Source organism: Choloepus didactylus, chromosome 27, assembly GCF_015220235.1.
Source record: "Choloepus didactylus isolate mChoDid1 chromosome 27, mChoDid1.pri, whole genome shotgun sequence".
Classification (NCBI taxonomy): domain Eukaryota; kingdom Metazoa; phylum Chordata; class Mammalia; order Pilosa; family Megalonychidae; genus Choloepus; species Choloepus didactylus.
Genome location: NC_051333.1, coordinates 25809667 through 25881755, shown reverse-complemented (window position 1 = coordinate 25881755; position 72089 = coordinate 25809667). Strand labels below are relative to the sequence as shown.

Here is a 72089-nt window from a genome sequence, read left to right as displayed (position 1 = left end):
CAATTTTCTGAACTTAAGGAAATGAACTTCACTATCTTTAAATGCTCATTCCTCTAAGATAATATATCTAAGCCTAACTGGCTTGGCAGACCCAGCCCCTCAGCAGCTGGAGGACTGTTGTATAAGGCCCCACCTGCTCTTCATCCAATTCATTCAGAAAAGCATACGTTCAAGAAAGGGCTATCTAAGTCTTCCTTCGTGGCCAAAGTGGCAAACCAAGTGATCACTCAGAGCAGCCAGCACTTCCTGAGAACACAGAGCTCCTGGCATGTCTCAAAAGCAGGAGTGAAGAGAAGGTAGCCTGTGCTCTGCTTCAGTGTCCACCTCTCCTCCTCGGGCCTCTCTGCCAGCCCCAGGCCCCACCAGGGCAGCAGTGATCCCTACCATCAAGGGCAGATTGAAAAATCAAAATGCTGCTTAAGTATTGTCAGAAAATTAAAGCAGCAATGTCTATACCAATACAGTTCTTAGCACACAGTTAATGTTTGATAAACGTCTATTTAGTCTAAAAAATATATATCCTGTGGAACCCAGGCATGAAAATTTCCCAGACTTGTTCCTTCACATTTTAGGTTGCAAGAGAAGTAGAAGAAGAAAAGCTTGACAAACATGTCAAATTTCTTAACAATATATCAGGGAAATATTTCTGGATGACAAGGAGGTGGTCTAGAAAGGCTGATTCTTCCCTGAAATACTTATAATCCCGAGTTGGCTCACCAAGAGATGTGCACACTCTAGGATAGTGCCATTTGGTGCTCATTTCAAGTTTCTATCAATATAGGATCAAATATACAAATTTAAATACATGGTCTTATGTTTGTAAAGCACCTAGATTATAAGTCATAAATACATGACAACCAATAGTTAACAAACTATGTGCCAAGCACTTACAATATGCACACTCTTTCCTCTTTCTAAGGCCCCATTTTACACATATGGAAAATGAAGGCTCAGAGATGTGAAACGTGCCCAAGACCACACAGCCAGAATGGATTAAAAACACAACATAACAAAACAAACAAACAAAAAAAAAAACACAAAAAAACCCTGGATTTTTAACTCAGACAACCTGATTCCAAAGCCTATGCTTTGCAGTGGGTGCTTTGTGATATTACACAATCACTCCTCTGTGCGTCAAAGAAACTGAGAGATCCTTGAACATTATTAAAACAACAGATAACCTTTCTGTCCACAAGTGGAGGGCGGCAGCTCTCGCAAGCTCTCTTTATTTGACTCGAGGCATTCAGGCACTTCCATGTCCTTGATAAGCATCAAATACAATTAAGGGAAAAGCCAAGAAATTGTGTAGTCAGAGCAGCCTGTGATTTCTCCACCACGTGCCTTCAGGGCTAATGTGTCACAGTTTCCATGAACTCCCCGGACACTTAAGGACTTACGTGCACAAAACACTTTATTCCCTCTCTTGTGGACAGCTGTTCAAAAAATACAAATGATTATAATAGAGACAAATACTGAGCACCTTCTGTGCACAAAGCACTGTGTCCTCAGAGGCAGGAACTCATGCCTGCTTGAGTGGGTTGCAAACAGGAAATCCATTGCCAGGAGCCCTCTGGGTCTGACAGTGGAGCCCTGGCCCCTGGGCAGGACACCAGAGGTCTGATGATAAGTGAACTTGGGTGGGCCAGTCCTCACTCTCCCAAAGGAAAGCAGTCATCCTGCCCTGGGCGTCTGAACCAGAGCTGTGACCCTGAGAGCAGCCACCAGATGTTGGCAGCCTCAGTGGTTCTCTTTGTCCTGAATGCCCTGATCTCCAGGGACCTGCTCCAACTTCCTCTTCGTGGTGGTGCATCCTTCCCCCTCCTTTAACAGATAGAGGGGCTGTCCTCTGGGCCCTCTTTGGTGTGCACCCAGCCAGGCAACAACCACAGGCCATCTAGCCTTATTGTAGTCTTTTCCTCCACTGGAGGCTGAAATTCCCGGTTGCACCCTAGTCAACAGAACCCAGCAAGGAGCCTCTCCTCAGCCTGTGTCCTGGCAGCAGCCAGCCCTGTGGATTCTCCTAGGGCTCTCTTCCCATCTCGCTCCAGAGGGTCCACTGGCCTCGGGTCTGTGCTGCCCTCCTCCCTGAGCCTTTCATCTGAGCTTGTGACTGACTCTCCGGTCTGCACTCCTGCTTCCACCCTCGCTTCTACTCCCATGTTCAGGGCCCCATTTCCTCCCACCGGGCTATTGAAATGGCCTCTTGACCAGCCTTCCTTTCCTGCATGGACTTCCAGAGAGCTTCCAGGTGCTTAGGAGCTATCGGTTACTCTCCACTGAGGATCAGATAAAGCCCAATCTGGTTAGCTGGGCATCTCTGGAGCCAGGGTGGGACTGGATCTTGCATTCACAGCCCGTCTCCCTTTGCCCCCTGAACACAGTCTAAACCAGACACGGGTGGTTTCTTACCATGCCCATACTCCCCCTCCCCAGCTTTTGCTCACCCAGCGCCCCTACCTGGCTGCGGGCTTTCCAGAATGAAGCTCCCACACACAATCTGGCCCCTCCCACTCATGCTAGTCTTTGCAGCTTGACATGCCCCACCCACAATAGGGTCTGCACCACCCTGTGCAGATCTCCCACAGCAACCACCCCTCTGTGAGGTCAGGCCAGACCACTGGCAGATGTGAGGAATAAGGACAAAAGACTGAACAACATTTAGGGAAGGGGAGAGGTCAGAAAGAGAGAAGTCACAGGAGGCCAGAGGAACAGGAGCTCAAAATTCAGCCAGAATCCAGAACTCAGACACAGAGATGACTGGGGAAAATTCAGGTCAATGTTCTCCCAAGACTCCATAAGGACCATGGGAGGATTCCCTGCCCTTCATGGGACAAATGCTTGAATCAAATTCTCTCTTTCTTTCTAGAAATGAACTTACACTCCACGTTCAATTCTGCAACTTGAGTTTCTACTTAGCATCTCTTGGTTAGGTTTTCATGTCCCTCCATATTGACTCATCATGGAGCTATTTTCGAGTGTTGTCAGACATGAGCTGCAAGTGGGGTGACTCCCTTTCTCGGCCCCTATCCCCCATGCAAGGCCCTGCTCCTAGCCAGAGCTCAGCCAGAGCTTGTGGAAGGATGCAAACACTGATGCTCTCTGGAATCTCACCCCTTGTTACGGCATTAGGGTTACTTTTCTCTGGACTGGGATTGTGAGCCAAGGCCAGGTCATGTGCCTTTCCTGAAAAAGCAGGCATGGCATAAAAAGTAAGCGAAAAAGTAATATTTACAGCCTGTTCTGCTGAGGCACTTGAACCATTGCCTCTGCCTGAGCTATACACCTCCCCATCCCCTTCTCCAAGGTTCAAACCTGGCTGGTTGATCCCAGATGGGTACATCTAAGCCTCAGTGTTAAGAAAGAGCAATAAGGCTCTTGAAATCAAGTTATATAGAAAAGAAGGTCAGTTAATAAGTGGGGCTGATTTCAGGACTCCACCCCTCACCCATTGGCTAAGATGGTAGTAAGTATGAGAATAAGATATATCATCATTTGTTCCATGTTTTATTTTCTCAGCACTGTCATAAAAGATGATTGTCACAAACCCACAGGATCCCAGGCTTACACCCATGTGCTCACCAACGCATGCCTAGGACCGCCTCCCGCCATGTCAATATGTGCAGAAGCCACACAATCAATAATCAGAAACTTTGAGGAGATAAGTGCACAGTCACAGACACACACACCAGGAAATGTGTGTTTGTGTGTATGCATGAATGTCGACACACACTCATAATCTCTCAGTGACTACGTCAACAAGGACCAGAAGCAGTGAGTTGGAGGGAAAAGTGTCTTCTTTGCATGCAAGCTAACAGGGCCGGGTGAATCAGAAACTTCGAAGCTCTGAAGTTTAAAAGAACATGTGTTGATGTTAGAGAAAACAGAGGTCAAATCCCAATTCTGTCCCGTGACCTTCACAGTTGACTCAGCTCTCTAAGCCTCAGTCTCTTCATCTATAAAATGGTACATTTAAATTTGCCTCAGAACTTGTGGTTGAGATGAAATAATACATTCAATGTAAAACACTTGGTTTTCTCATGGTAAGTGTTACTTAAATACTAGAGATTCATGTTTCAGTAATGGAGAGCCATTACAGAGCTAAAGGTTTTATAGTGAGTAGCAGTCGGTCTATATCAGAATATATGTACAGAGTATCACAGCTTGGGGTAAGACTTCTTTGCTGGATTTCATCTTGATATGTATTTCCACAAGCATCACAACACTGGAAAGGTAACAGTGCAGCTTGCACAAGGGTGCATAAAGCAGCTCCCCAGAAGTCACATACATCATTTCTACACACATTTCCCCGGCCAAAGCCAATCACACACCACACCTCCCATCCCCTTCTCTAAGGTTCAAACCTGGCTGAGTGGACCCAGATGGGTCCATCTAAGTCTTAGTGTTAAGGAAGAGCAATGAGGTACTTGCAATCAAATTATATGGAAGAGAAGGGCAGTCAATAATCGGAGCTGATTTCAACCTGGAAGCAAGGAGTGGGCTTTGATCTGAGCAGGATTAATGTAGTGTCTGGGGTTGGGTCACTACAACAGCCACACTCTCTTGCTGGGCTCCTTTCAGACCAACCTTGCATTCCTGAATTCAGGGGAATTAAATGTTCAAGCAAATTTAACATTGACTAAGATGGTAGTAAGTGTGATAGTAAGAGATATCATCATTTGCTTCATGTTTTATTTTCTCAGCACTGTCATAAAAGACGATTGCCACAAAACTTCAATTTTTCCCGAACTTTTCCATTCTTTGGTTTTCAAATTATTCCTTTTTTAATGGACTTTTCTCTTATCCTTGTTAATTTTCTCTTCCATTGTTACTTTGTATAACTCAGGCAGATCCTCATTTATTAATGGATTCGCAAAGGATTTGAACAGCTCTCCAACATCACTTTCATTAACGTCATGAAATTTTGCTCCATTTTCAAGATCTGTAATTTTACTTTAACCTGTTTGTGTTGAGTAGTCAGAGGTTTACAACAGCCAACAGAAGCAGGAAACTCCATGAAGAAAAACACAGACATGATCAAAAAGGATGGACATCAGCGTTGAGTGCAGAAGGGTGTTTCAGTGGTGACCGCTTTTAAAAGGGCCAGAATATCATATTACGGCTTTTCCAATGATAAATATCAGATAATGATGGTACCACCCACTACACCAAATGAGACTAGCTCCTAATAGAACATACAGAGGTTTATATAAATTATTTTTCCAAGTGATGTCTCTATATTTGCCCCTGGAAGTGATGAAGTAGGTCATACAAGTGACATTTATGAATTAATTTGCTTGGAACATTTAATTCCCCTGAATTCAGGAATGCAAAGTTGGTCTGAAAGGAGCCCAGCAAGAGAGCGTGGCTGTTGTAGTGACCCAACCCCAGACACTATATTAATCCTGCTCAGATCAAAGCCCACTCCTTGCTTCCAGGTTAGAGGCAACAGGTCCGGTTGCTCACCCAGGTAGCCCAGGAGGGCTCTGTCTGAGAAGCTGGCTGTCTCGCTTCTTTCTCTAATGCACGCCCCATAGAAAGCATGTGTCATTTCAGTAGTATAAGGGCTGTGCATGAGCTTCATGCCTCCTGTCTGTTCTTTAGTTAGTAATTGAGTATGCGCAGCTACAGATGTGTTGTGGGAAGATATTATCCAAGTCCTGACAAAGATCCAAAATTATTCATATAATTTACCATCCCAGTCATCTTGAATACTAATGAGAACACTCCTTGATTAGAATTGTCAAGAAGCATTTGCACCCATGTCCTATCAGAGAGCATTTCCTCTGCCAGATGCTGCCTTTCATATACAAAGAATCTCTCCTGCTTTCTTCTTTTTACAGCTTCCCTGGCCCTAGAGAAACAAAATGCAATAAAGCAAGCCTTTTCCCCCTTCCCCTTTTTTCTGATGAGCAACTTTCCAAAGAGCTTTGGGATTTTGTTTTTGTTTTTGTTTTTGTTTGTCATTTGCTTTTTTTTTAGCATTTTATGAGGGCAATAATACAGATCTACCTATAATCTTTTCAGGAGCTCACCAGACACGTACTCCCAGGATCAGAGTACAGGGATAGGTATTAAGATGCAACATTTCTTCTGTCCAGGAAGAAACTCAGAAGGAGTGTATAAAATAACGGCCATTTGAGCCAGGCCCACTTGAAAGCGGCCCTGCTTTGGAGGACTGGCTTGCCGGGGATTTAGCTCAGGCCATTAATATACATTGTCAAATCTCATTTACGAGGGGTGGGGATTTAGAAGAGCTCAGGGTCTATGCTCTGTCATCGGAATGAAAAGTGAGAGGTAAAGCACTGGAACATACTAGGAAGAAGAGATTCATATCCCTTGAAGAGGCTTCAGTTTCTCAGCCCTACTCACACCCTTATGGACAGTATTGGTGCTTCTTTGAGAAAGAGGGTTACTGTCTACTTACTGTTTGTGGGCTCCCTCAGCCAGCTAAGGATCTAGCCCCAACACTAACTTTTAATCCATAAAGATAAGTAGGAGCTTAATGCAGCATTTTGTCACTGCATTCAATTTTCATAAATTAGTCCTAAAGTTGTTGCATTGATTAGAAAATGCATTAAGCACAGATCCATCTAATTATCCCTGGGCAAAAGGCTTGGTCAGACCCCCCCACCTCGAGATTTGACAATGAAAGCTGCTACCAACAGCTCTAGTGGCTCCAGTTCTCAGCTCCAGAGGTGAGCTGGGCACAGGTGGCCCCAGTACATTTGGGAAAAGCAGCTTTTTGAAGTAATCCAGGACCTCTGGAGGAGGCTAGAACTGACCTCTCACATGGCAAGCAGTTGTTTCTCTGTAGGCTTATATCATTATAATTGGCCATCTCTCATTTCTCCATCAGGAGAAAAAGCTTAAGAGAGGAAGACAGGCTGAAACTGCCTTCACACCAACTTATTGAGACTTTTGCTTTCAAAGGAACACCAGTTCAACCCACCTAGCACTCTCAAGGGGTGCATCATTGAACAAATGGAGAGGTTGAGACCAGAAGGTGAGACTAAGATGCAATGTTCTCTCTCTCAAATTACTGGTTATCTTCCACACTTGTACATCTGGAGACTGTAGCATTACAGCTTCCCTCAGAACCAACAGCAGCCTTGCTGGATTATTCTGAGGGTTCAGAGTTAACTCTGAAATCTTCAGATCCTGCTCCCACATGGGGTATCTGAGATCATAGGCAGCTCTGCTCTGAAACACTTCTATCCCATATTACCAAGGTCCAGCTGTTAAACCAACAATCAGGACAGTAGAGAGAGCAGAGCCCCACCTTACCAACAGCTACTTTAAGGATATCATGGACATATGCCTCGTGAATGTATCAAAGGAAAAACTGCACCAGACAATGTTAAATAGGCAAGGATGAATTTGTGGAGTTGCAAAAGCAGGGTAGAGAATTAAACTCTGTTGAAATAAAGGTTTTCTGAAAAGCAAGCCTTTTCAAAAGCAGTTTTATTGAGATATCTTCATATACCGTACAATCCATTCAATATGCATAATCAGTGGCTTTTAGCATAGTCATGGAGTTATGCATTCATCACCACAATCAATTCTAGAAGAACATTTTAATTACTCCAAAAAGAAAAACCCCATATCCTTTTGCAGTCACCTCACAATCCCTTTATCCTTCCCCAGCCTTACATAATGACTAATCTAATTCTATCTCTATAAATTTATTTATATTTACATTTCATATGAATGGAATCATACAATATGTAGTACTTTGTGTCTGGTTTCTTTCACTTAGCATTTTTTTAAATATTGTTTTTTGGTTAATTAAAGAGATTGTAGGTTTACAGAAAAGCCATGTAAAAAATACCATGTTCACATAAATCCCTCTAATGTCGACCTTTTACATTAGCTTGGTACCTTTGTTACAATTCATGAAAGAATATTAAAATCTTACTGTTAACTCCAGTCCATAGTTTATATTAGGTATATCTGTACTGTGTATCACCCTATTATTAATACCTTGTAATAGTGTCATACATTTCTTATAATTTATGAAACAACATTCTTATATTTTTACTATTAACCACAGCCCATTGTCCACAACAGGGTTTACTGTGTTTTACAGTTCCATGTTTTATCTTCTAACTTTCCTTCTAGTCACATACATGACCCCAAACTTCCCCGTTCAACCACATTCACATACATAATTCAGTGCTGTTAATTGCATTCACCGTAATGTGATACCATCACCACTATACATATCCAAACATTTACGCAGTCAACCTAAATAGAAATTCTGTGCAAATTAAGCATCAGTTCCCCTTTCTCTACCCTCATTTTATTTCCTGGTAACCTATATTCTAGATTCTAACTCTATGAATTTGCTATTATAATTAGTTCATATCAGTGAGCTCATACAATATTTGTCCCTTTGTGTCTGGCTTATTTCACTCAACATAATGTCTTCAAGGCTCATCCATGCTGTTGCATGCATCAGGACTTTATTCCTTCTTACAGTTGAATAACATTCCATTGTATGTATATACTACATATCGTTTGTCCCTTCAACGGTTGATGGACACTTGGATGGCTTCTACCTTTTGACAACTGTGGATAATGCTGCTATGAACATTGGTTTGCAAATGTCTGTTTGCATCCCTGCTTTCAGTTCTTCTGGGTATATACCTAGCAGCAGGATTGCTGAATCATACGGCAATTCTATACTTAGCTTTCTGAGGAACCACCAGACTGTCTTCCACAGCAGCTGCACCATTTTCCATTGCCATCATCAGTGAATAAGTGTTCCAATTTTTCCACATCCTCTTCAAAACTTGTGGTTGTCTGTTTCTTTAATAGTGGCCATTCTAGTAGGTATGAAATGATATCTCATTGTGGTTTTGATTTGCATTAACATAATAGCTAGTGATGTAGAACATCTTTTCAGGTGCTTTTTTAGCCATTGGTATGTCCTTTTTAGAAAGATGTCTATTGGGGACATTTTAATTGGTTGGTTGCTTTTTTATTGTTGAGTTGTAGGATTTCTTTATAAATTCTGGTTATTAAACCCTTATCTGATATGTGGTTTCTAAATATTTTCTTCCATTGAATGGGTTGCCCTTTCACTTTCTTGACAAACTCCTCTGAAGCACAATAGTTTTTAATTCTGAGGACGTCCCATTTTTCTATTTCTTCTTTCATTACTTGTGCTTTGGGTATAAATTCTAAGAAACCATTGTCTACCACAAGATATTGAAGATGCTTCCCTATATTTTCTTCTGGGAGTTTAATAGTCCTGGCTCTTATATGTAGGTCTTTGACCATTTAGAGTTAAATTTTTATATATATTGTGAGATACGGGTCCTCTTTATGGTTAACGTACTACCTCTACAGTAATAACATTGAATCTTAATGGATTAAACTCCCAATCAAAAGACACAGATCATCAGAATGGATAAAAAGAGTATGATCCATCTATAAGCTGTCTACAAGAAACTCACCTTAGACCCAAAGACACAAATAGGTTTAAAGTGAAAGGATGGAAAAAGGTATTCCATGCAATCTGTAACCAAAACAAGAACTGGGGAACTTACACTAATACCAGACAAAATAGACTTTAAATGCAAAACCGTTATAAGAGACAAAGAAGGAAATTACATATTAATAAAAGGTGCAATCCAACAAGAAGAAATAATGATAATAAATATTTTTGCACCTAACCAGGGTGCCTCAAAATACATGAGGGAAATACTGGCAAAACTGAAGGAAGAAATAGATGTCTCTACAATAATAGTTGGAGACTTCAGTACACCACTCTCATCAATAGATAGAACATCTAAACAGAGGATCAGTAAGGAAACAGAGACTTTGAATAATATGATAAATGAACTAGACCTAACAGACATATATAGAACACTGCACACCTAAACACAGGATATTCATTATTCTTAAGTGCTCATGGATCATTCTCCAGGAGAGACCACATTTCAGGTCAGAAAACAAGTCTCAATAAATTTAAAAAGACTGAAATTACACTGAGCACTTTCTCTGACCATAATGGAATGAAGCTGGAAATCACTAACAGGTGAAGAACTGAAAACTTCACAAATATATGGAGGTTAAACAATACAATCTTAAACAATCAGTGTGTCAAAGAAGTAACTGCAAAAGAAATCAGTAAATATCCAGAGATGAATGAAAAGGAGAATACAACATACCAAAACTTATGGGATGCAGCCAAGGCAATGCTGAGAGGGAAGTTTATAACCCTAAATGCCTACATTCAAAGGGATGAAAGAGCAAAAATCAAAGACCTAACTGAACACCTGGAGAGGAAGAACAGCAAACTAATCCCAAAGCAAGCAGAAGGAACAAAATAAAGATTAGAGTAGAAATAAATGAAATTGAGAACAGAAAAACAAAAGACAGAATTAACAAAACCAAAAGTTGGCTCTTTGAGAGGATCAATAAAATTGACAAACATTTCGCTACACTGACAAAGAAAAAGAGAGAAGATTCAAACAAATGAAACCAGAAATGAGAGGGGGATCATTATTACTGACCCCACAGAAATAAAAAGGATCCTAAGAGGATACTATGAATAACTGAACACCAACAAATTAGACAACTTAAATGAAGTGAACAAACTCTAGAAACACATGAGCAACCTACACTGATTCTTGCAGAAATAGAAGACCTGAACAGACCAATTACAAGAAAAGAGATTAAATCAGTCATCAAAAATCTCCCAACAAAGGCCAGCACCAAATGGCTTCACAGGTGAATTTTACCAAGCATTCCAAGAAGAATTAATACCAATCCTGCTTAAACTCTTCCAAAAGTTGAAGAGGAGGGAATACCTACCCAACACATTCTATGAAGCCAACATCACCCTAACACTAAAGCCTGATAAAGAAGAAAAGAAAATTACAGGCCAATCTTTCTAATGAATGTAGATTTAAAAATCCTCAAAAGACTAGCAAATTGAATCCAACAGCACATTAAAAGAATTATGTACCATGATCCAGTGGGTTTTATCCCAGGGATGCAAGGGTGGTTCAACACACGATAATCAATTAATGTAATAAACCATATTAACAAATCAAATTGGTAAAACCACACGATCATCCCGACCGATGCAGAAAAGGTATCTGACAAAATCTAGCATCTTTTCTTGATAAAAACACTTAGAAAAATAGGAGTAGAAGGAAACTTCCTCAACACAATTAAAAACATATATGAAAAACCCACAGCTAACATCATACTGAATCCTTTCCTTCTTAAGATCTGGAACAAGACAAAGATGTCCACTGTCACCAGTGTTATTTAACGTTGTGCTAGAAGTTCCAGTTAGAGCAGTTATAAAAGGCACCAAATTGGAAAGGAAGAAGTTAAATTTTCATTATTTGTAGATGACATGATCCTATATAGAGAAACTTTGAAAAATCTACTGAAAGCTACTAGAGCTAATAAACAGTTTCAGCAAAGTGGTGGGATACAAGATTAACATGCAAAAATCAGTAGTATTTCTATACACAATGAGCCACTGAGGAAGGAATCAAGAAAAAATTATATTTACAATAGCAACTAAAAGAATCAACTATCTAGGAATAAACTTATCCCAAGGATGTAAAGTACCTATACACAGAAAACCACAAAACATTGCTTAAAGAAATAAAAAAAGACCTAAATAAATGGAAGGGCATTCTGTGTTCATGGGTTTCATATGTTTGTGTATTCAATTAAAATTACACATTTCTCATCAATAGATACTAGTATACAGATTAAAACACAAAGTCAACAAGTAGAAGATATTTACATACATAAAATTGATAAAGGATTAGTATTCAGTAAAAATAAAGAATTCCTACAAATAAACAAGAAACCATTGTGGGCAAATGAAATGAACAATTTCATAGAAGATAAAGCATAAATGGTTCATAAACATAAAAAATGCTTAAGCACAACAGAAGTTAAGGAAATACAATGAAAGGTAGTTTTACTTCAACAAGACAGGCAACAATTTAAAAGTCTGACAATTCCAAGTGCTGGTAAGGAAGTGGAAAGCAATTCTAACACACTCATGGTGAGAAGATATGTTAGTACAACTATCTTGGAAAGCTGTTTTTATTACTTAATAAAGATAAATATTCACTTACCCTCTAACCTAGCAATTTCACTCTCAAGTAAATATCCTAGAAAAGTGGTTCTCAATGGGGCCATCACTCTCCCCTAGGGGAGAAAGCTGTGCAGGCATTTTTGGCCGTCACAATGAGTGAGGGGAGCTACTGGTGCTACCTTCATAAAACACCATCTTTAATAGCTAGGCCCACCGGATCCCACAACAAACAGAGAAACAAGTCTCTGTTCTGGTGAGAAGGTGAGTTTTATTACAGGTACACATGTAAGGAACTGGAGAAAAAAATTTCCAAGACCAGTTTGAAATGAGAAAAGGGGGATTAGGCTTTTATAGTCCAAGGAGACAAAGAACTGGCAAGGGTCCAGAGAAACACTGAAAATAAGAAAGCGCCTGCTTCATTCTTGTTTGGTCAGCATGTCCTGCTTTAGGGTGTCATCTCATTCCTGCAAGCAGAGTAAGGGAGGATCTTATTACTGTAACAGAAAAGGAACAGAGACTAAACTTTTGAGATTAGACCAACAGCAAGCTATTCCAAAAAGGGCTTTTAGGCTTAAAATAACTCAAGGCTGCTTGAGTGAAATGTTCATAAACATTTTTCTAGTTACTGAAGACTATATACCACGCATTTTCTAGCTAAAGGGTTATACTGACTATTTTTTTCCTAACTATCTAGCTACCCCTGGCATTTAACAGGCAGGTCAAGGAACGCTAGAAGTCCTACAATTTGTGAGGCAGTCACACACAAAGGCAAATCAGCTGGCATGCCACATGACCATATAATTTATGCAGGTGAACATCTCTTTAAACTTACCTGATCCTACAATCTCACTCCAGCTCTGTTTTACTATAAATACCAATGAATTTTTTTCACGGCCTTAACATATTGAATTTCCAGGAATGCAACTACCTTCTAAATCAAAGGAAGATTACACATTTTTGTTTTTGTTGTTTGGAACGTACAGAGAATTGGTCAGCATTTCAGAAAATCATAGCTCCACTGGGGACTTGCTCCTGGTATTTGGGTCACCAATTCAAAACACCTGTGTCTGTTTGCACTTGTAGCTGATATGAGCGCGGCAGTCTACATACAGGTGCAGGCATTTGACACCTTTATTATGGCTTCTAGTGTCATTGTTCCCTCAAGAATTCACCTGTTGGTACAACCATGTTTTATTATAAATTAATTTTTTTATTTCTTTTTATTACAGTTAGAGAATTACATTGATTTTTTGAAATTCTATGGGTTATAGTGTAACATCTAAGAATTCCATTTCAAAATAGTAAAAGGGACATCACAAAATTATTTGTCATAAATGAGGGGCACTGACGTTGAGAAACACTACCACAGAAGAACACTCATACACGTACCCCAGAAACCACGTACAAACATGTACAAAAGGATTGTGGCAGCACAACCCAGAAAAGCAAAAAAAAAAAAAAAAAAACAAACCTGGAAAAAACCTAAATCTCCAATAACAGCAGATTGCATGAATGCATTATGGTATATGCATGTATGGAATACTACATAGCAGTGAGTGGAAGTAAATGACCTATAGCTACATTCACCTACTCGGGTGACTTAAAAACAACATGGAATGAAAACAGCAAGTTACAAACTACATAATACAGTAGGAAGACTTAAATTTTAAATCTGGACAAAGCTGAACATTCTATTTGGGAATGCACATAATGCATGTGACAAAACTAGAGATAAAAGTAAAGAATGATAAGTACAAAATTCAGGTAAGGGTTGTCTTTGGGGTGGGGGAGATGCGGCTGGGGAGCAGCCCACAGGATGCTCATCTATTTCCTAAGCTGGATGGTGAGTACATTGCTCCTTGTTCTACTATTTTAAATTTTAAAGATAATATATACACTTTAAGATGGAATATATTTCCCAATTTTAAAAACTTTAAAAACTCGGAATCTCTCACCTAATTAACCTGAACCTTTAGCTGATTGGGCTTTTTATAAGCTTGTCTCAGCTTATACTCAGGATTGGCAGAAAAAACAGATAAAACTGCCCCATCTCCTCTGGATTCAGTACACACTCCTTGCAACCGCTAAGTCCTCAGCCTGTCTTGGGACATCTGGCCTTGGATGCTGATGTTGATGTGGCAAGCGGCTCAGGATCCTGCAACCTCGAAGGGCTTAGGGGGTCGTAAGACTCCAAAGGAGCCAGCATCTGGGAGGATTCGCAGCAGCTGCAAGAAAAAGAGGTTTGCTGTTGGCATAGAGAGTGTGTGGTTGTCCTCAGGGGAATTTGACAGAACTGCCTGACCCTGAACAATTGGTTTTCTCCTCTATCCTGTCCCTCATCCGCCTCTGCTGCAGTCTCTACCAGCGGGCCGGTGGGAAGCGCTCAGATGCCCAAGCTGCCAGAGAGGCAGAGGAATTCCGAGAGGAGGGTCTGAAGGCTCCATCAATTCCTACCGCTGCAGAATTGAAACAAGGTTGAGTACTGTTCATTTGAGGAAGTTAGACTCAATGAGAAGAGTGAGAGAAATATAGAAATGAGGGCTAGTTAACAGCACCTCTGGAGGGCCAGGCACCTTGTGAGACTCGGTGATACCACAGAAATGACAAGACAGTTCTCACTCTAAGGAACTCACACTCCACCTGTGCTCAAATCCCCTCGAGTACCGTGAGCTCCCTGGTCCCTGGCACTGAGCCTGGCAAATTGAAGGTGGTTGGTATTCTTGGAGGAATTCAATTGAAGAAAAAGAAAAGAAATATTAATGCAGAGGTAAATGTAATAAATGCCAAATTGGCAGCTTAGAAGTGTTCCCACTGGGCTGGAGAGGTAAAAAGGTTTCTTGGTGGAGGTGGAACTGTTAAGACATACAGGCATTGGATGGGTGCAAAGGGATGGGATGGGGGCACCCTGGGTGTGGGAACGGTGAAGTGAAGGCTGTGACATCTTGTGTGTGAGATGCTATCAAAAGCTGAGGGAGCAGGTCCCTTTGGCCTCAGCAGGGGAGTAGTAATTGCAAAGGGTCAAATGTCAACTAGGCCAAGTCATGGGGTTTCTTGAATGCCACACTAAGGCTCTTGGGTATCATTTGCAGGCAACAAGGTGTGGTAACAGATGTTCTTTGTGCTCAGATTTCAGCCACCTCTGTGGGGCCAGCATCCCACCTCCAGAACTTGCTGAGGTTCTCCATTTTTGTGCCTCAGGCCTTCCCCCAAATTTGTGTGAGCTCTCTCAGCTGGAAGTGCAGGTAAGTTCATGACCCAGGAGGTACATGGGTCCAGGCTCTCATCCTTCAGAGAGGGACATTCTTCTGCACATAACAAATGGGCTTTCAGAGGCGCCTCAGTGGGATTGAGCTTCAGTTGCCCACCATAGCAACCAGCTCAAGAACTGTTTTGATTTTCTCTTCCCTGTCCTCATTACTGCTGTCTGGCCTTGCCTCCCAAGTCTATGTCTCTGGCTCTGCTTTCAGGGAAACCTACTCTATTAGTTAGGGTTCTCTAGGGAAACAGAATCAACAAGAGATATTATTTTATAAAAGTGTCTCACGCAACTGTGGCAATGCATGAGTCCAAATTCCATAGGGCAGGCAGCGAACTTGCAACTCTGATGAAGTGTTTGATGAGCTCCTCAGGAAAAACTTCACTGGCTAGCCAAAGAAGTGAAGGTCCTCTCTCTCCCTTAAAAGTCTTCAACTGACTGGATTAAATCCAGCTGATTGAATTCTCTCATTGTGGAAGACACGCTTTTTGTTGATGTAATCAGTCACAGGTGCAGTCAATTGACTGATGATTTAATAAACCAGCATTCTGGTTTATTATCCAGTCACAAATGTCCTTGCAGTAATGGTTAGGCCAGTGCTTGCTTGACCAGATACCTGGACACCCACAATGCAGCAGAAGTCTCAGCCACGTCTGACAAGAGGAGGCTCCATTACACTTGAACCAACAAAAACGAATCTGGCCCAGCAGCTCGGGCAGCAGAAGGAGCAGAGAAGCCAGCAGCCCAGCTTCATGAAGGCTCTTGGCATGCCGCAGCCCACAGCACCCAGCAAGCACCTACTCCGCTGCCAGGATGCCCAAGAGGAAGGTCAGCTCAGACAAAGGTGCAGGGATGGAGGAGCCCAAGAGGAGGTCAGTGAGGCTGTCCGCTAAGCCTGCTCCTGCGAAAGTGGAAACGAAGCCAAAAAAGGCAGCAGGGAAGGGTAAGTCCTCAGACAAAAAAGTGCAATGAAAAGGGAAGAGAGGAGCAAAGGGAAAACAAGCTGAAATGGCTAACAAAAAAACTAAAGAAGATTTGCCTGCAGAAAATGGAGAAACTAAAAAGTGAAGAGAATCCAGCCTCTAATGAAGCAGGAGAGAAAGAAGCCAAGTCTGATTAATCTCATATACCATGTCATATCAGTGGTCCCTGTTTCTCCCTTCTTGTACAATCCAGAGAAACATATTTATCAACTATTTTGCAAATGCAAGTTTTTTAGTAGCTCTAGAAGAAACATTTTAAAGAAGGAGATTGAAATCCCACCTCACCCCATTTTTTAAGTGTAAATGCTTTTTTTTAAGAGGAGAAATCATTTGCTGGTTGTTTATTTTTTGGCACAATCAGAAAATAGTGGGATATTGAATTATGGGAAGCTTTGACTGTCTTGGTTGTCAACTTCAACATTCCATAGGGTGGAGGTGGCAGTTTTTATACCATATAATACGATGCATACTAAATGATGATTTGGTGTCACAGTCTTGCATTTAACATGTCTTGAACATTTTAAATTACTTCTACTCCAAACTTTTTTAGTAGAATAGTTTCTTAAAACTGCTCCCTGATCTTGGCTTTCCCTGTCAGAACAGTGTGTACTCTGTAACATCCTTGGTTGTGGTTGTCTAGTTTTCCTAAAAACTTTGTTATATGCTGTGAAAGACTGGAAATGTGAGTATGTAGTGTGTATGATATTAAATTGTGAATTAGTGGGACTTATGATGTAACAGCTTATCAACATTTGAAGATACTGGTAGTTGATATCCTCTTAGGGAAAACTTGTCTCCAAATTTTAAGCTGGAAAGTCACTAGAATAACTTTAGAAAAGAATTACAACTATATGGCTTTTTAGACTTCTGGTACATACCTTAATTGTGTACAAATTGTTCATAATGTCTGTGTGCTGATCTTCAGAACAACGAATAAAATCTCAATTATGAAAGAAAAAAAATGAATCTCCCCTCCCCGAAGGGAAGAAATGATAGAAGTTGTTCCCATAAAGGTGTGCTGTGAACAGAAAGGGAAAGACCTGAGGGGCCACAGAGAGAGAGCAAGAGAGCGAGCGAGTGAGAGAGAGAGAGAGCAAGAAAGACAGCGAGAGAAAGTGAGTGCGCTAGCTCTCTGTGCAAGCTGCAGTCTCTGGGAGCCTCCCAGAGGGCAGGATAGAGTGCCCACCCTGGAGAAGACAGAGAGGCTTCCTCTTGGAGGGGAGGGCTGGGGCAATGGCACTGGCTGTAGCCTGTGTGGTAGCTCAGGCCTGGCCCCGGAGACAATTCCAATCCTCGAAGTCTCACTCATTCTGCCTTAAGCCTATTACCCTACGCTCAGCTTTTGCCCCTTGACAGCAGATGGCAGGGAGGCCACAGGGCAGCTGGTTCTTCAGTTCAGAATGTGCTGGGGCTGCCTGGATACAGTGGAACAGCATCACCAGGACAAGGGGATGAGCCAGCTCTCTGGTCCGGCAACTTCACAGCCACATCAATTGTTCACATCTCAACCAGCACAATCACATTTGCGTTAGACAAATATTAACGTTGATGTTTAATCTAGAAACTGCCAGCCTAGGGCCTGATACCAGTAAGAATGACCCAGCACAGGTCCTGGCACAAGGTAAGCCCTTAGGACCATCAGTGGAAAGGACTAAATGGAATCACTAATGAGCAATTACCATGATCAATCCCTGACTCTCTCTCCCCAAATGTCACACCCTGGCTCACCTTGGGCAAGGCATTGAGACTGGGTTACCTCTTCTGTAAACAGGGGAAAGCCCAGAAGGTTGCTGTGAGCACAGAGCGAGGTGATGCCTGGGACTCAAGAGTTGACTATTTTGTCAGACCCTGATGGCTCACTTATAAGCCATGCCATCACATGCATTTTCTGCTTTGCTTCACTGTCCAACACTGAGACTATTACCCCCAGGGCTCAATCTACTTCGAGGGTGACTGCATGGAACGTGCCTCAAAGCTGTCCCCTCAAAGGGCAAGGAAGTGGGTGTTTGTTCACCAACCCCTGAGCAGCTTTGGGTCCAGTGTCTGTGCCGGATATGTTCCTGTGCCTCTTTGGAAGGTTCTTCAGAACCCCCACAGATCCTCCCACTTCTCCTGTGTTGTCATTGATCCCACTCTGCTTCCCACCACTTGTCATTCATTCAATGCCCAGGAACTTGGCATTAAGAAACAGATGCCCCCACCAGATATCCTGTCCTCAAGAGACACACACCCTGCTGCAGTGGACAGGCTCCAAGAAGAAACTACAGTACAGCATTAAAGTACCAGCATGCTAGAAGATGTGAAGAAAGTCCAATGAGATCAACAGGGTCTTGGGGTGGAGAAGCAGGGAAGGCTTCTCTGAAGAGGGGGAGTTTGGGCCAGGCCTGAACTCAGAGAGGTTCTGCAGGATAAGGAGGAGAAGGTGGGCAGGCAGATGAGGCTGGCGGAAAGGCACGTGCCCATCAGTAACAGCAAGAGGTCCTGGGCAGCAGGAGCCCAAGGCGTGTCCGCCACATGCCTAGGTACTTGGGTTACGCCCTGTAGTTGCCTTGAAGCTCTGAAAGACTTTATCCAACAGGCAACAGGGTCAGATGTGTGTTTTAAGGAGTTGATCTCTTTGCAACCTTGTGGAAGGTGGGTAGCAAGACTGGAGGCCAAGGCTCCAGCTAGGAGATTTAAGATGGATCCAGTGAGAGAGGATCAGGCCCAGACTGGAGCAGAGCCTATTGCCAAACCCTGCACCCTGGAGCACAGTTCTGGGCATACAGGAAGTTCCATGTGCCCTCGGGGTGGGAAGAGACAGCTGCAGAAGGACAGATCCAAGCAGAGCGCAAGGCAGAGGTGGGGAAGCCCAAACGTGGTGGATACATTCTGGTTCTGTCCTGAGTGTGGTCTCTGAACAGTTTATCACTGATCATGATAAAATAAGTACTGAAATCAGGATGCTTAGAAACCTTAATAGCACTCTGACAGACTAATAGAGTATGACTGTCCAATCGAATAATAAAAAATAGGGGCTTGTTCTGTGTATGGCAATTCTTTATTTCATTTTCTAGTAATTCATTTTTATTGTATTTTGCAAAAGTATTGGTCCTTGACTGATGGGAAACAAAAAACCTGGTCTTTCACTGCAGATGCGTTGGGAAGCACTGGTCTTGATAATTTCCCCATAAACTCCTATTGCCAAAACCAAGCTCTTTCACATCCCAGAGATTGGTTTTAATATATTATTTTTCTCTTCAGGCCAGAAAAGTTCTTCCCCAGGTCTGCAAGCAAAGCAGAATGGCCTCTACCCCACCACTCCCATCCCCAGAATTTCACTAGTCCTAAGGCACAATTTAGCTCAGACTTTCAGACTTCTGAAATAGGCCTCCATAGTTCAGGCTTAAAGTGAGTGCTGCTTAATCCCTAAAGCAGCAGTGATGTGGACGCCTGTCACACATTCCTGAAACCAGGCTGGCACCAAGGGGCTGGGTGGGGGAGGCATCTGGAGGCTCCCAGCTTGCATTGCTGGCTGTTGGCAGCCAAGCTCACCCAAGATCATTAATGTGGATCAGCTGCTAATGGACATTTTAGGCTGGCTTTGACCCCCAGCACTATTTTTAATTCATTTTAGACTGAATTGTCCAAAGTCATTTTGATTTGGTTGTGAATACACACATAAATAAACCCATTAGCATTGTTTTTGTACAGCAGCTCAGATAACTGGGAAACCAACTTCCTGCTGCTTCATTCGCTTTGGTGAAAGCTGAACAGAGCAGGTCTCTCGCCAAGAATGGGCTGAGGTCCTGGGTGCTGCCCCTTACTGCCCAAAGTGGCACAGCCCTTGTACTTGTTGCAAACAGTGAGCATTTTCCTGGAAGAGTCAGAGTGGGGCCCCCACATCTCACCCAAAGAGCATGTCCACCCTTGTCACTTGTGAGTTCCTAATGTGTACAGGTACCTGGGGAGAATTCACTGTGGCAGGCACTATGGGGAATATAAAACAAGAGGGCACATGGTCCAAAGATCCTACACTAAGTAAACTTCAGTGATGGTGTGAACATACAGCAAACCAGGAGCTACTCATTGGTGCTCCGCAGGCCACATCCAGCCTACAGATGTTGTTTTGCTTGAATTGCACACATTTTCAAAAGGGGAAAGCTGTACATAAAAGTGTGGATCCCTATGAGTCCTTGAAAAATCAGAAAACTGGGCAACACTACGACGGCAACTGCATGACGACAATCATCTGGGGCTAAGGAGCAGCTGCCCCCTCAGCTGAAGCATTCTGCTGCGTGTGCGTATGTGTGTGTGTGTGTGATAGGGGTGGGTATTGGTGTGTGCATGTGTGGCAGGGGGTATTTAAGAAGAGGGAGGTTCACTGACTTGGGGCTCTGGTTATAAACTAGAAAATAGCATCAGAAGACACTGTCAGAATCAAGAGAGGGATCAAGTGAATGGTTTAGAAAGGATCAGAAGTCTACATTAGGCTAATGTGACCAGGTTTCCTGGAGGACATGGGTTTTACAGAACCATCCAAGGAAACAAACAATAGAGCCCAGAGTGCGGGCTGCAACAGTCTGTTTTCTGCATCGTCATCTCCTGCTCTCATCAAGCTTGGAGTGCGGGCAGGCAATTGGCCGTGCCTTTGCTCTGATCTCAGCTCCCCATTTTTTCATCCATCAAGTGCTCATCTAGTACCCGTGAGTCACTAGGCACTGTGCTAAGGACCGTAATGGAGAGCAAAAGAGACACAGGCCCTGCCCTCAAAGGACCATTAACCAGCCAGGGGAACGGGCAAGCAAACAGCAATGATGTTAAAGTTCAAGGGGCTCTGGGAGCCCATGGTGGTACATCAAATTCCAGGGGACAGAAGCTGGAGCCAATGGGTGCACTACCAGTCCCTGTGGCAGGCAGACTCTAAGATGGCACCCAACGATCCCCATCTCTTGGTGTCCGTGCCTTGGATATTACCCTCCCCTTGAGGGTTGGCTGGTTCTGGACCTGTGATTTACTTCTAACCAAAAGACACAGCAAAGGAATGTCACTTCTTTGATTAGGTTATAAAAGATTGACTTCTGTTTGCTAGTAGACTCTATTTCCTTCTTGGCTTACAGGCTTTAATGAAGCATTCTGCCCTGGTGCAGAGGCCCACATGGCAAGGAGCTGAGGCTGGTCTCCAGCTGATGGGCAGTGAGGAACTGAGACCTCAGTCCAATAGCCTGCAAGGATATTGAATCCTGCCAAAAACCATGTAAGCTTGGAAGTGGATCCTTCCTTAGTCAAGCTTTCAAATGAGATCCCAGCCCTGGCTGACACATTGATTGCAGTGTTGTGAAAGTCCCTGAAGCAGAGGACCCAGAAAAGTCAGGCCTGGATTCCTGACCACAGAAACTATGAAATAATTGTTAAGTAAAATAAAATGACTTCCTACACTGGGCATTGCCAGGAGGGAACCCCTTCTGAGAAAGGATTTTCTAGAAGACATAAACAGCTGACCTGCAGGGGCTTTCTGAGAAAATGGAATAATGGAATGCACCCTACAATATTGCAAATAAGCAACACGTGGTGATAAAACAGTTTGATCCACTACGGACCGCTTTTCAGAATGGACAAACATACCATACTAATCAATCTATATCTGCTCCCCACTTTGTAAGACCCCCCCCAAGTAAGATGGAAACGTAACATCAGTCATTCAGAACACTTCCTCGCTTGCTTCTATGTTTGCACTATAGAAGCTATCCCTTTCTAATCCCTTGGCAAAGCTCCTTTCCATGAGTGATTTGGATGCTGCCTGATTCATCAATCATCAACTGAGCAAATAAACTCCCATAAACAATCTCTTTTCTAATAATTTTAACAGTTTTGACATAAGAAGTGGGATCCAAAGGAGACTGCCGGCAGCCCTGGAGGCAGCAAGAAGATCAAGCGAAATATACTTGCTGAGTACTTTGTGCTCTGTGTCCCTGCTCTCTTGCAGCACCGAGTTCAGTGGGTAAGTTCCTCTTGGATCTGAGCTCAATGAGTCAAGCTGAGCTCTGACTTCGTTTGAGCAGTGCTAGAGTCTAGTTATCAGACTAAGAGTCTGGAGAGAACCCAGATAAAACAGGTCTGGGAATCAGACTAAGGGTCCAGCTAGTGTCGAAGTAAAACAGGTGTTGGGATCAGACATGAAGACTTGAGGTCTCAAGTAAGTAACAAGGATTCTTCTTTGTCAAAAAAAATTTAGAATCTGAGGCTCCCCCACCTCAGATACTGACAGGGTACATGTTTAAAAACTATGGACCCTGAGCTTGTTTATTTTTACAAAAATGGTAAGACTTTACTAAGGATAACTTAGGATTGCGGTGGCCACAATGGGGTAGTTTTCGTTTAGATAAAGTAGTTTTTCTCAGAGAACATTTGGAAAATAAGGGATCCTGCATCTCTCAAAGGCAATGGAATGCCTATTTTGATTGGTATTCGGAGGCAGCAAAACGAATTAGTAATTCCAAAACAGCCTCACTAAAATACCCTTACAATAGCCGATTAAAAAAAAAACTTAAGAAACAAGAAGTACAGACAACGGAGGACTCTAGACAAACTGCCTTGACTCCAGCTGTACTTTGGCCCCTTCTCTTTATCTCCTTTGCCTAACTACTCTGAATCTACTAATCTTTTTTCTCATTTACCTTTTTACTTGGAAGATTAGGAAGAAAAGGAAACTAGACTGATGATCTGTAAGGTTTAAACCAACAATCACCACCCTTAATTCATGGTCAAAGAAGGAACTCAAAGGCATAATATTTCAGAGAAGAATTTAGAATTCTTTTAGGTGCATAAAATCCAGGGTTACGTGACCTATATCAGCTTGTACACGTTGGTATGAACCTCAGATGCTAAATCCTGGGAGGCAAAAGCTGACTGGACTGAACTGGAAAGGGACCTACAGGATCCTCTTTCCAACAATAAATCTAAGGGTCAAATAGCTCCAAGAAACAGGGCAAAGCTTCTAGAAGATAACACATCAGGGCAAAGAAAAGCTTAAAAGTCTCCTCCGCAAATATGGACAGGAAAGCTTTAGCCCTTATATTAAGCAATTAGCCTCAACTTATCCTATCTGTCAAGAACAAAATTCTGATAAAAAGCTAAAAGTGGGGAAGGACAGAAAGCCATATTTTTTATATAACCTAGTGAGTGTTGTATTTCTATACGTTTTCTGTGTTTCTGTGATTTTATGTCTGACTCATGGCTGACAAATTTTTAATTGACACGATAAGCTGTCTATTGATGTCTGTTCGTATGCTTTATGTATGGGATTTTACCTACCTCCAGAGAGTATTACCAAATTAACTGATAAAACTCCTTAAAAGAGTTGAATTCAAATTGACTTAAAGGTAAATAAGAACTTACATATAAGTTACTCCTAAAATTAAGGAAATTAGGGAAACTGAACTTCTAATGTTTCCAATGAAAAAAGATTATTTATAAAACTAAACTCAAATGTCTTTTTTAAAAATCACATTTACATAATTTAGACAAACATGACCAGTTTAATATTGTTAGTTAATTAAAAACAGCTAAAGTAAAATAGTATTCAGAGTTATCAATGTTAAGTATAATAAACACGTACAATTTTATTCTACATGGGTATGGTCTTCCTAAATTTATACAGTTTTACTGATCAAATAAGCTAGCATTATATCTACTAGATTTTTAAATTGATGAAAAATGTAAATTTGTGTTTAATCAAATTGAGTTATTATTCTGGCAAAATTTATTTCAAGAGTAATTGTGTTTTGTAGGATGTCAGCTAGAAGTTTCCAAGATATTTTGATAACTTAGATATGTAGGTATGTAGGATTTGTTTTTGCTAAGGAAAGAGTAGTTTTGTCCTAAAATGAAATGACTAACTGCTGCAGAATGAGAAACAAGAATGTGTACGACAAAACCAAAATGGATATGGAAAATTGTAGAAGGTCTGTGGAAAAGTTTTATTTGTTGAAGTCAAGGTTGGCCAAGATTTGATGGGCTTTATGATTTTTAAGAGTTCTTTTATTAGATAGTAGCTTCATGCAAAACTAGAATTTGATTTTCATTCTGTCAAAATGACAAAATTTTCTTGGATTATTGGTCTGCTCTTAGTAAAAGGTTGTAAAAAGTTTTTCCTAACCATCTAAGTAATCTGCCTAGAAGGCAAAGATTCTGTATACTTATCAGAATAATCTCCTGTGCTTTATATTGACCTTTATTGTTTTAAAGAATGTCTTCTCATTTTTGAAAGAACTAAGTTTTTGTGGTAGCTGTTGTTTTTTACAATAGCGTTAGCCTAATTGACTTACAAAAGCTTTCATTGTCACTTTGGTTAACTAGGGAACCATATATTATTTCACAATGATCCATAATCCTATTCAACAAAATGTTCAAACCTGACAACTTTTGACATTTTACCTTTCCAGAACCAAATCCAGGATGACATCTTTTTTAGAAAGGAGTTTTATTGAGATATATTCACATACCATACAATCCATCCAAAGTGTACTATCAATGGCTTTCAGTATAATCAGAGTTGTGCATTCATCACCATATTCAATTTTAGAACATTTATCATTACTCCAAAAAGTAAAACTCCACACCCCTTGCAACTCACCTCTAAATCCCTCAATCCTTCCCCAGCCCTACATAACCACTAATCTAATTCTGTCTCTATAAATTTATTTATATTTACATTTTATATGAATGGAATCATATAATACATAGTGCATTGTGTCTGGTTTCTTTCACTTAGCATAATTTTTTAAATTATTGTATTTTTTTATCAGAGAAGTTGTAGGTTTACAGAAAAGTCATGTAAAAGATACAATGTTCCCATACACCCCCCTATTGTCTACACTTTGTATTAGTGTGGTACATTTGTCACAACTGATGAAAGAATATTAAAATATTACTGTTAACTCTAGTCCATAGTTTACATTAGGTGTATTTTCCTCATATACCACCCTATTAGCACCTTGTAATAGTGTTGTACATTTGTTATAATTCATGAAATAGCAGTCTTATTTTATACTATTAACCACAGTTCAACATCCACCAAAGGGTTCACTCTGTTATAGAGTCCCATGTTTGTCTTCTAATTTTTCTTCTGGTAACATACATGACCCAAACTTTCCCTTTCCACCACATTATTTTTCTCCTTCTGCTTGCTTTGGAATTAGTTTGCTATCCTTTTCCTAATTTCTCCAGGTGTGCAGTAAGTTCTTTGATTTTAGCACTTCTTTTTTAATGTAGGCATTTAGGGTTATAAATTTCCCTCTCAGCAGTGCCTTAACTGCATCCCAAAAGTTTTCATATTTTATGTTCTCATTTTCATACTTCTCTAGATATTTATTGATTTATCTTGCAATTTCCTCTTTGACCCACTGATTCTTTAAGAGTGTGTTGTTTAACCCCCATATATTTGTGAATTTTCCAGTTCTCCATCTGTTGTTGATTTCCAGTCTCATTCTGTTATGGTCAGAGAAAGTGCTCAGTATAATTTCAATATTTTTAAATTTATTGAGACTTGTTTTGTGACCCAACATGTGGTCTAACCTGGAGAATGATCCATGAGCACTTGAGAAGAATGTACATCCTGTTGTTCTGGGGTGCAATGTTCTATGTATGTGTATTAGGTATAGTTGTTTTATCATTTATTTAGGTCGTGTTTCCTTATTGATCCTCTGTTTAGATGTTATATTGATGAGAGTGGTGTGTTGAAGTCTCCCACTATTATTGTAGCAATGTCTATCATTTCCTTCAGTTTTCATAGTGTTTGCCTCATGTACTTTGGGGCACCTTGATTAATTGCATAAATATTTTTGGTTATTTCTTCTTAGTGAATTGCCCCTTTTATTAATGTATAGATTTTTTCATTGTCTCTTTTAACAAATTTGCATTTAAAATCTATTTTATCCGAAACTAGTATAGCTACCCCAGCTCTTTTTCGGCTACTGTTGGTATGTGTACCAGTCTGAATATATTGTGTCCCCCAAACGCCATTATCTTTGATGTAATCTTGTGTGGGCAGATGTTATCAGTGTTGATTAGATTGTAATTCTTTGAGTGTTTCTTTGGAATGTGCCCCACCCAGCTGTGGGTGATCACTCTGGATAAGTTCCATGGAGGTGGTGCTCCGCCCATTCGGGGCAGGTCTAAGTTGATCAGAGGAGCCATATAAATGAGCTGACATAACAGAGGGAACTCACTGCAGCTGAGAGTGACATTTAAAGAGGAACCACAGCCAAGAGGGTCACTGTGAAGAATGCACAGGAGCTGCAGATGAGAGACAGCTTGAAGACAGCCGTTGAAAGCAGACTTGCTCCAGAGAAGCTAAGAGAGGATAAACACCCCAAGTGCAACTAAGAATGACATTTTTGAGGAACATTTCCTAGAGAGGAACGTCCTGGGAGAAAGCCATTTTGAAACCAGAACTTTAGAGCAGATGCCAGCCATGTGCCTTCCCAGCTAACAGAGGTTTTCCAGACACCATTGACCATCCTCCAGTGGAGGTACCTGATTGCTGATGTGTTACCTTGGACACTTTATGGCCTTAAGACTGTAACTGTGTAACCAAATAAACCCCCTTTCATAAAAGCCAATCCATCTCTGGTGTTTTGCATTCCGGCAGCATTAGCAAACTAGAACAGTATGGAATATCTTTTTCCAAACTTTCACTTTCAACCTATTTATGTCTTTGGGTCTAAGGTGAGTCTCTTGTAGACACCATACAGTTGGACAATAAGTTTTTATCCATTCTGATGATTTGTGTCTTTTGACTGGGGAGTTCAATCCATTAACATTCAATGTTATTACTGTAAAGGCATTACTTTCTTCAACCATTTTATCCTTTGACTTTTCTGTCATATCTATTTTTTCTCCCTTTTTACCCTTCTAGTTACCTTACTGATATCTTTATTTCTACACTCTACTCAAAGCCATTCTTTCCTATATTTTCCTTTCAGCCTGCAGAACTCCCTTTCTTATTTCTTGTAGGGTAGGTCTCTTGTTGGCAGACTCTCTCAGTTTCTATTTATCTGTGAATATTTAAAACTCTCCTGCATTTTTGAAGGATGGTTTTGCTGGATAAAGAATTCTGGGATGGCAGTTTTTCACTTTCAGTACTTTAAATATATCATACCACTGCCTTCTTACCTCCACAGTTTCTACGAGAAATTGGCATTTAGTCTTATTGAGTGTCCCTTATGTATGATGGATTGCTTTTGTCTTGCTGCTTTAGGATTCCTTCTTTAACTTTGACATTTAACATTCTGCTTACTATGTGTCCTGGAGTAAGTCTATTAGTATTAATTCTGTTTGGAGTATGTTGTACTTCTTGGACATGTATATTTATATCTTTCAAAAAAAGAGTTGGGAAATTTTCGGCCATAATTTCCTCAAATATTCTTTCTGCCCCCTTTCCCTTCTCTTCTCCTTCTGGGATGCCCATAACATGTATGTTTGTGTGCTTTATGCTGTCATCCAAATTCCTGAGACCCTGCTCAATTTTCTACCAGTCTTTCTTCTATCTGTTCTTCTACCTGTAAGATTTTGATTGTCCTCTCTTCTGGTTCACTGATTCTTTCTTCTTCCTGTTCAGATCTGCTGTTGTATACCTCTAGTGTATTTTTAATCTTTTCTATTGTGCCTTTCATTTCCATAATTTTTATTATGTTTCTTTTAATAATTTCATATTCATCTTTATGCCTACCCAGTGTCTTCTTAATAACTTTATCTCTTAAGCAATATTTTCCTTATTTCCTTGAATTGATTTAGGAGATTTGTTTGAACATGATTGATTAGTTGTCTCAAATTGTGTATCTCCTCCAAAGTTTTAATTTGTTTCTTTGGGCCATATCTTCCTGTTTCTTACTATGGCTTTTAATTTTTCACTGATGTCTAGGCATCTGATTATCTTGATGAGTTTACTCTGAATGTCAGTTTCTCTCTCTTGCTTAGGGTTTTATTGTTGATCAGCTTTGTGTTAAGGGTATTCTTTGACACTTGGTTCAATTTATTCTAGACCTTCAGAATTGCTCATGTTTGACTGATCAGATTTTTCCAGCTCTTCTTCATCCGATTCTTGTCCTCAAGATGCAACACAATTTTTAAAGTTGCACCATTTGTGCAATTGTTGCATACCCAGGAAAAAGCTTCCTTTCCTCTCTTCCTTCTCTTGGAATCTAGATCTGTTCTGTTGGTTCTTGTTTTGCCTCTATAGTGTTTTTACGTTCCTTTCATTGCCTGTAGCCGCTTCTGCCTGGAGGGTTAATTCTGGGAGGAGGGTCACCAAAGACAGGACTTTCCCAAGTCAGTATATCCCAACCAAAACAGAGCCAGAGAGCCATGAAGAGGGCACATACCAGCTTCAAAAAGCCTTGGTGAGAAGGTAAGGAAGACACCAGAAGCCTTTTTGATGACTCCCCTAAGCTGTGATTTTCTGGCCTGTCCAGCAGATAATGCTCTTCAGCAAACTGTTCCCCACAGCCCTGAGGAGGCACTATATTTTTAAACTTTCACTGCCTTCATCCTGTATAGGGTGGGCTGAAACAGCAGCTTAGAGATAGGACCCAGCAATCTGAATTTGCCGGTCAAAAACAATAATCAGTGTTCAGTTGTGCCCTCCCCTTTTCTTTAGGATGAGGACTTCCATGTCCCTTTCTGTCCTCAGCAGCCAGTCAAGGACTGGACCTTGAGGTGGCCTGCCTTGAAAGTGGGGGTGGGCACCGGCAGCCACTGTAGAGCAAGCTACTCACAGTTTTTCAGTGCAGCTTCTCAGCCTTTTTCTCCAGCACTTCCCTGGATGCTCCACAGTGCTCCCCTGGCCTCCACAGCCCCAGAACAGTTGTTTCAGACAGTTCCTGCCTGTCCTCTAGCTGTTTTGGATGAGGAGTGTATCCTGAGCTCCCTACTCTGCCACCTTCCCTGGAAGTTCTCCCCAAAATGACATCTTCTTGATCTCGGACTACCTTTGGGATTTTCCAGATGATAAAGGAATTGTTCTTCCAACTTGTAAAAAGAGAGGTGTTAGAAATAGGTTTTATGTGATATGCTATCAGTTTCATGGGAAATGTCAAATTAAAAAGGATGTTCTAACCTTCCTTTGGTTAAATCCACATGGGTAAAATATTATTAATATAAATATTCCAGGAATTACATAAGGTTCCCAGAGATCTGTCAATGTCCTCACTGTCTATAAGATGTCCTAGCACTGGTCTGCCTGATATCAGACAACAGTATAGGGTTATCGGTCATGATCTCAGTTATTCTCAAAATACGTTTAATGTAATCTCATAAGATATTCACTTTAGTAAAACAGCAGAAAGTTAACCATGCTCATTTTAAGTCTTCAGACATCTAAAGCTAGTTTTTATTTTTATGCTTCCCTGAAAACACTTGCAACCAGCTATATGCCAGAGTGCTTCCTCTTCAACAAGGACTACTTCTAAGAGCTAAACGCAAAGGATATGCCGTGTACTTCAGGACACAGGCTTCCAATCACATTGCTTAAGCAACTTTGAGACCATACCACCGACTGAGTCAAGATCTCCAGAATTCTAGTGAAGAAGCCAGTGGGTTAAGATTGCTAACATGAGATTGAGCAGAACAAGGATTAATTACCTAAGACTGAATGAACTGGTAATTATAGGTTATATCTGGATTATTGCTGGTATTTTAATGTTCTATTTTCTAGATACAAGGTATCCCTTACTTTTTTCCCTTAAACTATATATAATTCATAAAACATTTATCTTTTTCTCCCTACCTGATTCTTCCATAATTTGGAAACTCTTATAATATTCTTAATTTTATGGTAAAAAATTGCATACGTTCAATAGGAATCTGTCCTCCTTGTTAACGGGACATAATTGGAAACACTGATTATATGACCATGGCTTTAGTTGGAATGCCATGTTTGAGAATGATGCTTATGCAATCAGACGTGACCCAGACTTTTAAGGAACTAAGGTTGACTGCATGGAGCCAATGCTTCCAAAACCCTTTTGGAAAAACCAGTCTGGTACCTGACTTCAGGGCTCCCAGCCTTTACAGGTGAGTAAGGAAGGTTACTTTCTGGCAGGCATAGGAACCATATGATACTCTGAGGACCTCGAGAAAGAGGAATTCACCAAATTCAATAGGTACTGCAGGTGAAATCTGGTGTTGAGTCTTGGCTTGGCTTCCTAGGCTTGAGAGGCTTTATTTAAAAATCCAATCTGAGGTTCTTTATAAAAACTTCCAACAGAACAAACATAAAATGGCCTTTATCATAAATTACCATTCCTGCTGCACCTATGTAAATAATTAAGCCAACTTTAATGAAACCAGCTTTTTTTTATGGCCAAAGATAATCTTTCTTGGGGTTATCTTTGAGCAAAAGGAGGGTGACTGTAGAAAGAAATTTTGTGTTTCAATAGAAGAATAAAGCACACTCCTGTGTGTTATCAGATTCTGCTCCTGTTCATTGTCTGCACTATTTTGCAACTGCTCTGTAAACTGCAGATAACTTCATGGTTTTGTTCCCTACCTGTAAATTGAACTGGATCCTGCTACCCTAAATGCCAGTCAGAAAGCTAACTTAGGATCTTTTGTACATTGAGCCTCAAATTGAAAAAAAAAAAAAGGGATAATACCTCCAATCCCTTGACCTACAATGTTCCATTCTTTCATGACCACCACCACACCTTCCCTAGAAACATACGATATTTTGAAATATATATAAAGCCATGAAACAGAGATTTAACACTACCCTTGATGCTCTTCAGGCTCTCCAGGCTGAAGCTGACAGCTTAGCATCAGTGGTCTTGCGAAACAGATGGGCTCTTGATACTCTGACTGTCCATGAAAACGTTGCTTTTATATTAATAGTTCTGTGTTCTAGTTGCTAATGCTGCCGAATGCAAAACACCAGAAATGGATTGGCTTTTATAAAGGGGGTTTATTTGGTTACACAGTTACAGTCTTAAGGCCATAAAGTGTCCAAGCAATTGGGTGCCTTCACTGGAGGATGGCCAATGGTGTCCAGAAAACCTCCGTTAGCTGGGAAGGCACATGGCTGGCGTCTGCTCCAAAGTTCTGGTTTCAAAATGGCTTTCTCCCAGGACATTCCTCTCTAGGCTGCAGTTCCTAGACATTCCTCTCTAGGCTGCAGTTCCTAGTTGCCCTTGGGGTATCTGTCCTCTCTTAGCTTCTCCGGAGCAAAAGTCTGCTTTCAACAGCCATCTTCAAAATGTCTCTCATCTGCAGCTCCTGTGCTTTCTTCAAAGTGTCCCTCTTGGCTGTAGCTCCTCTTCAAAATATCACTCACAGCTGCACTGCTTTCCCTCTGCCCATCAGCTCATTTATGTGGCTCCACTGATCAAGGCCCACCCTGAATGGGTCAGGCCACGCCTCCATGGAAATATCTCATCAGAGTTATCACCTACAGTTGGGTGGGGCACATTTCCATGCAAATCTAATCAGCACCAAAATGTCTGCCCCACAAGACTGCATCAAAGAATATGGCTTTTCCTGGAGGACTTAATACATTCAAACCAGCACACTCTGGTACAGAAAATATTTTAAAGGACCAAGTAAAGGTATTTAATGAAATCGGCAGGCTCAAACATTTCAATGGACAGACCTACATCCTGACTTGAGTTCTTGGTTTAATGGAATATGGAGACAAACTAGTATGCTTTGGATTTATGCTTTGAATTGTGATTATCAGCAATATATTTTTATTTCTCATTGTACTAACTGCATAAGATATTTATAAACACATTATGTTCAAATTCCTTGTTGCCCTCAAAATAGATGAGTCCTCTTAAGGTAGCTAATCAAAAGGAAAATGAGATAGAAATGGGACAGTCTCTAGTGGACCTAGACTAAAATTAAAAAAAAAAAAAGAACATTCACCCTGACTCAGAAAGAGGTCCACACCCACAATCCACTCAACTCTGTAAGTAACCCTAATCCAAGGGCCTTAAATGTAATTGAACAGCCACCCAATGAATCCCACTGCTATCAAGAAAAAAAAAAAAAAAAAAAAGGAATAGAATGACCAGAATGACTGACCAAGCCTACTTGAAATTAATGGTGGCAACCAGAGTGTTTTGGTGAAGTTTCCAATGACATCATTGGAGCAATGACCAAAGTGAGTTACTGTTAAGTAAAGTAAAATGTCCACTTGCATTGGGAATCCCCAGGAGGGGCCCCTTTCCAATAAGAGATTTTCCAGAAGGCAAAAACAAATGATCTGTAAAGGCTTTTTAAGAAAATGGAACAATGGAATTCACCCTACAGAATTGGAGATAAGCAACACCTGGTGATAAACCAGTTTCAGTCCAGTACAAATAGCTTATCAGAATGGACAAGCATGTTACACTAATCAATGTATATCTGCTCTCCACTTTGTAAACCCCCCCCCGTGTAAAAAGAAAACTTAACATCTGCCAATCAGAGCATTTCCTTGCTTGCTTCTGTGTTTGCGTTATGTAAGCTTCCCCTTTCCACTCCCTTGGCAGAGCTCCTTTCCATACGCAGTTTGGATGCTGCCCAATTCATGTATCATAAACTGTCAAATAAACTCCCATAAATAATATTTTGTCTAATATTTTTAACATAATAAATGTGTGTTGTTTTAAGCTGCCAAGTTTGTGGTAATTTGTTATGTAGCAGTAGCTAACTAATACAAATCTAGATTAATGGTTCATGGTTTGGGGAAGGCAAGATATTTATAAACACATTCACCAAGCCAGATATGGTCTGGACATGTAAGTTGAGTCCCTGCCTGCTGTCTGAATGGCTCGGTTCTCAGAGGTGGTAAAGATGGGAGAAACAGCAGGGGGCTGGGCTGCCACCAGATGCCTGAAGTCACAGCTGTCTCTTTGCCATGACCAGGGCTTCCTTACATGAGCCATTCCCTAAGTTACTCAAGCTAGTGGCCAGGAATCGAGTGCCATTTATCAGACCTTGGCCTTGTCCCCAGCACAGTCAATTCCTTCAAACACTTCAACCACTGGGTTTGTCCAGGACTTGGGCCAGGCCTGGGGACATGCAGGGAGTAGAATGCAGCCTGTGACTTGGAGGCACCCGTGGGTGAGCAGAGGAGAAGCTCACTGGTCATGGCCTCCCTGGCCTAGCTGCTGCTCCCACAGCCCTGCTGCCCTCGTGCAAAGGACCCCACCTAAGTCACTCAGACCTGACACTGTCTCAAGGAAGTCAATGAGGGACAGAGTGAGCTTCTATTGTAAGGGAGGCAGTGATTCAATCTGAGAAAACAGGAAGCTTCTTATTTCAAAAATCTCTACAGACCAAGTGTCAAAGGTAGCTCAATCATTCACCATTCCTTCAGGTTAAGCATGATGGCCTGAGACCTTTTTTAAGGCATGAATCCCCCAGGACAGAGAATCCTTCATGTCCTGTCACACTGGTTTTAATGTATGTAGCAAGCTGATTTATTGCTGGCAAGAGAGCTCAGGATTTAGGAATCTCTTGAAGAAATCCATTGACGCAAGCTTTGGTGGTATCTCAACAAAAATGAAAACGTGACAAATTCAAAGACCTTTAAGGGGTAGAATTCACAACTTGGTGATTTATTGGATGTGGAAGTGAAGGGAGGCATTAAAGACCAATCCTGGATTTCTGTCTTGATCACCTGGTAAATGGTGTTTCCACACTCTGCAAAGAGGAGCCACAGTGCAGAGGGTGGTGGGTGGGGAATAAGGTTTTGAGTTCCATTTTCAACACATACGCTGAAGAAGCTGAGAGACTTATGATGGAGGTTGTTGGTTCTGCAGGCCTGAAACTACAGACAGGTCCAGCTGCAGATATTCGGTTATTGTTGGCGTCGGGATGATTTTTGAGGCCATGGGTGTCAAGGAGAAGGTATAAAGGAAAGGAAATATGTGGATCAGTGACCAATATAAATGGAGCTGTGTACCTTCTGCCCCAGCAATTCCACTTCTAGAAACAGATACCAAAGAAATAATCAGAAACATGCAAAGAGGCATGCTTAAGGATAATTATGACCGAGTTATTTATGATTGAGACAAATGGAAGTAATCAAAATGTCCAACAAGAGGAGAAAGTACAGTTTCATTTCAAATTATGGAATAGTACACAGCTTTCAAAAATCAAGTTTGTAGAATGTTTGACTTAGATATCCATGCTAAGTTGCTAAGAGGAGTAAAAATGTATAGTGTAGAAATTACAGTAGAATATCATTTTTGTATATGCACTGTGCCGGTTTGAATGTATTATGTCTCCCAAAACTCCATTATCTTTGATGTAATCTTGTGTGGGCAGAGGTTTCAGTGTTGATTGGACTGTGATTCTTTGAGTGTTTCTGTGGAGATGTGCCCCGCCCAACTGTGGGTGACGACTCTGGATAATTTCCATGGCGGTGTTTCCCCACCCATTCAGGGTGGGTCTAAATTAAATCACTGGAGCCATATAAATGAGCTGGCAAACAGAAGGAACTCAGTGCAGCTGAGACTGACATTTTGAAAAGGAGCTACAGCCAAGAAGGACACTTTGAAGAATGTACAGAAGCTGAGAGAGTAGCTGCAGATGAGAGACAGTTTGAAGATGGCTGTTGAAAGCAGACTCTTGCTCCAGAGAAGCTAAGAGAGAACAAACACCCCAAGAGCAACTAAGTGACATTTTTGAGGAACTGCAGCCTAGAAGGAACGTCCTGGGAGAAAACCATTTTGAAACCAGAACTTTGGAGCAGATGCCAGCCACGTGCCTTCCCAGCTAACAGAGGTTTTCCAGACACCACTGGCCATCTTCTAGTAAGGGTACCTGATTCTTGGAACATTACCTTGGACACTTTATGGCCTTAAGACTGTAACTTTGTAACCAAATGAACCCCTTTACAAAAGCCAATCCATCTCTGGTGTTTTGCATTCCAGCAGCATTAGCAAACTAGAACATGCACACACACAGAAAACATACTGGAAGGTCATACACTGAAACATTAACTGTGTGATTTAAATATGATTAGGTTTTTCTTTTGTTCTTTTTGTCATTTTCTCTACATTGACTTTGAGCAGCTTTTATAATTAGGAAAAAAGATGTTCTTTTTAAAGTCTCCCTTTTGATTCACTGAAGATATCACAAGATCAGAGCTAAGAACAGTTATTTTAACATCTTCCTTCCTGTCTTTACCTTGGGTAAATAGGCCTCCACAGGAATCCCACAGGGAAGCTCCCTGCCCTTACATCACATCGCCAATTTCACCCTCAGCACTCTATATAAACACTATTCTGCAGCACTAGGTCTCAGCCATTAGCAGGCAAATATGTGGCAGCTTCTTTCCATTTACAGCCCTCATCATCTGCAACTCTGCTTTAAGGACTCAAAATTATGGTCTGCCCATAGCCTACTTAAAAGTTCAAGTAAGACTTACCATTTGAAAAACTATAAAATGCATCTGACAGTGTGACATGCTTTCATGCACAGCTTCCTAAAGTGCATGCTAACTAATCTGTTGCCCTTTCCTCCCAGGAGCCCCAAGAGCTTTCCACAGCAAATGCCTCCTTAGGACAAACTCAGGAGCAAATGAAGCTGGGCACAATGATGGCTGGTACAGTCATTTGCACTGGTTCTCTTCTCAGGGGAAACCAGGACCTCTTCTGAACTCTCAGAGCACTAAATCACAGGTCAGAAATTGTTCAAAGTATTCTATGGTTTAATGGCCCTACTATCTAGAATGATGGTTCACAACTTCCAAAAGATAGTTCCCGAACTACCCTCTACCACTTGCTGTTATCACCACCATTGAAATGCCTCTAGCATTGGAATGGATATTGTTTGGCATAAACACAATGAAATTCTTTGCCTCCGAAGACTCCTACAGAAGCTTGTCCTAACACTGTAGATCCCCCTCGCTGACAATGCTTATGATACAAAGAGCAGCCACTGGGCTTAATGGGCTAGCCCAGAGCACATCAATTATGGCCCATGGTTCAAATCCAGCTTGCAGTGCAAAACTGAAAAATTTTTACTGACATGTTAAAAACTTAAGAGTTTCCACAGAAAAATAAAAATATCACTTCTCTTGAAAAAATCCAGAGAATCTGACACCAGGCCTCTTTAACGCCTACTGCAACTTTTAGACAAAATGCGTGCTCACCAGCTTACCTCTGCCGTCTCTGGCCTGTTTCGGTCCAGGAAGCATTGCAATACCAGCTACCTACTGCCTGCCCACCCAAATGGGGGAAAAGGAAAGAAAATATACTTCCTCCCTTTTGCTGTTCTCAACACTGGAGTCTTAGTAACTCGGTGGAGGTTTCAAAGAGCAGCTTCTGGAAGCTTGGAGCTTGTCTCCTGGAACTGAGCAGGCACATGCAGATAGAAACATGTGCTACCAGAATGAAGATCCCATGATTTAGGGAAACCCTTGGTCCTAAATCATTTAGCCCCAGGTGTAAGTGGAAGAAAGTGATAATGGCAAGGAAAGGAAAGAGAGCCCAGTCTTTGTCCAATGACTATTTCCTTTTAAGATAGTGGAGAATCTAAATGTGAATACAAACATCATTCAAATGAAATGACTCCTAAAGCAATTTACATAACTATTAGATCAGAATCTCCAGTATAATAAAGCCTGCCTAGATAATTGGGACTATTTGGATCTTTTGGACAAGGATGATGACATACTGTTGGTGCCTCTGAAGTAACAGAGTGAGTGTCATCTTTTAAGGTTATGAGCCAGTCCTGAAATAACAAACAAGATTATCTGGCAGACTTTGCCTGCAGGAGAGAAGTGTGTCTTGCCCCATGAGAGAGAAAGCCATCCCAAGGCTTTCTCCTGGTGAAAAGAAGCCTATTGATCACTGCTCCAATATTCCACCCTAAGGCATGGTCATCTTACAGACAAACTGAGAATATTATATCAAGTGTGTCCACAACAAAACAGTGAAACTGCTGAGTGTTCATGTCCTTACCAACTCTCACGGTGCCCTAGCAATTTCCCATGTCCCAGCCTCATGGACCTTGCTCCCATCCGCCTAACATGATGTAAAACACAAAAATAAAAGAGAAAGTCATTTTTTTAAGAGAAGTCAGAAACTCAGACTTTCAAATGAAATGCCCAATTTTTAATTGTTGGCTACCAGTGCAATTAGTTAAAAAGTAGGAGGAAGATGGGAGCGTTCCCCTCTTAACAGGCATGTATAGAACATTCTTTCAGATATTTCTAAGACAATCTGGTTAATATAATTTTCCCCTCTTCATATTATTGGAAGGGCCCCTTACCTCCTAATAACTCGTATCTCCCACTGTCCCGAATCTTGAAATTCTAGCACTGGGCCCTGGCCACCCCATTTAAATGAACAACCACTCTCCTCTGTGCCCTAGACCCCAGCACTCCCTCTTGTGTTATATCTGGCCACCTTGCGCTTTATGTTACCTGATTAGCTTTTGTAGGTATCTGAGTGTCAACCTCTGACCAGTGCCAACCCCCCCCAAAAGCCTTGGATAACTGAGCAGTTTCAACTACGTGAGGCCTAAAGCCGGCCCTGAAGGACATTCTCCAGGGGCACAGCTCCATCATGGGCAGATCTGCTCCAGAGGCATTTCCTCCATCCAGAGGCATCCTGCCTCCCTGGTTCAGCCCATCCTGGGTACTGTTTCTGCTCATTCCCCCACTGCAGGCCTTGTGGCCCTCCAAAGGCAGCTCTCCTGCCACCCACTGAGAATTCATTTCTCCCCATTGGAGATTTCTTGATTCACACAAACAACTAATTCAGAAGGAAGACAAATACTCATCTCAAAGGGGGAGTTTGGAGGCAGGTAGGACTCTTCCTCAAGCTTCTAGGCTCATCTCATGCCACTGGAGGGGGGGAGGATGATTTCGAAAGTGCTTTTGCCCTGAGTCTGGGGCTTGATCAATGTGGTGACCCCTCCAGACAAGAGGCAAGCACAAGTCAAGTGCAAGGCCCCACATAAAGGGCTTCTTTGGGATTAAAAATCAGGGCTTTGAAGAATCATCTGGCCTGGACTGCTCATGACTCTGAATACCCTGTGGTATGAGACAGGGATAATAATATCTCCTTTAGAGTGTCACTGTGAGCATTAGATGAGGTAAGGTCTGTGAAACTCTTAGCACTCAATAAACAACATCTGCATCTGTTGTTGCTGTTGTTATTTTTATATCAGTCAAGGTTCTTTAATCGCAAGCAACAGAAATCAGCTCTGGTTAACTTAAGCAAAAGTGGAATAAAATGTGAAAACAGTAGACAGCTCACCAAATTAAAGAAACATCTGGACAAAGAGACACAAAGAGACCAGAACAAGGGCCATTTCAGGGATCCAGGCAGCCAGAGCTAATTAACCCAAACCATTCTAATCAAACTTGCCTCACAGTACTCGAGAGTCAAAAGTCCCAAGAGAGAACCCAACTGGGCTAGCTTTGTCACAGGTCCATCCTGTACCTAATGGGGTGAGGGTGCAGGGTGCCCTGATGGACCATCCTTGTCAGCCTGTACACACTGGGAAAGAGGTAATTCCCAAAGGGAAACAGGGATACTTTTACCAGAAGAAGAGGTTATGGATGTCATACAAAAATCAACTACCGTCCAATGCAAGCCATCCTTGACCTTTGGAGAAACTCACTGTCCTCTGCTTTTGGTATAATCTGAGCAGGCAGAGAGGCCAGAGAAGCACAATCATCAGCTTCTGCTCCTTGAGAAGCGGCTCGTTCTTGCCCACCTCTCCTCTGTTGTCCTCAATCATCTTAGACCCGGAGTCTGCTCTGGACTTAACAGGACCAGGCCACCCAGTCCCTTGTGGCAGGAATGTCACAATCATTCAGGAGAACTCACATTTGCACCCGGGTGATAGCACAAATTCTGCAGTGATTTAACACCTGTTTCGCTTTCATGATATTATTAAAGAATTTTATCTTAAATATTTGAGGTGTGATTCTGCTCCCTCATGCATATGCTGATGAAGAATTTCACACCTGTTGGAGCCTCAGCTCAATTGTTGGTGGGATTTGAAATGGCATCTTTATGGAAAATGGGAAAACTCTTATTACAGTTTAATGAATAAAGTGCATATGATCTAGCTGTGGCCGCTCCTCTCATCCTCCCAGAGAAGCTCACACTGGCGGTAATTGGGGGAATGTGAATGCTGCTTCATGGCTTAATTTTAAAATGTTTTGAAAGACAATATCTGCAGCAATAAAATGCTCAAACACATCTGAGATGTGTTTTGTCTCCTGTCCTAATTATACTAATAAATAAATAGTATTTGTTTCCCTGCACTGTAAAATTAAATCTCCTTCTGAATACTCCCTTCCTATTTTGATAAGAAGGAAGATACTCTCTTGATGAGGGCAATGCTCCTGATGAGAAACAGGAAAAAACAAAGAAGGGCATTAAACATCCAAACACAGCAATGTGGGAAGAATTGCCTCCTAATTCCCAGACATGATCTCTGGGTGGGATATTTTCCAACACATTGCCCAACCCCAACCTCCTCTGTTTGGGAAAATTGCTCCTCAAAATTTTGCTTCTGTGGATTCTCTGTAAATTTCAGTCCTCAAGAGAATCACTGTTGACTGACGCATCCTTCACCACAGTGGGCACCTTGGGGGTTAGCCTCACAAATGATGCCCAGCATTGGTACCCAGGAAATGAACCACCCTGTAATTTCTGGAGAAATTGTGAGAATGAAAAACATTTCCAACTCACTTGTCACTGCATCTCCAGTGCCTAAAGCAGCGCCCACACCATAGCAGGTGACGAAATATTTTTACATTAATCTTGAAAGGCACTGATCACAGGGACAGGGACCCACTTTCCGTGTCATGTTTGGGAAGGGTTTCCTCTTGCTGCTGTTGCAGCTGAGGTTCCAGTTCTGCCCCTAAATGACCGGGTGATTTAGAGCAAGTCCCATTCCCTTTAAATGAGCATAGACTCCAAAGATGGGGGCTGTGAAGTGAATTACTGCTGTTATATTGTCTTTCCAGACCTCAGTTTCTCCATCCACAAAAAGTGGAAGTAGGACAAAACCATGAAGGCCCATCACCTCAGACACTGTGACACTAAATAAAAGCGCTTTTGTACACAAAACTCAGACAATCCTCACGCTGAAAAGACTGCAGAGGTTGACAAGTGCAAGCCCTGCCTCCAGGCTGTTGCCCATCTGCACAACGTTCGTCTGTCCACTTGGCAGGCCAAGGCTATGCCTTCTTTGTGCAGCACCACCAGCCCTGCCCACCACTACTTTCTGTACTCATGTCCACTTCACAACTGGTAGCAAAATCCAGCTCCACAATGCCAAATTTGAGAAACTTACTTCTCATAACAACATTTGGCCCACAGGCAAGGTAATTAAGGATGATCATCTATTTACCAGCCCCTCAGTGTGCTGGAAGCAGGAAGGGGGCAAGGCCACCATACTCAGAAACAGCCTCCACATTTCCACCTCAGAGCCCATTTGGCACTACTTGTAATGTCCTGGATGTTTCTTACTAAAGATGATTGTGAAGCAGTTTGACACACCATGTAGCTCTGATGGGCATGCTACACAGCTTATGATAGCAGAAAACTCTCCATCCAGCTACAAACACGTGTGGCAAGAAACTCCTCTTGCCTTTCCAATGCTGCTTGGGTGCTGCTTCTCTTTCACTGTGCCGAGCTTGGGCAAGTGTCAGATAACATCTCACACGGACGCACTTGCCCAGCCTCTAGGAGCAGGGGCCTTTAGCCTCAGAACCAGCCTGGGGCAGCGTGGCAGGCTCAGGAAACATTTTCTGGAAGGAATGGACTGCAGAGACTCAGAGTCTGGAATTTGGGAGGGCATCATCAAGTGTTTCCTTCTTCCTGACTGGCTCAGTCCCAGCCTTATGGATTCAAAGGGAAGTGAGTGTCAGTCTCTCACAGGCATCAATGGCCACCTCATAACTATGACATTGAGAAGCACTTTTTGTGTAAACCACACACTGTTTACCCATGCTGATACATTGCTATTGCCAACCCCATCCTTTATGTTTGACTCAGAGCCAAGGAACCAAGATGTTCCTCCCCTCAGGAGCTGCCCCATGTATGACAGTCAAAAAGTTACCCTTAATCCAGGTTTACTTTAGCAACTTTCTCTTTGTGTGGGTCCATCTATCTCTCCTTTTGGAGGAAAACAGGAATAAATGCTAAGAAAATCACTGCCACCCTCTCTCTCTCTAAGGGATTCATCAAGTGGCTTCATTCACCAGCCCAGTCTTCAATGCCAGGAGCCTGTGGCTGGCCTCTGTTGGAGTGCATGCTGGTTTGAAGCTGTTATGTAACACAGAAAAGGCCATGTTCTTTTAATCGTTCCTGTAGGTGCAGATCTACTGTGGGAGGGACCCTTTTGATTAGGTTGTTTCAACTGACATGTGACCAACCCCTTTGAAGGTGGGTCATAATCCTGTTACTGGAGTCCTTTATGAGAGAGTAGAGACAGAAAAGCCCTGGAGACACCACAGAAGCTCAGAGAGAAGGCCACTGGAACCAGGAGACAAAAGCAATGAAATCCTGTATCGAAGGACCAGCAGACATCAGCCACGTGCCTTACAATCTGACAGAGGAACCCCAGATGTCAGCAGCCTTTCTTCAGAGAAGGTATCTTCCTCCTGATGCCTTAATTTGGACATTTTCACAGCTTTAGAACTGTAAATTTGTAAACTTAATCTCTGTTGTGCTGGTTTGAATCTATTACGTCCCCCAAAAAAGCCTTGTTCTTTAATGCAATCTTGTGGGGGCAGACTTATTAGTCTTTCGATTAGGGTGGAACCTTTTGATTGAGTGTTTCCATGGAGACGTGACTCACCAACTGTGAATGAGACCTTTGATTAAATTATTCCCATGGAGTTGTGGACCTCCATCCATTCAGGGTGGGTCTTGATTACGTCACTGGAGTACTAAAGAGAGCTCAAGAGCCAACACAAATGCAGATGCTTGGAGATACTGGGAGATGCAGACAGAAGGATGTTTGGAGACGCTGAGCTAACAAATGAAGCCCAGAGTTCGCGCTGGAGAAGCTAAGAGAAGACTCCCAGTCACTTAGAAAGAAACGCCCCAGGAGAACCAAGCAGAGAGCTGAGAGAAGCTAAGAGAGACAGAAGCCCAGAGCGATATTTTGGAGAAAACCATTTTGAAACGCAACCAGCAGATGCCAGCTACATGCCTTCCCAGCTGACAGAGGTGTTCCAGATGTCACTGGCTTTCCTTCAGTGAAAGTATCTTCTCGTTGATGCCTTAAATTTGGATAGTTTTATGGCCTTAGAACTGTAAATTTGTAACTTAATAAATCCCCTTTATAAAAGCCAATCCATTTCCGGAATTTCACATTTCAACAGCTTTAGCAAACCAAAAGAGTGTGATGAGTGGTGGCCTCTTCCCTCCGAGGATGAACTCTCACACTCAAAATCCTGGAAAAACTTCTATCAACTCGCTAAATTCCCAGTGATAAAACTCAAAACAAACAGTTAACGGGGTGAAAAATCTGCCCAACTGAAGCACTGCATAACCTTTCTCCCAAGGCCATCTTCCCTCAATTTCTCTCCACCTGAATTTCCCACCTCTATCCTTTACCAGATCCTCTAGCCTCTCTCCCAGAATGGAGTTTTTTCCTGTCTTGTAAATGTACATGGCCCCAGGCATGGCTTATTTTCCCTGCCATCTTCCACTGCCGGCTACATCAACACCTGCGGTCCTACAACCAGCGCTGCATCCGCGGCTACATTCAGCACGGCGGCGCTGGGGTGCAGGGGGCTGGTGGGTGTATATGAACGAGAGCGCCAGGACTCACCTGTGCAGCTAGGGTGGCTTCTGCATCAATTTCCTCGGTCACTGTAAGCGCAAGTGCTGCCCCGGCTACAGCCGCAAGGCCTCTCGGCCGCCCGTAGAAAACATCCACGAGTGCTGGGACCCCAGTTCCTGCCTGGATGGGAAACGCGGGAACAAACCCAGGAGGTTGGAGCGCGTCGCGATTCAGCCCGGTACCTCAGCCAGTGGGCGGGGCTTGGCGGCGGGAAGGAGTGTGCAGGCGGCAGCCGCTGCTGGGCTCCTTCCACTGCGCGTGCGCCCGCGGCTAAGCGCCTGCGCCCTAGGGCAGCAACTGCCTGGACCTGGACGAGTGTGAGGCTGGAGACACGTGACAACTGCATCTGCACCAACACGCCAGGGTCCTTTGTGTGTTAGTGCCTCTCAGGCGACCACCTGTCCAGGGACCGGAGCTGCTGTGAGGACAATGGTGATGTGACTTCCCCGCGGCCTGCATCAACACACATAGCTCCTACCTCTGTCTCTGCCCCAGGGGCGCCGGCTGGTGGGCGGCAGGAAGTGCCAAGATACAGACGAGTGCAACCAGGACACGGGCCTGTGCCTTCCCCACGGGGCCTGAGAGCACCTGCAGGGCTCCTATGTGTGCACCTGTGACCCACCCGGGACCAGCACAACTGTGAGGAGGGGAAGCAGCCCCACCAAGAAAAGGATTGCTACCTTAACTTCAGTGACACGTTTTGCCGCAGCATATTGGCTACCAACGTCACCCAGCTCGCTGCTCGTTGGGGGCCAGCTGGGGGGACCACGGTGTGATCTATCCCTGCTCAGTCTACAGTTCAGCCGAGTTCCACAGCCTCCGCCCCAACGGGAAGGGCTTCACTGAGGACAACAACATCGTCAACCATGGCAGGCCAGCCCACCGCGACATCGACGAGGGCATGTTGTTCGGGGCAAAGATCTGCAGAGTGTGTGAACATGCAGCCCAGCTACAAGTGCTACTGCAAGCAGGCTCCTACTACGACGGGAACCTGTTGGAGTGCGTGGATGTGGACGAGTGCCTGGACGACTCCAGCTGCCAGAATGGAGTGTGTGAGAACACGTGCCTCAGCTACCGCTACGCCTGCACGTCGCCGGCAGAGTATAGCCCAGGTCCGCGCCAGTGCCTGAGCCCGGAGGAAATGGACATAGACGAGTGCCAGGGCCCGGTAGCCTGCTGCCCTGATCGCTGCGTCAACCTGCCGAGCTCCCGCCCTGCGAGTGTCGCCCACCCTGTGTTCCCCGGGCCCTGTGGCCACGACTGCGGGCACCCAAAGAGCCCGGCCGAGCGCGCTCAGGAGGGACGCGACGTGTGCTGGGACCAGCGCGGAGAGGACAGCACGTGGGCGGGGTCCCTGGCCAGGCCCACAGTCACCTTCCAGAACTGCTGCTGCCCCCAGCGCTGGCTCTGCCCGACGTCACAGAGCGAGAGCAAGTCCGTTTAGAACACTAGCCCCTGCTGCTGCGAAAAGCATCGCGAGATGAAGACGGTTTGGAAGAGGATTCGGATGAGTGCCTTGCATGAGCTGCTGCTGGATACTGGGGTCCGGCGGCGCCGTGTGCGAGTGCCCAGGAGGCTTGCAGCTCCACGCGTCCCGCATCCGCCTGCGCAGTCATTGACAAGTGCCTAGAGCTGAACCAGAGCGGGCTGCGATGCAAGAGCGAGCGGTGCGTGAACGCCAGCAGCTCCTTTTGTTGCGGCTAGAAGGCTGGCTGCGTGCCCCAGAACTGCCATGTAGCAGTTCCCGCCGACGCTGGGGGAGTGCTTGGCTTCTGCTCCTGCCCCGACTCGGGGCTCGACCCAGCGACCCTCCGGGGCCCGCAGACCTCTTCCCGTGCTCTGTGACCCCAGGCCGCCGGATCTGATTCACTAGTGGATGTTCGGTCGCGGGGGCGCTGTCGACCTTCCTGCCAGAGAGCGTTTCCTAGAAACAGAAATCAGATCGTGCCTCTTAGAAAAAAGAAAAGAAAGAAGAAGAAAAAAAAAAAAAAAAAGCTGGCCACTGCCCCTGCTGCTGTTTTATTTTGGTTTATCTTTGGTTATTCCTGATATTTAAAATAAATAAATATTATATTGCAACAGACAATCTGTAAAACCCTTCATTGGGTCAACATGAGAGTCATTTCCTTATTAGTTCTCTTGTAAATTTGCACATCTTGCAAGAAGAGGCACTGACTGCCTTGTTTTGAATTATCTTAAAAAGAATGATTGTATAGTGAACAGGCTTAGAAGAGAAAGATAATATCTCCCTCTGGAGGAAAGCAGGTTTGCTTACTGCCTGTTTTTAAAGATTTGGATTCTCTAATTCTCTAATTTCAGGGCTCCCCTCCTGTGACTTACCCCACTGAGTGTATTACAGGCTGTGTAATTATCACCTTGTGATAATTACACAATTATCACCTTGTGGGAATTGGAACTCGGGGAACCAGAACAGGAAAATGCTGATACTTGGGCTACTATTGTTGCTGTGAGTAATAAAGTACTTTGTCTCTGACCCAGGAGTCTTGTATCTTCTGCCAACATTCATGAAACTGTGGCAGGCTGACTTCAGAGTTCTTAACAATTCTCTCTACTCACATAACTGGCTGTGTTAAGCTAAAAGCACATTTGTCCTTTTACCAATCTTAGGTTTTTTGAAAAATCATAGATCTTAGATGATGACTTTCCCAAACACTTTGACCAACCATTCCTGATCCAGAATAAGAGAAGGGTAATCCCCATACATGGGTCTTAAAAAATTTTGTGTCAAACAAAAGAAAGTCCTCCAGAAGTTTCATAAGATGGGATCCACCAGTACTGATCAAAGAAAGGAGTCAAGGTGGAGGTGTAGGGTTCCAAATGCTCTCTGATGACTGGCAATTCAGCTCTCCCCCTGCAAGACCCTCACAATTAGCTGTGAGTCACTATCCCCTGCAGTGACAATTCCTCATTTCACTCTGAGCCTCTCCTTAAGCCCCCTATAACCACTCTTAGGTTATATCCACTGTATTAGTCAGAGTTCTTCAGAAAAACAGGACCAACTATATATACATATGTGTGTGTATATAATATATATATATATATATAATAGAAATTTGCTCATGCAACCATGAGGATTGACAATTCCAAATTCCATAAGGCAGGCTGCAAGTTGGGACCTACAGTGAAGGTCTTGATGAATTCCCCAGGAGAACCTGGCTGACTGAAGTAGAAATAGAAATTTAGAAATTCTTTTTTCTGACTACTGAAATCCTCAATTCTTCCTGTAAGGCCTTCAACCTACTGGATGAGACTTCTCTCATTGCTGTAGACAGTTTTCTTTGTGGATTGTAGATATAATTAGCCATGGATGCAATCAACCGATTCATTATTTCAATCCATGAAATAACCTCACAGTAACAATCTGGCTAGTGCTTTTAAATATCACAACCACTGAGTATATGCCCAAGGTTTCTCCTTGTTCAGAGGGTCCCTTTGCAGAAGAGTGGTCACAGCCTCTTCCACAGCCAGGCATGGTCATCTCCCCAGAACTATTAGCGCCTTGGCTGGGCTTTACCTCAGAGGGCTTTACCTCAGAGATAAACTGCAAAAGCATGGTACATGGAGCAGCTAAGTTTTGATTGAGATAAAACAATGCTCCACCTGGAGAAAGCATATCCAGTGGTTATAGCACCTGGATGCCAGGGACAGGGCTGAGCTATGTTGCAGGAGAAATCCCAAGAGATGAAATGGGAAATCCTAAGTTAGCCAACTCCAAAACGGTCACTATCTCCTTTTTTTTTTTGTTTTAATTTTTTTAGCTCAGTTGTAGGTTTACAGAAACATGCAGGAAGTCCAAATTTCCCATTTGTGAAGTGAGTTGCTATATGGTGTGTCATGGGAACATAGCCTCAGGCATAACAGAGACTCCCAGCAAATTACTGCCTTATTACTTACACAGTACAAAGAGTCCAAAGGAGCAGGAGAAAAGATCCTACCATGGCTAGACTCTGGGGATACCAACTGCTCAGGTCAGTGTCAATGGATGGCAGCTCTGCGCACCCTACTTTGTGTTATAAATGAGGAACTAAATGTGGCTGGTACCATGGGGAGGCCAACTGCTCATGAGCTCCACATGCCTCACATCACATCAGAGATGAGGGACACTTGCACTGCCCAAGTATTGGAATTTTATACAATCCAGGGGGAGGGTTCCCTGCCAATGAGCAACCTCTGTGCCCTGGCAAGCAGCTGGGGCTGGTTAACATTGAACATCTCCCCCAGTTGCCTCAGTCTCTCAAGAAATAGAAATATACCAAACACCTGCATGCATACAAATAAGAGTAGAAACATAACAAACTTACACATGCAAACAATAAAGAGGGGGCAAGGACGGGGACAGGTGCCGTCTGGGATATGGCCACTGAGTGTATCTGAGACTTCCCCAGCTGTCCACCTCTTGGCTTCTCCACCAGACCTAGCCTACTTGTCTGCATTAGCTTCCACAACCTAAGCTCACCTCCGACCTTGGACATGAACGTGGAGGTGGATTGGACCTATTGGCCTGTAGCTTTCAACAATGTTGACAGTAAAAGTTTGTGAACACCAGCGGCCACAGCACATTAGGAGGACTTTGAAGATTCCTATGCATATTATTATTCCAAACAGGGTGATCAGGTCTGTCTGGAGTAATGAATGTATCCATGCCTCCCAACCCTTCAGGAGCCACCTGAAGAGGTCTCAAATAGAATCTGTTTGCACATTTTCTAACCCATGGGCTTGTTTTAAGGGGACAGTAAAAAATCTTAGCATGCATTGTCCTGTCTGTCCAACAACTTACACAGGGAGTAGCCCAGTCAGTGAAGATTTTGTTTCCTTCAGAAAGGAAGGGTACATCCCATCCCTAGAGATTCACTGGTCATTTCGGGGATGCTAGCAGGAAGATGACTGAGTCATTTGCTAGGTTCATTATATAAGGAGTTGTTGCATCCTGACAAGTTGTCCAGGGGTGAAGGGAAGTAGGGTGCATAGCCTACAGCTGTGCCATTATCTTGTCACAAGGCATAAATGAAGGACTTCCTGGTATTAGTACAAATGTAAGGCAGAGGAAATCAGCTTCTGGAATGGCAATCTGGACTCAACAAAGAGGAGACAGGGAGCAAGGAGTCAGGTGGCAGATCCAGCAGTCGGTCAGGTTCCCTGCCACCATGATGGCTGGGTTAGCTAGACAAATATATGTTCTTTCCAGGTTGCTGCCAGGCCAAACCTGCAGAAATGGAGGGTGCGGTCGCAGTTGACTCGTCTGGGGGGGGAGGTGGCGGCCGGTTACCGAATCCTAGGCTCTCAGGATTGCTTGGAGGGTGCCGGCGGCGGGGGCTCTTTCCCGGAGGCGAGGGCGAGGCGGGGGACTTGGCCAGGTCCCCGGCGGGGTGGCGTGCAAAGTATGGAGGGCGGCGAGAAAGGAACAGGCGGGACACGTTTCTTTTTAGGGTGAAGAAACCAAGAGAGAGAGAGTTTATTAGGGGAGAGTACAAGCTTATATCGGGCGTTTAGAGGGCGGGGTAGCTGTAGAGGTTAAAGGCTTGGATTGGTTCTGAGAGGGCGCGGAGGTTGATTGAAAAGGGGCGAGAGTTGCTCCGGTAACGGTGTCTGGCAACAATGTATGCGCACTGGTGGTAATGGGAGTTGCACTGGCAACGGGGAGTGTCCGGGCAAGATAAGGGGGTGGGGAAAAGGCGGTTCCCTCCGGCAAGCCTCCCCTAACAGTGTTATTTTGGGTGAGGAAATGGGGCCTGCCTCCGGCCTCACTTTCCCAGGCCCGGGGGGCTGCGGAGGGCGCTGTCGCCCGTGCCCACCACCCTCCCCAGGGGCTGATCAGGTCCCCCAGCCCAGGCCCGCCAAGTTGAAGCACGTAATCAGTGTCCCGCAGGAGGGTAAAGCAACCAGTGTTGGCAGTCACCTTCCATGGGGGACATTTTTTTCAACCTATCTGCAGTAACCTAATTCTTCCCTCAAAGGCCAGTCCATCTATTTGACCCTTTCCTTGATCTAGAACCCCACCTCTTTCCCATTAACTTGAGGGCCTTATCCACTCTGTCTGTGCCACTTCCACCCCTTCCTGATAGATTGGAGTTGTCAGGACTCCTTTAAGGTGTCCCATGACTGTTCCCAGGGGGACTGGTGGCCCAACCAGGGATAGGCGTCACTCACTAACTTCCAATATACATGTTTCAGGCCCTGCAAATCCCATCCACTGGATTGTCACCCCATATATTTTAACTTGTAGGCCTGATCTCATCATCCCACCCCTCTGCCTGATGGTCTCAACCTCCTACTATCTTGGGAATCATGTGGAAGATGTAAAGGGATAAAAATCAGGATGATCCTTTTCAGTAGCAGAAAAGGGGAATCCCAAATAGAGTGTCCTTGGTCCCCTTTCAGGGCCAATCCTCATCTTGATGGGTGTAAGGGTGGATGTACAGCAAAGCCTAGGTTTCTCCCCTCCCCGTCCCCTCCTTGTGCTAGGAAGTGGGATAAGGTCATGCTCCCCTTGTTTCCCTTCTGGGAAACTGTTGAATTCAACTTCCAGAGGGCCTGAGTAAGGCAGATAGTCTATCTAGTAAGAGAGTTGTCAGAGTGTAAATGCTAAAATTCCTTTTTCAGGCAGCCATTGTGCAGTAAAGTGGGATTCTTTATCAGAGATGTCATCTGGGCACCCCAAGAGGAGGCAGAGCCACTATTCCAAGGCATCTCATGTATATACTGTGCCTGCATGATGAACTGGAAAGGCAAGGCCATAGCCTGAATATATGTCTACTATGACCAAGGTGCGGGACATACCTTGGGATGGAAAGAGAGGCTGGTGTACTACTATGGCAATGTTTGGGATCCCTTGTTCTAGCAACCACAAGAACATATCTTGGGAAGTGGGGGCCCTGAGAGGAAGGGGTGGCCACTGACTCATCTTGTGGGTATCAGGATTTGCTGAGTCTGGCTCCTTGGTCAGTTACCAGAGCAGTCACCGTCCTAATATGTGGGCCCTTGCCTCAAGCTGGGAGGGAACAGCATACTCGCTAAATTGCATCTCCCAGAGGAAGGCCTGTGGTGAGGAGAACTAGCTTGTTGCTGCATTCAGGGGGCCCCTTTCTAATAAAATTATCAGTATTCCACCATGAAATGGGAATCTGGTGAGGGGCTAAGTCCCTCCAGTATGATGACCACAGCTTCCTTCTCATTACTTCAAGGCTTAGTTGGAATTTGGAGAAAGTCACTCAGAGTGGGATATACTCAGCTGATTCCCTGAAGGATCCAGTCAAAAGCTGTAGCTATGGAGTGGAAATGTTCATACTATCAGCTGCTCCTTCTCCAACCTGCTTCTTCTTCCCTTAACTCCAACCGACTAGACTTTTGTTGGAGGACAGTGTTGGACATAAGGTGGCCAAGACTCCTCCATTCAGCCTGGTTGATCAGGGTTGTAGTGCCCTCATCCTAAAATCAAGATAGCCACGAGAGCAGATCCTTTCCAGGTTTCTGTCCCCATTCCACACCTCCTTCCTTGTAAAAACTTGTACTTTTGTTTTCGTCTCAAGGTCCCTGTCTTCAGTTCTAATAGTCTCCTGGCCCCACACTAACATCAAGATATGTCTGGATGGCCTGAGTGCAGGTATTCAGTTTCCAAAATGACAATAGATATAAGAGACCATAAGCCAGCGAAGTGTACGCTGGCTGGTGGAAGCCACAACCTCACTGATCTCAGCGTGGAACCAGATAGCCAACTCCTTAGAATTCATGGGGGGCAGTGTTCAAAATCCCATTTATTGCCATCCTTGCCCCAAAGGATGGAAACGGCATGCCTAGCTCCAACAGCTACAGATTGGTACCTCTAACCAGGCTGGTCTGGTGGGGGGACCCTTCAGTTTAGCCCACAGAGCTATGAGTCCTGTGTTGCCCAAGTTGCTTCAAATGGCATATAACTAAAGAATGCAAGAGTGATGAGAAGAACCATCAAAAAATCAACCCAATCCATACTTTCCAATGCACCCTGCTCACTGCCAAAATCCTGTGGAGCAAGTTGCTATATGGTGCATCATGGTAACATAGGCTCAGGCACAACAGAGACTCTCAGCCGATGACCATTTTATTACTTACATAGCACAAAGCATCCAAAAACTTAAGGGAAAAATCCAACCACAGCTAATTCCCTGGGGAGACCAACTCCTCAGGTCACAGTCAGTGGATGGCAGCTCCACATGCCCCACTTCATGTTAGAGATGAGGGACCAATTATGGTGGGTACTCTGGGGGAAGCCAACTGCTCAGAAGTTCTGCATGCCTTACTTCACATCAGAGATGAGGGACACCTGCACAGCCCAAGTGCTGGGCTTTGATGCTCCATGGGAGAGGGTCCTGCCAACAAGCAAACTTTGTGCCCTGGAGCTGGGGCTGGTTAAGATTCAATGTCTCCCTTGGCTTCCTGTGGTCTCTTGCAAAATAGAAACATATCAAACATCTGTATGCAAATAAGCACAAATGGAAACACACTAAACACATGCAGGCAAACAAAAAAGAGTGGAAACAACAAACACCTGAATGCAAACAAGCAAGAAGGGAAAAGGGGGGCAGTAGATGAAAGATGGAAGATGGCCTCTGTGTATATCCATGACTTCCTTAGCACTATATACACCCCTCTTATGCACTCAGTTTTTCCTATTATTAACATTTTGCGTTAGTGTTGTAACTTTGTTACAATTCATGAAACATTATAACTGTGCTATTAACTTCAATGTTCTGTTTACATTGTGTTGTACAGCTCTATATTGTGTGTGGGTGGTAACTTATAAGCAACCTAAAATTTGCCTCTTATCCCTTTTTGAATATTTATACTGAATATTTATACTGAATTTGTATGTAATTAAATATTTAATTACATATATAATATTTAATTACATACTCAAAATTGTGCCTCCAAACCTATTACCCATTGTCAAAACTTGGAATTCCATCACCACAACAGAAATTCTATACCAATTAAACATTAATTCCCCATTCCACGTTTCTGCTTGGCTCCTGGTAACCTGTATTCTAGTTTCTGACTTCATGAATTATGATTATTCTGCTTATTATTTATAAGTGAGTTCATTCAGTATTTGTCCCTTTGTGTTTGGCTTCTTTCACTAATCATGATGTCTTTGAGATCCATCCAGGTCGTAGCATGCATTGGAACTTCATTTTTCTTTAAGGCCAAATAATATTCCATTGTGTGTATAAACCACATTTTGTTTATCTATTCATCTGTTGGTGGATACTTGGTTGCTTCCACCTTTTGGCTATTGTGAATAATGCCACTATGAACATCAGTGTGCAAATGTCTGTTTGAGTCTCTGCTTTCAATTATTTGAAGTATATACCTAGAAATAGGATTGCCAGGTCATACGAATTCTATATTTAATTTTTGAGGAATTGCTATACTATTTTTCATAGTTGCTGCACCACTTTATGTACCCATTAACAATGCGTAAATGTTCCTATTTCTCCATATCCTTTCCAGCACTTGTTTTCCCGTTTGTTTGTTTTTTTAACTGTAGCCATTCTAGAGGTCATTTGATGGTACCTCATTGTGGTTTTTATTTGCATTCCCCTGATGGCTAATGACTTCGAGCTGCTTTTTGCATGCTTATTGGCCTCTTGAATATCATCTCTGGAAAAATCTTTATTGAAGTCTTTTTCCCACTTTTTAATTTGGTCGTATGTCTTTTTGTTGTTGAGTGAAGTTCTTCATAAATTCTGGATATTAAACCCTTTTCAGATATATGCTTTTCAAATATTTTCTCCCATTCTGTAGGTTGTCTTTTTACTTTCCTGATAAAGTCCTTTGATGCACAAAAGTTCTTAATTTGATGTAGTCCCATTTATCTATTTGTAGTTTTTTGTTGATGTTTTGGGTGCAAAGGCTAAGAAACCACCCTCTAACTTAAGGCCCAGAGGAGGTTTCCCTATGATTTCTTCTAGGAGTTTTATAGTTTTAGTTCTTATATTTAGGTCTTTGATCCATTTTGAGTTAGTTTTTGTATAAGGTAGGATGTAGGAGTCCACCTTCATTCTTTTGCATATGGCTATCCCCACTGAGTGGACTTGGCATCTTTGTCAAAGCTTGGTTGGTCAAAGAGGTGAGGGTTTATTTCTGAACTCTCAGTTCAATTCCATTGGTCTATATATCTGACCTTGTGCCAGTACCATAATGTTTTGCTTCATGTACCTTCGTAATATGTTTTAAAATCAGGAAATGTTATTCATCCAACTTTGTTCTTCCTTTTCAAGATGGTTTTGCAATTCAGGGATGCTTACCCTTCCATATGAATCCAATGGTTAGCATTTCCTTTTCTGCGAAGAAATCTTTTGGAATTTTGATTGGAATTGTATTGAATCTGTATATCACTTTGGGTAGAATTGACGTCTTAACAATAGTTAATAGTTAATAGTCTTCCAATCCGCAAACATGGAAGTTCTTCCATTTATTTAGATCTTCTTTAACATCTTTCAGCAACATTTTGTAGTTTTCTATGTATATGCCCTTTACATCCTTACATTAAATTTATTCCTAGCTATTTGATTCTTTTAATTACTATTGTAAATGAATTTTTTCCTATTCAGATAGTTCATAGCTAATACATAGAAACACCACTGATTTTTCCAAATTGATCTTGTACCCTACCACTTTGCTGAATTTATTAGCTCTAGCAGCTTTGTTGTGGATTTTTCGGGATTTTCTATGTATAGGATCATGCCATCTGCATATAGTGAAAGTTCTACTTCTTCCTTTCCTATTTGGATGCTTTTTATTTCTTTTTCTTGCCTAATTTGTCTGGCTAGAAGTTCCAGTAAAATGTTGATTAACAGTGGTGACAGTGGACATCCTTGTATTGCTCCTTATATTAGGGTGAAAGCTTTCAGACTTTCACCATTGAGTATTGTCCCCATACATTTTGTGTCCAGCTTCCCTTCCTGAATACCTTTAGCAGAAATATTCAGTTGAGGCACTCATGCTTATTCTAATTTCCAAATGGAATACGGACTCCTAGGGCCCTCTCACAGTTACCACCAGTGCTCAATTCATCAAACCCATCCAGAGCACATTATGCTGTGCTGGGGAGACTGAGCTGATTTAGACAGATGGGAGACACTAAAGCTCAGTTTGGCACACAGGTACAGTACAAGAAGCAGTATAGCAAAGCAAGAATCATAGCCTGTAGAATGAGTAGAGAATGATTCTCCAACAGGAAGCAGAGAAATCAGGGAAGGCTGTGTGAAGGCTGCAGCATTTTGGCTCATCCTGAAGTAGAGGGAGAGGCCCCTCCTGGGTAGAGTGTGCCCATGATAAGGTAGTATGGGAACCACATTTCCACCAGAAGAAAATGTTTCCTGCCTTGGCTTAGGATCAAGGGACATCTTTCCCAAAGTTCACACCTGGCATTAATGCACATTGCCATTCAACAACTATCTTTTGCATATCCACTGAGTTTCAGGCACTGGGGGTTTTACACATTTTCAATGTGTATGAGGTCCCTGTTACTATGGAGAAGACAGACAAACAAGTGAAAAATAAACCAGAGTTGCAGGTTGGATTAGGACTGGGAAGAAAATAATAAAACAGAGGGACATGACTGAGAGCCTGCTGGTGGTCAGAGAAGGCCTGTCTGAAGAGGTTCATTTGAACACAGACTTGCAGGATAAGAAGGAGCCAGCTGTGTGAGGGGCTGAGGAAAGACGGGTCCTAGCCAAGGGACAGCAAAACAAGTTTGATGTTTAAAAACCAGTAAAGACACTGGCTGGAGCACATGGGGAGCAACAGGAGATGATGTCAGGGGTCGTTGTGAGGGGCCATGCTGAGCAGCTCTTTTAGGATCTGGAGAGAAACACCAGAGAGACAGGGTTAGATTTAACTGTGTCACAAGTGTTGTGGCTTCTCAGAGAAGACTGTAGGCAGTCTGCCTATGGTCCCCTAGAGGAGATCTTTCCTGCAATGGACTCTTCCCTTCCCCTTCAAATCCACTCAGCAGGAGTTAGAGTGACTGGCTCTGAGATCCCAAGCATAGAATCTTAGTTCTCTAGGAAAGACTGGGAGCCAAATGGAGCTTTGGCTGCCCTGCAGCATTTTTCAGACTGCTCTATCCCCTCGTGGCCAAGACTGTCCTCTTTCATACCACTCCACACCCCTCCAGACCCCTGCCACGCCACCCCCAGCTGCACCCCTCCACCTCCAGCCCCGGTTTGTCCTGGCATGGATGTTAGGAAGGGTGAGTGCTCCACCTCACCATCCATAGGCTTTGCTAAGTGGTCCCAAAGGGGACTGGATCCACAGAGATCAAAGTCGAGGGGGTCCTCGAAACAGCTTCATTGTGCCCCCAGGAAGGATTCTTAGTGCCTGTCTGTGTGCAGGCTTCTCTGGGACTGAACGGGTCCTGAGCAATGCCAGTCACATTCCCTTTCTCTGTAAACGGGGCCGGTGGGACATGTATAGAATTTATCTGGTTTAACTAGGATTACCCTGATAAAACCATTTTCCTCATCTTGATTTACCATTGAGATGCCAGACCCTGACATGGCTGTGTGAATTATGACTGGTGTTCCTGCCCCACCCAGACCTTGATTAATTAATTTGGCGGCTTGCTGACAGAGAATGTTGGCAGCCCAGAATGCTCACCTGCACTTGGGGCCCAAGGATAGAGGAACAGCCCCACACAGGTGCTGCTAAGGGGGGGCTCCCCGGAGCCGCTGCACTATGGCTGGCACTGGGTTTGGCAAGCAGCATCACCTCCCTAAGGAGCGGGAAATGGAGTCCAGCCAGGGCAACCACCTGGACATCCGGTCCCAAGTCCCTGGTCCCCAGCTCTGCTGGTGTGCCGAGGACAGAGATTTCCCAACATAGCCTCCCTTTTCCACTCCTTAAACCCAGTAGGAAGTGCTTCCAAATAGCATAGTTAATAATTAGGACAAGGAAGGGACAGAGTGGGAACCACCACAAGGGAGATCCGGATGTTTAAAAACCAGTAAAGACACCAGAGGGTGGGAATACTGCAGAGTCTGCAGCAGAGTCTGCAGCAGAACCACAGAACCCAGACTTCCTTGCCCGTCTCCACCTTCCCCGCCCCGGAGACTCTTCCTCCACCTCCCCAGCCTTCTCTCAGGTGCCTTCCTGCTGATTTTGTCTCAACTGTATTCCAGGGCAACCTGAGCCTCTTAGGAAAAGGACTCCGGGAACTTCGGAAGGGCCTTGGGAGAAGGGGAGGGTAAGTGAGGTCATTGATCCCATGGGTTTAAGCTCAGGCTGATCACTGGCTTCATGTTCTATTTGGACTGCAGTATTTCAAAATGTGTGCAACGTGAGAAAAATCAAAGGAGTTCACATAGAAATATAGGTTTCTGCCTTCACTTGGAAAATTAAATAATTTGGCCACACTTAGCTGACATTCCCTCACTGTGACAAGAGACTGGGCTAAACAGGATTCCCCAGCTGACCCAACCTCCTGGAGCCTGCTTCCCTTGTTTATCTCTCCAGCCTGGCCCCTGTGCATGTCTGAGTCAATGAGTCTTATCTTCCGGACAGTGAGGACACCCAGGAAGCCAGGAACAGAGCATTTAACCTGCTCAGATAGCCAAGAAGGTGGGCACCCAAGAAAGGAGAAGTGCCTTGCATACAGCCAGGAGAGCAGCATTTGTGCTGAATTTCTAAAGACGGACTGAGGAGCCGGGGGAAGGCATTCCTGGCAAAGGGACGAACGGGGGCCATGACACCGTGGTAGGAAAGCCTGGGGACATTCCTGAGAGCTGACCAAGGTGGTGTTAAATCCTGGTGACATAGAGAGGTTCCCAAACCTCCTTCCCCAGCCACATTTCAACACCCCACAGACATCTGACACGGTTCAAGCAGCCTTTGCTCTAAAGTGGGATCTGGATGAGAAACAGCATCACATTACCAAACAAGAATTCCCTCTCCTGCTATAAGAGCCTTTATTCCTTCAAGGAAGTCAAACCCTCAAGAAGGAAAGACCCCCATCTGCTCTTGACAGTGTTGGGGAATCCCAAGGGATGTGGACAGCCAGCATGGTTAGCACTCTGGAAATACTCATGTTTATATTCTGCACAGGTTGGTAACACACATGTCATGGAAGGAATAAAGACAAGTCTGCCTGTGCCTCAACCCCCAAACCAGGCTCAGAGGCCCCTGAGGTCTTGGCTCCTCCTCTGCCTTCCTAGCTCTTGTGTCTGCAGTTAGAACAGCTCCCTTTTGCCTGGTAGATCAGCAGGCCCATGGCTCTGACACACATTTATATCTGTGCAATCCTCAGAAACCTTGTGCATTATTCACCGCATCCCTGCAGCCATGCCCTGGTCCCGAATGGTCTCCAGAGGCTTTCCAAAGCAGTGTATTTTGGAGCTGAATTACAAGATCAGAAGAGTTGGGGAAATTGGTGCTTTAAAACAACGCCATTGAGATAAAATTTAATGGTGGAAGAAATACGGTAGTTTGAAAACATGAAAATAAACATTCTGCAGAGCCTGGATATGAGTCGTGCAGTGCAGCTTATGAAAGCTGCTCTGTCATGGAGGAAGTCTAATAATTTTTAATTGTCCTATAAATCTCCCTTATGAGATACAGCTACTGTAAACAGTTCTCCATATTTTTTCAAGTATTTATGTAGTGCCGTTAGAAGTTATTAAAAAAGGAATGATTTTCATTGATAACTCTCTCCTGAAGGAGCTGCCAACTGACCTAAACTGGAGATATTAAGAGCAAAAAAGTCCCCTATAGGGTCAGAAGCTTGAGGCTGCTCCTGGAAACTTCCTTCTGAACTTAAGGCATTAAGGAGCCATTCTGAATTTGCTTACTGACCACAGGAAAACCCTTTGACACACCGGGCCTCTATTGCTCTAATTTTAAAATTAGAAACAATTGTTCCTATAATTTATTTATTTTTTAATATGTATTATTGGCACCTGCTACATGAGACCAGCTATTGCACCGGATGTGGGAATATGGAATTTATGGTCTATAGGGGAACTGAGGCATTAATCAAAGGATCACACAAAATGTCAAATTACAAATGTGCTAGTGCCATAGAGGAAAGATACACAGTTCACTGGGGCTTATTAGAGGGAAGTCAGGCTTAGCCCAGTCTGTAAGGTCAGATGAAGCTTCTTCTAGGAAGGAAGTCGTGAGCTGGGAACTATAAGACTAAAATGAGTCAAATAGTATAAATGAAGAGGGAAAAGCATATGCAAGGTCTATGTGTGGGAGAAAGAGGAAGGTATATGAGATGGCATGAAAACTGGAACAAAAAGACTGGTGAGGGACATTGTAGGAGGGGAGGCTGGAGAGGAAATAAAAAACTCAGCCATAGAAGGTTTCTCTGAAGAAAGGTCGATGGAATCTGGGGTTCCTTTGTCACATGGGAAGGTACATGGCTGGAGTCTGCTGGTTTCCGTTGCTTTCTTAAAAATGTCTCTGGGCTTCTGTGTAACTTCTCTCTCGGCTCCTGTGTGTCCTTGCTTATTTCTCCCAGGGCATTTCTTTCTAAGCGTCCGGGGTCCTCTCTTAGCTTCTCCAGGGAAAACTCTGGATTTTGTCTTAGCTTCTCTCCTGGTTCCAGTTTCAATGGCTGTCTCAAAAATGTCTTTGGGCGTTTTCTCTCTAAGAGCTCTCTTAAAGGACTCCAGTAAAGGATTAAGAGCTACCTCGAAAGAGTGGGGTCACATCTCCATGCAAACAACCTAATCAAAATATTCCACTCACAATAAGTCTTTACCCACAAGATGGGATTAAAAGAGCCTGGCTTTTCTGGGGTACATAACAGTTTCAGACTAGCATACCTACAAATGTGATGTCTGCTATTTTTATGCCATTGTCATTTGAAATTTGAACATTTCTTAGAATAAAAAAAATAGATAAAACCCCTCCAAGAGAGTAAGAGACATCAAGATTTTATTACAGGTCAAGAACTAGGTGATTTTCCAAACCTCAACACTTGCCACACGCCCAGGAGAGAATAGATGACTATCTCAGCCTCCCAATCTGCAGAAAGGGCTTATTCCAGAAGTGAAGTATGATTCACATAGAAGGGCTGGGTTGACCATGTGCACAGAAAAGACCAGAAAGGGGTTGGATAATTTTCTAAGGGGCCCATCAAGAGAGAATTTGAGCATCAATCCATGAGGTCTCTCAGCAGGACTGGCAAGACAGTGTGATGGCTGGTGAAATCCTCCCTTAGGTCCTCAGAGCTTTTAGCAATTGATCAGGTCTGTAAAGTATGACCCTTGCATTAAGGCAAAAGTTGGCTTTCTTCATTCATTTCATCTTCTCTAAATGTATCATTAATGATTTATTGATTTTTCTTTTAAGAGGATATCATAAAGTCTCTTTGTAAGACAGAGATTTGAGCGTGTACATTTAACCCTCACCAACACCCACTCTCCTGCTGGCGTCTGAAAATAGGGGAAGCCTTTATCAGTGCTGGAAACTCAGGAAGAGAAAGAATCCCCTGGCAGAAACACTGCAGATTTCTGTTGGCCCCAGAGGAGAGACAAAAGACTTCAAGAAGGATCTACCCAATTTTAAAGATTGCATTTGCCTGAGAGATGAGTGGAGAACTCAGCGTCCTCCACCAATTGCTTCTGAACTTGAAGAGTGAGCAAGGGTGCAAATGAAGAGGAGCAGAGGGGCCGCCAGGGCTGCACCGGAATCCCCTAGTATTCATTTATGTGATATGACCCCAAACTGCACCCTCAAGATCCAGCTTCAGCTCTTTCATTCTGGTGACTGTCCAGGTTCCCAGTGCATCCCATTACAGGGAAGCAGAGAAAGAGAGAAGCCCTGAGTTTTTTGCCCTTTTGTGCATTTTGCCGCCTCCCCAATTCCAACCGGTGGAAGACTAGAGGTTCTAGGTCCCTTTCACCCCTTGCCCCACTGCAACCTTGATGGAAAGAGTCTTTAAAAGAAAAAGAATTAAATAAAGCTCAATCTTAGCAAAAGAAAGGGGTGTCAGTTCTCAGATGTTTCACTCTGATGAAGGTGAAGACCCAGGGAGGCTGGGATTTGAAGTGTGAACTGGGAGAAGGCAGAAACGCCAAGAGGAAAGAAGGCCCAGAGAAAGAGATGCTTAGGGCATCCAAGGGAGGGCACTTCTGCTTCCCAGTGAGCATGATGGCTCCTTCTTGGGGAGATACCACCCTCATCACAGAGGGAAAAAAGGCACACTTCCACAAAAAGTACTCTAAAAGTATGGTCATTTGTGAGATCCATTATTTGTTTTTTCTTTGTGTTTTATTTATATTTTTCCAAAGTGTTTTACTGTAACTTTTGCAATTGGCTAAAAAACAAATGTTATAAGGATTAAAACAAATAAACAAACCCCACCTCGAATGACTTTTCGTCTCCTGCAGCTCGACATCCAGGCTCATTCCCTGGAGACACAGGACTCCAAATGAGCTGGTCTCTGTCAGCCCTTCAGTTTTCCTCTCCTGTCACTTCTCCGAACACCACACCACACCCATCTCAGCCAAGCATTCAGAACCCTTGCTCTTACGTGCCCCTATGGCTGAGTCTGTCTAGCAAACTCGAGCTCAGATGTCACATGCTTGAAGGATACCACTCATCCCCTACTCCAACTAGTGGAATTAATCTCCCTCACCAGTATGATGCTCATGATTTGGAATCCTAACCAGTCTACGACTGTTGCCCCCACCGGAGTGTGGGCAGAGTCTGTGTCAATCACCATTTTATCCACTGGAGGTGGGGCAAGCATGTTGCAGTGGGATTGGAGCCAGGTCACAGAGTGGGGGGAGCCCTCATGCGGAGAAGTCCTGGCACCTGCCCCTTTTGTAGACCGTTCGGATTTTCTTCCAACCTAAACCTCCCAACCTACTAGTGCAACATCTCCAACTACATCTTCACCTTGGATATTTCAGAAAATAATTCACGTTTGTGAATAAGAGGCTGTGGTTAAAAGCGTTTCCAGATTGAGTCCCCACACAGGTAGGTCACACACTAGCCATGGAAATGACATGCTAGGAATGGAGTTACGTACCTCACATGTGCCAACTCATTCAATCCTGGGAACAACTTTGCAAGCTAGATTCTCCCATCATCTCCATTTTGCAGGGATGGCAGGAGGCATAGACAGGGCACAGGGCTCACCTACGGTCGTGTGGCACGGGCTCAAACTCAGGCAGTCTGCCTCCAGAACTCGGTTTAACCAACACTAAAAAAATATATGTAGATATATATTTTCCCTTTGGAGAAATGGTGCCCATATCACAGCTTCTTCAAGAGCCAATAGAAGTGCCATCTGTGCCATCTGTGGTAAGACGGGAACTGGAGAGGAGCATTGCCTCGGCCTCCTCCAGCCAGTTCCTGATGGCCTTGGAGCCTTCTGCCCAGACACCTAAGGGGAGGGAAAGTCATGAGCAGTTTTGGATTTTCTTCCAACCTAAACCTCCCAACCTAGTAGTGCAACATCTCCAACTACACCTTCACCTTGGATACTGCAGAAAATAAGTGAGTCAAGAACCAGCCTTGGGACAGTCCTTTAATCACACAATGTGTGGTCCCCTGACAAATAGGTTTGTGCCACTTTATGGAGGCTTACAAAGGAAAGCAATTAATTAGGAAGAACAGTTTGCTTTATCAAAAGTCCTAGGCTTGAAGTGGGATTGATTTGGGATTCCTATAGATACAGAATTCTAATGCCTTTAAAATAAGGTTCGTTTGTTTACACATGGTTTTTCCAGGACCTGCGGCTGATGTCATGGAATCTGACTTCTTTCTCACTCAGCCTGCCCCAGGGTCATTCTGCCCTAATTTCTCCTTACTGTCTGCAAAAGGGGCTTCTCAGCATGAGGGCTCCCCCCACTCTGTGACCTGGCTCCAATCCACTGCAACATGCCTGCCCCACCTCCACTGCCTGGCTGGTCTGTAGGCAAGAGAAGGGGGTGTGGGGAGGGTGCCTGACTCCCCACCACCCACACAGGGCAGGAGGGGAGGGGAGAAAGGCACCACCTAAGGGAACCAGGACCTGGGTGGGTGTATTCCTCCAGGGCAGCGTGGGTCCCTGGAGCCCTAGCAGAGAGGCAGAACTGTCTGCCCGCTTCAGCCCCAGGCTAGGGGAGGAGCTGTGGGGCCAGGACCAAGACCCAGGCTGGGCACATCATTAAAATAAAAGGCGCCAGAGGATGTTCCAATCTCAGCCCTCCTGAATCAAAGCCCAGGCCCGAGATAACCGCCCCATTCTAGGCTGATGCTGACCTTTGCCCACATCTATGAAGAAATGGTCTTTGAAGCTCATTAATGCCATAAACAATAGCTAGGAGGATGGAGGAGAGGACTGTAAACTACCTCTGAGAAGGCACTGCATCCCCATCATTACCACTGGTGTTTGACTGCAAAGATGCCTGTCCTCTAACCCTTTATGTCCCTTCATCCAAGAAGTCCCCTGCATCTCAGGGCCACACTGGGAGCCCTGGAAGGCCTGCCACCTTCCAGCCTCCTTGCATCGCCCCACACCCAACATCCGGCATTGCACCTCAGCACCTAACAGTGCCTGAGACAGGGGGTCTTCAATCAGGATTCACTGAGGAAGTGCTGGGGGTGGTGGCAAGGGGGTCAGGGGAAATGTTGGGGGGTGAGGAGAGGCAGGACAGTGTTGGGAACATCGGGGCCCAGGCAGTGGTGGAAGTTTGAGGGTTCATGGGTGAAGTGAGCAGAGAGGGACAGTGAGGGGGAGTTTGGGGCGGGCACAGAGAGGAGCAAGAGGTGGACGTGTGTGTAGGGAGGCACTAGGGGAGGGTAGGCAGGGCGTGTGCTGGCAAATCTGATGCTCCGTCTTCCCTCCGGGGCCTGTGGGCCGTAGCTGCAGCCCATCAGCATCCCCAGCTACTGCGGGATCCTGGGCCCTCCTGGCCCCCGGGCAGCCAAGGCCCTGACGTGTATCTCTGCCCAGTCTGAGGAAGAGGAAGAAGCCCAGGCCTCCCTGGCTAACTCTTCCCCAAGCACCCACACAGAGTGCCCAGCCTCCCTGATAAAGGACCAAAGGAGCGGCAGCTGTCCTGGACCACGCTCACTGCAGGGTCGGAGCTTTCTACGGGAGCCTCAGGGGAGGTGGAAAGCCCAGGCTCTGAGGACACCCTGAGAAGCTCGTGGCTTGCTCTGGCCCTGAGATGGGCTGCAGCCTAGCCAGCCCCGGCTTGCTGTGGCCTCTGACTGTAGACAGCTCCTCAGCCCACCCAGACCGCAGGCGCTCCCAGCTCACTATCAGGGGAGGGGCTGGGGTGAAAGCTGATGCTCCCGTGAACCTGAGTGGGAGCAGTATTGGCAGGTGTATCCCTGAGCATCCAGCCTCCCTGGACTCCTGGGTAGCCACTGACCCCTCCACCCCTTGCCCTCCAGGGCCCTGTTCCTGCCCTTCTCTTGCCCTGTCCTGGAGGACAGAGGGAGGTGGAAATAAGTGAAGTGTTGTGGTTGTCCCAGTGATTGTTGGAGCAGGAAGGGGCCATTGCAGGCATTGGAGTGAACATGGCCCAGGGGTGCTAAATATTCAGCAGTGTACAGGACAGTCCCTCACAGGGAAGGACTTTCCACTCCAAATTCCAGTGGTGCCTCGGCTCAGAAACACTACGGGGAAGAGAGCAGTGGGCACATAGGCCCCACCTTGCTCCCAGCCTACCCTCTGCTGGGGGCGCACAGTGTCTGGAATTTCAGGAGCCCCATGCCTCTTTCTCCCACACCCCAGATAATCTACATGGTCTCCTCTGAGGGGTTCCTCTTGTTTGACAGATCCCCCATTAAGGAGCTTCCAGAAGGTCACTGTGATGATTCCACAAGAAGCTAAGTATGTGGGGACCACAAGGTCCTGCAGCCTCATTATGGGGTATGTACTTGGAAGATCTGAGAGCAGAGACGTGAATGGACATGTGCACACTGGTGTTTATGGAGGCAGTTATTCATGATGTGCAGTGGGTGGAGGTGGCCTAAGGGTACACTGGCTGAGGAACAGAATGGTGAACTGTGGTGAATGCATGCAATGGAATACTGAGCAACTATGAGAAGGAGTGAAGTTGTGAGATATGCAAGGAGGTGAACAGATCCTGTAGACAGCATTTTGAGTGAAGTACACCAGAAACAAAGGCAAACACTGTAATGCGTCACCAATATGGACTAACTACAATATGTAAACTCAGAATTGAATCTTACAGCACAGCCTAACAGGGAAGCGATTATTGTAATGGTCCCTAGATTGTAAGCTCTTACAGCAGTCAAATCTATTTCTGAATTGTAATGGCTATCTCCAAACTCTGAGATGTTAATCCCTTTGTGTATAACCTGATTGGTCTCTGGAACATTGGGCATCTGTGTGACACCTGAAACTCAGAGCTAGAGCTCTGCAGATATGAATGTCAGTATTAATGCATACAGCCACTGTTAAAAAAAAAAAAAAAAAAAAGCTGAAAAAGAGCTCAGAATTTAATTAGAAATATGAATGAAGCAAATCTGGTTAAGACTAGGGCAAATAGGGCCAAAGGGTAAAGGCTGAAACTGACTGTGTGTTAAAACTTCAACTTCCATGTGAGACCAAGGGAAGAGATGTTTATTTGGTGTAGGATCTATATTTTCTAAACAATATAACTTCTACAGTCAGTTTGTTCAAATGCCACAATTACATGGAACTTTGAATAGAAAGTGAGATATGGTAGGTCTGTATAGGTTAGAGTGAAATAGCAACACATCCCAAAGTAACTTGGGCAGAGAATAAAATATATATATATCCAGGGCCCCCCTGAGGAGCTGGGGGAGGATGTGGAGGTGTTGGACTTCCTCACCTGGATTGTTGCTGATGTTCTCACAAACATTGGGGACTGACGGCTTGGTGTGCTGAGCCCTCTGTCTTGCGGCTTGCTCCTATGGGGCTTGTTGCTGCAAAGGAGAGCCTGAACCTGCTTATAGTTGTGCCCAAGAGTCTCCCCCTGGGTGCCTCTCTGTTGCTCAGATGTGGCCTCTCTCTCCAACAAAGCCACTTTGGTGGGTGATCTCTCTACCCTTCCCCCTGTGTGGGACCCGACTCCCAAGGGTGTAAATCTCCCTGGCAACGCAGGATATGACTCCCGGGGATGACTGTGGACCCGGCATCATGGGATTGAGAACACCTTCTTGACCAAAAGGGGGATGAGAAATGAAACGAAATAAAGCTTCAGTGGCTGAGAGATTTCAAATGGAGTCAAGAGGTCACTCTGGTGGACATTCTTATGCACTATATAGATAACACTTTTTAGGTTTTAATGTACTGGAATAGCTAGAAATAAATACCTGAAACTACGAAACTCCAACCCAGTAGGCTGGACTCTTGAAAATGATTGTATAACAATGTAGATTACAAGGGGTGACAGTGTGATTGTGAAAACCTTGTGGATCGCACTCCCTTTATCCAGTGTATGGATGGATAAGTAGAAAAATGGGGACAAAAACTAAATGAAAAATAAGGTGGGATGGGGGGCTGATTTGGGTGTTCTTTTTTACTTTTATTTTTTATTCTGATTCTAATTCTGGTGTAAGTAAAATGTTCAAAAATAGATTGGGGTGATGAATGCACAACTGTAAGGTGGTACTCTGAACAGTTGATTATACACCATGGATAATTGTATGGTATGTGAATATATCTCAATAAAACTGAATTAAAAAAAAAAAGTCTCCCAGACCTATGTTGGGGGCTGTCCCCACGTCCAGGCTCACTGAGACCCATCCTATCTGTATTAGAGCTTAGCCCTGGAGCCCAGAAATCCTGCTGAAAGGAGGACCAGAGGCAGCTCCCTCCCTATTACCGAGCCCCTGGCCCACCCTGTCTTCCCAGAAGCCTGTCAGTCTGGCCCAAGACCCTCACCTGCCCTCTGCCTCCCGCCCACCTTCAACGAGCCCCAGATGGGCTCTCCCCAGGCACACGTGCACCTTCTCACCTGGAACTAGTGCTAGGAGTAGGCAGAAGGGGTAGACCCTCCGACTGGGCTCACTGGCCTCCGAGCAAGCTTCTCTGGAGGCAGGGACTCGGGAGGCTACACCTGAGCGCCTTCCCTCTGAATGGAATCTACGGATGCCCTTGGGCGGAGGGCAAGCAGGGTTATGAATCTACACAAACGAACTTCAGATCGCGTTCAATGGTTGCAGCCACGGTTCCTCAAACACGGGTAGGTCCACAGGCTTGGACGCTGTCCTGTGGAAATAAGAACAGGCCAGAGAGGAGGCAGCACACCGCCCACCCTTGAAGGTGGCAGAAATTCACCTGCAGACAAGGGGCAGGTGCTCTGGGCAGTGGGAGCAGCCTGATGAAATGCTGCATCGATGTGCAAGACATCCTGAGAAGAATGAACAGTCTATCCTGTGAGGGTCCCAAAGGCTCAGGTATAAAATCCTCTTTCTGACATCAAAAATGTTGCAATCATTTTGCTTCTGAAATTCGTAGATTTCAGATGTGTGTTTTACTCATAAAGCTGCCATCAATCTACAGTTGGAAAACAGTCAAAATGTTGGCTCCATCCACAGATGGTGGGTCCCCCTGCCCCCCCAGAGCCAGCAGAAAGTCCTGTGTGGTGGGGAGACAGGGTCTTGGGCTCAGTGAGGAAGATGATCTGGAGGGAGGAAGGCCTGAGGTGAGAAGGTGATCTGCTGGGAGCTGATGCAACAGTCCCAGCAAAGGGAGAGGCACCTGGGCAAGGGCAAGATCAGCAGGGATGGAAAGAGGACATGTCCTTGTGATTGCTCACATATATGTAGCACCCACAAGCTGCCAGGCACTGCCCTGTGGGCTTTTCTGACACTCGTTCAAGCCTCACAACCACCCTACACTGTAGGGCTCATCCTACTCTATTTTCCAGATGTGTAAACCAATGCACAAGGAGGCGAATGAAACCTGCCCAAGGAAATACAACTAACGGGCCATCCAGCTGGAGTCCATGTTTCCACTGCCTGTGCTATAGCCTATAGGTCTGCTGCATTCATGGATGGTGAGATGGTTAGGATGGAGGAGACTGGTTCAAAGGAAAAGGAGGAGCAGAGAGGACTGAGGCTTCCACACTGAAGAATCAAAGGATGGCTGAGAAGGTAGGGGTGGGGGAGCCACTGGCCTGGATGGTGGGGAAGGGAGGATAAGGCATTTGGTCTCAGATGTAGTGAAATTTGGAGACAGTCCTTACCTCTTCTCTTTGCTCTCCCGTAAGCCTCCGCTATCTGTCTCTCCCCACAGAAGCATACCTAGAGCAGAGCAGATGCTCAGCCTTTCCACAAATGCTTTGAGATTCTGACGACAGTCAGGACCACAATGCAGAGATATGCAGGTAAGTAGATGGAAAGCAAGGCTTAGGCACATGAAGAGGCAAAAAAGGGTGCTGCATTTTATGTGCACACCACCCACACTCCCAAGGAAGGGGGCCCACCTGCCACCACACCTGTCACCCTGAGATTGGGACCTGCTTCGAAGTCATGATCATAAGCCCAGGCATGCCTGCATCTATTCCAGAAGGAAAAGGGACAGAGAAGCAGAAGAAGAGGAAGGCACAAAGATGAAGAAATCCTGCTGCAGCAGCCAGGGGACCCAGCCAGTAGATTTAGAAGACAGCCCAGCCAGCCAGCCCGCCTGCCTCTTAGCAAAAGAATGTGAACAGATGGGAGGTCGTGAGGCTGCCTGCTGCATCAAGCACGCACCAGCTCCCGGCCCTGGTAAGCTCCCAGAGGACAGACATTCTTAGCATTTTGCAGAGCTGGGTAGACAAGGGTCTCAGTTCCCTGGTCTCCCTTTGCACCAGGGCTAGTGTCCACCCTCCCTCTCATGTCTTTGCGTATTGAGCATTCTTTGAGCACTAAGGACAGGCAGAGGCACTTGGCATGGCACGTGTCTAAGGGCCTTGTCTGATGATCATGCATGTCCATTGCAGGAAAAAGCTGGTACATGCACAGTGAGAGAGGAACTGAGAGAGAGAGAGAGAGAGAGAGAGAGAGAGAGAGAGAGAGAGAGAGAGAGAGAGAGAGAGACTTTTGACTAGTTGGGAGGGGAACCCTACAGGGCATGTTTGGTCCCTTGTAAAAATTCTTAGTTCATCTTCCCTGTAAAGAGCAAACTGCAGAATTAGAGTGACAGTCTGGCCACTGCAGGGGCCCCGAGGAGGCAGTCAGCAGCACAGGGAACAGAAACACCACACTGCTACAGGCGATGCCACATGAAGACAGGAGCTAAGTTCAGGGCGGCCCCTGACCCTGCAGTCACTCCTCACCACATTCCCCTATTTTGTTGTTTTCACGGCCCTTTGGCAATCGGCAGCCCTTGTCCGTGTGTTTGTCAACTTGTTTAGTGTCTGTCTTTCCCACTTAATGTAAGCTGTAAGCACACAGGGACTTCGTCAGTCTTACCTTCAGCTATAGCCCAAAGCAGTCATAGAATAGACAAGTAATGAAGGTTTGTTGAATGAATAAATGATCAGAAGCAGGTGGCTAGTAGGTGACTTATGGACTCCCAGGGTTCTCTCTCCTGCTTGCTAGTGTTACTGGAGAGAGACTTGGCTTTAAAAACCAACCTCCAGGGTATGTGCTGGGCTCGGTCCCTCCCCACCCCTGACCTCTGCCTGTTCTGTCCCTCTGAGGCAGCTGCCCTGTGACCCTGTCCAGCTTGATCCGTGGTGGTCACCTGTCTCCACTGTGGCATGGAAGGAGACCTAGACATCCGGAGGACTGAACAGTGTGACCCTGGGCAATGGCCTTCTCTTCTGGGGCTTTGTCCTGCCCATCTATAAAGGAGGTGGCTGGGCTAGACCATTGTGAGCCTCCTTGTGACTCTAACTCTACGAACACCTGCTTCCACGTTCAAAGGACACTTAGCTCACCCACAGTCCACTAAGCAGGGCCTGCCGCTCCGGGCTCACTGCTAACCACGGTTTCAGACGTGGTTGACATTTCCCTCCTTGGTGGGCTATAAAATGCTTCACTTTGTCTCCAAGCTCTTATTACATAGCGAGGCCACCCAGGCCTACCCTGACAAGGAGAATCTGTTCCGTTTCATCTCAAATATTTGCTCAGTGTGACCCTTCCTTCTCTGCCATTCCCACTGGGGGTCAGGTACCAATTCTGGGTTTCTGTCCCACCAGCTTTTCCCAGCTTCAGCTGCCTGTCACTCCCCAAAGTTAAGGTCCTTTGTTTGGAGGGGTCTTGAGAATCCTCCCTATCCCGCAGGGAGGGGGCCCATGGACCATCCCTGGGCCAGGAGACAGGCAGTGAAAGATCTGTTTGCTAACTGTGTCCTTTGCATTCTTCTTTCCTTCCAGTGGGAAGCAATTATTGTGGAGAGATTAATTCATAGGTGAGGCACATTACTCAGCAGGTCTGTTTTCCAGAGCTCTGGAGGTGAAAGCGGGGAGCAGGGTGAAGGCAGCACGGTCATATTAACCATGGAGGCCGTGCTGCCTGCAGGCTTGCTGTCACCTGTGCAGGAGCTTTGCAGAAGCTCCAATTAGGGCTGAATTATAGTAATCAATAGACCAGCAGGATTTAGATCCAAACAAAGAAAACACGGCCCAATTTCACTGAGGGGAATTTATGCAAGAGAGACATGCTGGCATAATTAGAGGATGCGCTGGCAGGCTGCAGGCCCTCCTGGGCCTGGGAAGTCTTCCAGGGAATGTTCTCCACTGACAAAAAATCCAATGGGCTCTATTTAAACCAGAGCACCAGAGCCTTGCCTCAATGAGGGGTGAAGAAGTCAGCATCCAATTCAAAGCCATCCAATGCAGTTGAGAGTGGCCTTGGAATCAGGCAATCAGGGTTCAAGCGCCTGGGCAACTTCGGGCAATGGCTTTGCCTCTCCGAGCATCAGGATCCTCACATGCAAACTACCTGCTGTACAGCACTACCACCAGCTCTAAACAAGTGTCTTCAACCTGTCACAACACCTGGAGCACAGGGGACACTTGGATGTGATTCTCCTTTCTTCTCTCTCCTTTCCCCACCAATAACACCTTGCACAGTCCCCCTTCCATGCCTTTGGTCCTGCTCTCCCTTCTTCTAGAGTGCCTCGCTACAAAATTATCAAAAATCTTCCATCACTTCTTACGCTTCTGACACCAACTGGGAACACTACAGTAAATCAATTCAATCCTGACTCCACCCAGAATTAGGCCAGACCCCACAGGTTCAGGGCAATCCTGTACAAGATTGTCCTTTGGGCACCAGTGACAAGTTCAGGGTTCCAGGCCACGTGCACACTTCTGACCAAAGGGCTACAAATTTTGGGATTCCCACCACCCCCTTGGGTTTGATGATTTGCTAGGATGACTCACAGAACTCTCTGAAAGTGCCGTTCTTATGATTATAGCTTTATTGTAGTAAAAGGATGCAAAGAAGCCAAAAGAAGAGACACACAGGGCAAGGTCTGGGAGGGTGCCAGGTGCAAACTACTGTGTCCTCACCTCATGGAGTCAAAACACATCATCCTTCTGGCACAGAGATGCATTTTCTCAGCCATGGAAGCTCCCGGGAGCTTTGAGTGTCCCAAGTTTCCACATAGTTGAGCTCAATCTCCAGCCCTCTCTCCTCCCAGAGGTTGGGGAGGTGGGCCGATATGCCCTGACTCAAAGCCCCAACCCCTGAATCACAAGGTTAGTCTTTCTGGGGTGGCCAGCTCAGACTGCAAGGGTGGCTGGCCCCTCTCTGCCATTTATTAGTACATGAACTATCAGGTGTGGTCCTGGAGCCACCATAAAGAACAAAAGACACACCTATCAAAGGAAACCCCAAAAATTCAGAGGTTGCCTCCCCAGGAACTGGGGACAAAGCACAGCCAACTTTTTCATTATACTATACCTCTTCTCTCCTGCTTCTCCGTAGAAGTCTTTTCCAAGATCAATGATGAACACAAGTCCTCCTCTTTACGCTGCCTTCCCTGGTCACCCCAGCCAAGCCTGGTTTGGGCTCCTTCAGGACTCCCTGTGAGTGCACACACAATGCTCCCCCTTCCTTTCTAGCATTTGAACCGGGTTGCAGCTGATGGAACGTGTGCCATCATGACAGCCCGGACTTGTAGATTTTCTGAGCTCTCACCAGGGCCTTGGACCCAGCTGTGAGAGTGAAGGGCCGGTGAACCCACTTCCAGCCAGGCTCTGGGTGATCAGCCCCTGAGCTCCTTCTCACAGCCATCAACACCTGGCCCAGCTGGCCCACAGATGCACTCGGCAAGGCAACCCGCGCGACCATGTGCGTGTCTCAGAGTCCCCACACGGCCCCCTGCTGGGAACCACATGGACCCTCACCTTCACCTTGGGCAGGAAGGGTCTGTGCTCCAAAGGATGCTGCTAACATATGTGTAATCTTAACTTTTTCCCCATATTTGCAATGTTTTACTTAGTGAGGTTTCCCTTCCTGGTTTGATCCATGACATTTCTGAAACATCAAGGGAAGACAAAATGGAGAAAAATGAGATTAGGAGAAAAAGAGGCAAGGACAGGAGGGGGCTGGCTTCTGACTGGCTAACTAATAAGTCAGGGCAATGAATATATTGGGAATATATTGGGAAATGGGCATGGCAGAGTGGGATCCTTGGTCTAAATGGGCACAAAGATTGCTTCGACGAAGGCTGCTGTTTTATTAACTTCTCTGAGAACAAAGTAATACCCACAGCAGGATTCTGTCCAAGCAGTCCAGAATGCCAGCTCTAGTTCAGAAAGCTGAGTATTCAGGTTGGAAGTTATCAGAACTGGAGTTAGGAAACCTGGGCTAATGTCTCTGTGCTTACCAGGTGCTGACAATGCAGTAAGCACATTGACTTGTTTCTCACTGCATTCCCAATGAGAGTCACTCTTTTTGCCCCATTTTACTGGTAAGAAAGCAGAGAAGGATTGGGATATTCCCAGAAGCACACAGATACGCTCTAGGTCCTGCTCAGCTATAACTTCCAGCTCACAGCAACTCCTGAGGCCTTGGTTACTGAAAACAGCTGTGTAGAGAGACTGAC

The 72089-nt window shown here is 44.5% G+C and overlaps 1 pseudogene; it reads left to right on the top strand.

The window, feature by feature from the left end:
• The first annotated feature begins 15961 nt into the window (after positions 1-15961).
• On the top strand, positions 15962-44887 carry LOC119521210 (annotated as a pseudogene).
• Positions 44888-72089: the final 27202 nt, after the last annotated feature.